Source organism: Homo sapiens, chromosome 3 (assembly GCF_000001405.40).
Source record: "Homo sapiens chromosome 3, GRCh38.p14 Primary Assembly".
NCBI lineage: Eukaryota > Metazoa > Chordata > Mammalia > Primates > Hominidae > Homo > Homo sapiens.
Window position 1 is genome coordinate 176,271,952 of NC_000003.12, and position 60,948 is coordinate 176,332,899.

At 34.6% G+C, this 60,948-nt stretch overlaps 5 annotated features.

The window, feature by feature from the left end:
- Positions 49,256-50,099: an enhancer, noted in NCBI's record as "OCT4-NANOG-H3K27ac hESC enhancer chr3:176038995-176039838 (GRCh37/hg19 assembly coordinates)". NCBI's record gives its function as "activates a minimal SCP1, AML or CMV promoter by ChIP-STARR-seq in primed H9 embryonic stem cells {active_cell/tissue: H9 hESC(primed)}" and the evidence as "EXISTENCE:reporter gene assay evidence [ECO:0000049][PMID:30033119]".
- Positions 50,100-50,942: an enhancer, noted in NCBI's record as "OCT4-NANOG-H3K27ac hESC enhancer chr3:176039839-176040681 (GRCh37/hg19 assembly coordinates)". NCBI's record gives its function as "activates a minimal SCP1, AML or CMV promoter by ChIP-STARR-seq in primed H9 embryonic stem cells {active_cell/tissue: H9 hESC(primed)}" and the evidence as "EXISTENCE:reporter gene assay evidence [ECO:0000049][PMID:30033119]".
- Positions 54,554-55,153: an enhancer, noted in NCBI's record as "OCT4-NANOG-H3K27ac hESC enhancer chr3:176044293-176044892 (GRCh37/hg19 assembly coordinates)". NCBI's record gives its function as "activates a minimal SCP1, AML or CMV promoter by ChIP-STARR-seq in primed H9 embryonic stem cells {active_cell/tissue: H9 hESC(primed)}" and the evidence as "EXISTENCE:reporter gene assay evidence [ECO:0000049][PMID:30033119]".
- Positions 55,154-55,753: an enhancer, noted in NCBI's record as "OCT4-NANOG-H3K27ac hESC enhancer chr3:176044893-176045492 (GRCh37/hg19 assembly coordinates)". NCBI's record gives its function as "activates a minimal SCP1, AML or CMV promoter by ChIP-STARR-seq in naive and primed H9 embryonic stem cells {active_cell/tissue: H9 hESC(naive and primed)}" and the evidence as "EXISTENCE:reporter gene assay evidence [ECO:0000049][PMID:30033119]".
- Positions 58,690-58,984: a silencer, noted in NCBI's record as "tiled region #8736; HepG2 Repressive non-DNase unmatched - State 24:Quies". NCBI's record gives its function as "represses a minimal TATA promoter and a strong SV40 promoter by Sharpr-MPRA in HepG2 cells {active_cell/tissue: HepG2}" and the evidence as "EXISTENCE:reporter gene assay evidence [ECO:0000049][PMID:27701403]".

The window sequence follows — 60,948 nt, forward strand, 5'->3', positions numbered from 1 at the left end:
AGAACTCAACCCACTGTTGCTGGCTTTGAAGACAGAGGAGAGGCTATGAGCCATGGAATACAGGCAGCTTCTGGAAGCCGAACAGTGAGACCCATGTCAGACTTCTGACCTACACAGCTAATAAAAAAAAAATGTGTGGTTTAAGCCAAGTTGGTGGTGATCTGTCATAATAGTAATAGAAAACCAATATAGTTATTTTAAAAAAATTGATGTGGTTACTTTAAACATTTTAATTTTTGACCTCTTCTTGATCAAATAATTGTTATTTATGTATTTTTGTTTCTTGATCAAATAATTGTTATTTATGTATTTTTTTATTAAAAGTAAATACTTACACATTTTGCCTTTCCTGTGATTGGAGTACTCTTCTGAGTCATCTGATTCACATGAACAAAGGACTCACATGAATTATTTGCCTTGGATGAGGTAGCACAGTGTCCATCTCTCTAAATCAATGCTCAAATTAAAATTTTCAGATGATGTAAAATGTTATCATTAGAAAATGACCACAAGTCAATTGTAACAAAAATTATTATACAATTAAAACAAAATTTGAAGAAAACAAAAACCAATGAACATTTAATGTTTAGTATTCTAAATGTGCTTTCTCAAAATTAATAGAGTAAAGCAATCCATCTCTAACGATTGACTTTGAGGCTGGTAAATTCCTGTTAATGTTTCAGGTCTTTTAAGTTTTCAAACTAGTTGAAAACTTTTGTTAGTATCATTCAGTATTTAATATTTGCAATTATTAAATAATTATTCACTTCAAATAATGAAATAAATGAAGCTTTTTGAATATCCCTTATTTGAAACTCCACAGGTGAAAATTATAGCAATTATTCTGTTCCTCAAATTCCTAAGACTTTTTTTTAGCCAGAGATAGTATGGTCTGAAAATGATTTGGACATTTTCCTTTTCCATTGTCACACCTTAGAACTGCCATTGCATTTCTGTAAGAACATTAACTCTTGCTGTTTTTTTTTTTTTTTTCTCAGCAACCATTTCTTGGCTACTTCTTTAGAATATATTTTTATATAAATAGAACATGGCAAAACATTTTTAAAACTAATACAGTATATTCTATTTAAGGTAAAGGAAAGTTTTGTATGTGTATCATCACCTCCTTTCCTTCTTCCTGTGTATCTTTGACTGCATTTTGCAAATGTTTATCTTCCCTTAGTTTAGTATTGCAACATTCTAACTTCACACAGAAAAACAAAATGAAACACACACACATCCACTTGGTAAATTGAAGTTTCTGATTCATCATGTATATGTAAATCACCTGTGGTAGCTCCGTGCTTATCCCTAAAAATGTCTGGAACTATGGTATTGACTCTTGGACAAGATAGGAATGAAATATTCTAGCTCATGATTGGTAATGTGCTAAGATCAAAACTCCCCTGGAGGTATCTTGTACCAGCTGGTCAAAATTATCGTAAATATGTAGATTGGTGGTCTAAACCTGGTGCATCTGGTTACACAGCCTAGTTTGACTAAGTTGTTAGTGTTGTATCTGCATCAATGACTCTTAGTAAACACAAGACTGGGTATCCTTGAGACAGAGGCAATCACACTTATCTTGATGGTTTGTGATCCAGAGATAGCGCTTATCCCATGTGACAGAGATAGGACCCTGGAAGCTATGCCTGCATGCCTATAATCTGCCTGATATTTTATTTTTCTGGCTAAATTGAATTATTAGTCTTTATTAAAGCTTTATGTTTGTGTGCTCTGTGGCATCTCTTGAGTCTTTTAATTATATAACCCTCTGTAATTGCTGTAATGTCTGACTTCATTAAATGGTTCTAGGAATCAACTGGCCTGGAAATTATGATATTGGCAAAATTGTTTTATTTCTCTAAGTACCAAGTTTGCTTTTCTTAAATAATTTTTGATATTTTTCAGTTTTCTTTGATGGCTATATTAAACACACTTAAAATCCTTCCAAGTAAGTGTTCATGTAATAGATGTTTTCCCCCTAATTATTAAAGCAGCACATTTGGAAAATATTGACTTTCTCTATTTTCCCCATTGGTAAGGTAAACGTTTTAAAAGCAGCCAAGGTTAAGAAGTATAGTCAACACAGCTGCAAATGCTGCAACCTAAATGAATTCATAAAAATCAACAGAAGAGTAAACACCATAATGTTCCAGTATAGAATTTCAATTGTCAGGACAGGTGAAACAACTTGGATTCTGAAACTTTATTTATTCTGTGTGGATTAGTCAGGGTTCTCCAGAGAGACAGAACCAATGGAATATATATAAGCCTGGAGTTCTGATGTTTGAGGGCAGAAGAAGAAGGTTGTTCCAGCCTCAGAAGAGAGGGAGTGAATTTGCCTTTCCTCTGCCTTTTTTGTTTTATCCAGGCTCCCAGCCAATTGCGTGACCACATTGAGACCAGATCGTCTCCACCAGTTGAACAGGCTCACACATGAGCCTCCTCTGGAAACGCCCTCACAGACACACCCAGGAATAATGCTTTACCAGCTCTTTAGGTATTCTTTAATCCAGGCACGTTGATACCTAAAATCAGCCTTCACAATGTGTAACCACAGCACCAGGAGAAATGACAGGCATGTACTGTCTCTACAAAGTGTTCCGTCTCACACAATCAGAGCATAGCCTAAAGGCACAAAAATTTCTCCCTATGATCTTGGTCATTGTTCTCTATCTGAACACCTCTCACAATCTATTAATTTCTTTTCTCTCTCTTATAGTCACAAGAATTTAAACTTTATTACCTATGTGTCTCCAAGTTTCCTGCTGACTGACCTGTCAATTCGAATGCCTCTCATGGTTCCCTAATTTTATTGGCTCTGTACATTCAATTTATTTTTGGTTTAATCAAAACAGCACACAGACACAGTCAAAAAGTCAAGTAAAATTAATAAATTTATAATGTAAAAGCAGGATCCTGCTCCATACTTCCCTACTGCAGGTTCTTACTAACTGAAACAATTACTTTCAACTATTTGTAGCTATTTTTCCTGGTTTTCACCTTCATTCCAAGTGACACATTTATATGAACATTTCTTAATTTTTCATTTTTACGTATTTGTTAGTGATTTCCCAGTGTAAATGATAAGAAATAAGTTTCTTATTGCTCTAACTCCCACATACACACCAATGCACATTTGTTTTCTGTCATTCAGCCTCATCAAAGGGTCATAATTTTGCTTCATGCAGTATATAATGCTTATTTTTGACTCTATACAATTTTTCACAGATGAGTTAGCAAAGAACAATAATTACTTGTAGGGGAGGATGGGTGAAACAAAAGAGAGACTAAGGCAGAAACTAGCCAGGTGTTCTCAAACCCCGTTCCTCTTTTCTTCCTGCACACTTGGTTAGAATACATTTCTCACCCTCTCTTTCAGTTAGGTGAATAGACATGACTGAGTTCAAGTAAAAGGAGTGTGAGTTAAAATGACACAAACCACTACACAGCATCCTGCATGCAGCCCTTCATGCTGTTTTTCTTTAACAAGCTTAGCAGAGATAAGCATAGAAATGTTAGAAGCAAGAGTCGAAGATGGCTGAGCCTCAAGAAGGAAGGAGGCTATGGCTTTATGGAGGAGAGCTGCCTGGTAAGCAGGAGCACCAATTTCAAGAGAAGAAAGAAGGAAAGGAAGGAAGGAAGGAAGGGGAAAGGAGGAAAGGAGGGAGGGAAGGAAGGAAGGGAGGGAGGAAGGAAGGGAGGAAGGAAGGGAGGGAGGAAGGAAGGGAGGGAAGGAAGGGAAATTTCAGGGTTTTTGTCTATTACAAATAAGTTAGGTAACAATTCGCAAACATTTGCTATATTTCAAATTATTTTCTAAGCACTTTATGAGTACTAATCATCCAGCAAACTTATTTGTTAGAATATTATCTTTATTTTATTGAAAAGGAATCTCAGAAAGTTAAAGAACGAAACTAGTTTAACTGTATACATCTGGTAACTGGTGAAGCTAGAATTTTTGTTCATGCGTTCTGCTTCCAAAGTCCAGCTTTTAACTACTATTTGAAGCTGTTACAGTTCTTTGTAATGAAAGGTTTGAAGTGTAGATTTTTGGATCTTCTTGCTGATTGTAAGCTCTTCTTAATATTTGCTGTCATTTCCTCTGTTATTGTCTCAGAATTTCATTTGTCCTGAGAGAGTGGAGGAACTGGAGATAGGTAAGGATCCTAAAGATCACTGGAATACTTAGTTCATTTTTCCTCTTGAAACTTTATATTGGGGAAGCAGAGTTACTTTCTTCTGAAAGTGAATCTGGGGACAACATTTTAAAATGGCTTTCTTGGCATTCATAAAGCTGGGAACAGGGTTTTATTTGGAATCAAGCTGTTCTCTAAACACCGCCAAGAAAGAAATTTGAAAAGAGGTCAGGGAAGTACAAGGTGACATTTTATTGGGTCAGAATTCATATTATAACCCCACGCACTTATAGCTGGGTAATCACATTTCCTGTGCAACAATAGTAATGTTGCCACAGCCATATAGACTACAAAATGCTTTCTCATCATATGTAAGATCCACTTAATAACACTGGTAAAAAAAAAATGCCACAGATGATATGCATATCTGACAAAAAGCTTGTATACACAGAATTCTTAAAATGTAAAAATAATGAATGTCAAAACAGTAAAAATAATAATTATTAGTATTATGAGCAAAAGACTTGAACAGTCGCATCAAAATAGAAAGTATCAAATGGCTAAGAAACATCTGACTAGATGTTAATCCGTTTAATAAAACTACAATGTATGCATATTTCATTATAATTTTTAAAATAAGCTTCTTATTTACATATAACATACCTATATAAAATGAGTACTGGAAGTGTAAAACTTGATGGGTTTTAATAACATGAATGCACCCATGTAACTGGCTTTTGGATTGAGAAAAATAACATTGACAACACAATAGAAGACATCATCATGTCCTTCCTAGTCACTCTCCTTCCTTAAGTATACTTACTTTCTGACTTTGGACACACAGCCTGGTTTTGGATTTTACATAGGTGGGGTCAGGAAGTTTGTACTTTTTTGTGTTTTAATCTTCCAGTCAAAATTCACCTGTGTTCTTGTACAGAGCTATAGTTCAGACTAATTACTATACAGTAATCAATTGTATAAATATACCATGGTGGATTTATCCACTTGTCTTTTGATGGAGGTTTAGATTGTTTCCAGTTTCATCTATTATGTGTTTTTGTGAAATACTTCTTCATGTATTTTGGTGAACATATGTATACATTTCTCTTAAGTTTTTATCTATGAGTGGAACTGCCCAGTTTAGGATATACATATGTTCAGACTTGGTAGTTTCTGACAAAAGAGTTTTTAGTGAGATTATGTCAACATACATTAACATCAGCAGTATGTGAGTTCCAGTTGCTACATACTAACACTAACATTTGTCCTATAATTTGTTAATTCATATGGGTTTATAATGATGCCTCTTTTTTTTTATTTTACTTTAAGCTCTGGGCTATATGTGCAGAATGTGTCTGGTTTGTTACATTGGTATACATGTGCCATGGTGGTTTGCTGCACCTATCAACCTGTCATCTAGGTTTTAAGCCCCACATGCGTTAGGTATTTGTCCTAATGCTCTCCCTCCCCTTGCCCCTCACACCCTAACAGGCCCCGGTGTGTGATGTGCCTCTCCCTGTGTCCATGTGTTTTCATTGTTCAACTCCCACTTATGAGTCAGAACATGAGGTGTTTGGTTTTCTGTTCCTGTATTAGTTTGCTGAGAATGGTGGCTTCCAGCTTCATCCATGTCCCTGAAATGGACATGAACTCATTTTTCTTTTTTTTTTTTTTTTTTTTTTGAGACGAAGTCTCGCCCTGTCGCCCAGGCTGGAATGCAATGGCACGATCTCGGCTCACTGCAACCTCTGCCTCCTGGGTTCAAGCGATTCTCCTGCCTCAGCCTCCTGAGTAGTTGGGATTACAGGCACGTGCCTCTACGCCCAGCTAATTTTTGTATTTTTAGTAGAGACAGGATTTCACCATGTTGGCCAAGCTGGTCTCAAACTCCTGACCTCGTGATCCACCCACCTCGGCCTCCCAAAGTGCTGGGATTACAGGTGTGAGCCACCGTGCCCAGCCCGAACTCATTCTTTTTTATGGCTTCATAGTATTCCATGAATTTCTCTGGTAACCAATGAAGTCTGCAATTATTCAGGTGTTTATCAGGCATTTTGACACTTTCCATTTTGATGTGACTTTGAAGCCTTTGCTCATAATACTAATAATTATTTTTACTGTATTGACTTTTATTATTATTGCATTTTAAGAATTCTGTATCAGATATGCATATCTCTTTGTCAGATATGCATATCATCTGTGGGTATACTTTTTTACTCTCTTGATGTCTTTGAATAAGAAAACATCCTTACTTTTACTGTAATCCTATTTATCACATTTTCCCCCCTTCAGTTAGTACTTTTTCAGTTCAGTTCAAGAAAACTTTGCCTTCTTCTAAGGCAGTTAAAATTTTATGATTTTTTTAAAGTTTTGTTTTACTTATCACATGTAGAATAACAATCAAACTGGAGTTAATTTTTTTTTTTTTTTTTTTTTTTTTTTAGACAGAGTCTTGCTCTGTCACCCAGGCTGGAGTGCAGTGGTGCAATCTCGGCTCACTGCAACATCCACCTCCCGGTTCAAGCAATTCTCCTGCCTCAGCCTCCTGATTAGCTGGGATTACAGGTGCGCACCACCACAACTGGCTAATTTTTGTATTTTTAGTAGAGACAGAGTTTCACCATGTTGGTCAGGCTGGTCTCGAACTCTTGACCTTGTGATCCGCCCTTCCAAAGTGCTGGGATTACAGGCGTGAGCCACTGCGCCCGACCAAGATTTCTTTTTATTTTACATAATTATCCAATTGACTCAGCATCTTTTATTAAAGAAGAGCGTCCTTTTCCATTGCACTGCAATGTCCCCTTTGTCACAGTTCAACTGAGTGGAGATGTGTGGCTGTTTCTGGACTTGCTGTTCTATTCCTTTGGCCACTTCTCTTTGTTCCAGTCCCTTATTGCCTTATTTATCTAGGTTTGTAATAAATCATCATGTTTAATAGTAAAAGTCTTTTAACTTTGTTTCTTTTCATCTTTTTCGTCAATATTATCTTGGATACTTGCATTTCCATTTCCATTTTATGATCTTACTAATTTCTTTCATGAAATTACTGAGCCTTTGATTATGTTTAATCTATAGATCAATTTTAGAAAAATTGATGCCTTCATAATATTGAATCTTTCAACCTAAGAACATAGTATACATTTTTTTTATTTACTCTGGTCTTCTTTAATTTCTATCACTAATTTCTGTTGCTTTTGAGATAAAAATATGACACATCATTTATAAGAATCAGCCCTTTGTTTTTGATATTATTTTAAAAGCTATTTTTTAAAAACATTTATTTTCTATTTATTTTAAGATATATATGTAAAACTGATTTTTGTTTATTGAGTTTATACCTGATCTTTATATATTTAATCTTAATTTATTAAATTACATTGGAATAATTAATTTTTTTAGGGACAGTGGTTACTTTAGAGACACCTTTAAGTGTGCTGTTTACTATGTTTTTCTAGACTGTTTATCAAATTAGGGAAGTTTCTTTCTCCTCCTGATTGGGTATTGAATTTTTAATAAGTTTTTCTATTTATCATTTATCAGAGAAAATTATTTTTCTCCTTTTTTAAGGCAATCTGGTGAATTACATTGAATGTCAAATGTTAAACCAGAAAATATAATTAATCATAATGTATTATTTTCCCAAACATTACTGGATTTCATTTGCTAATGTTCAATTTGTTAATGTTATGTTAGTGAGAGAAAATTTTCAGAAATTTATACTTTATTTTAATAAAGTTTTATTGGGTTTGGTGTTAACAAGGCTGGTCTCATAAAATGAATTGGGGTGGGAAGTATTAACTTATTTTTTAATTTTCCCTGGAAGAATTTGTGTAAGATTTGCTGTTATTTATTACTTAGATGTTTGCTCTAAATAAATGGATGATGCTTCCTGAAAAGTTTTTATTGTTAATATTGTTTTAAATTTAGAGACTTAATTTTTAATAGATATAAAACTAATAAATGTTCTAACTCTTTTGTGTCAGTTTGGATAAGTTGTGTTTTTCAAGGGTTTTGTTCATTTCATCTAAATTTTCAAATTCATTGCCTAAAGTTTTAAAATAACAAATCTGTTTAATATCTGTAGAATCTATGGTTTTCATTCTTAATATTGTTTTTTCTACACCCTCTAATTTTTTCTTAATGAATCTAGTAGTGGTTTATGAACTTTACTGTCATTTTTCTTTTTCTTTTTTTTTTTTTTTTTTTTTGTTTGTGTGTGTGTGTGAGATGGAGTCTCGCTCTGTCGCCCAGGCTGGAGTGCAGTTGTGTGATCTTGGCTCACTGCAACTTCAGCCTCCCGGGTTCAAGTGATTCTCCTGCCTCAGCCTCCCGAGTAGCTGGGATTAAAGGCATGCGCCATCATGCCCGGCTAATTTTTGTATTTTTAGTAGAATCGGGGTGTCATTATGTTGGCCAGGATGGTCTCAAACCCATGACTTCAGGTGATCCGCCTGCCCAGGCCTCGCAAAGTGCTGGGATTACAGGCATGAGCCACCGCACCTGGCCCGACTATCATTTTTCAAGAACCAAATCTTGGATTGATTGATACTTTCCCTTATTGTTCATTTGTTTTGTATTTTTTAGTTGTTGATTTCTGCTATTGTTTATAATTTCCTTCCTAACAATTTTTCATGTTTAACATACTGTTTGATTCCAAGCTATGTTATTCTTTGATTTCTCCTTTTCTAGTGTATGCAATATAAAAAATATTTTTACATTATTATTGCTTTTCTAGGTATTCCTGGTAGGTACATTGGTCTGTCACAGGTATCCCATCATATTTTGAAATAGAAAGTCATTATTACTGCTTTTAATTATATTTTTTCAGAACAAAGGATTTGTATGTTAATTGTTAAAATGCTTATATAGTTACAGATATATGCATGTATATGTTTATGCAGTGTATTTTAAGATAATTGAATTTGTTGCAATGCTATCAAAAATATATTACTATTAAACTTTTATGTTTTTAAACATATTATTCTCTATTTTGCAGTTTCCATATTATAAAATATTTTAGAATATAATTATTGTTTTATAGTATTTCATTTTGCAGTAGTATCATGCATCATTATATTTCCATATTTATAGAAATTTAGATTTTCTCATTTTTTGTTAGTCTAATTTTTTTCTCCTATTTGCATATCTATATCTCTTTGTTAAAATCATAAATTGTTTCCCTAAGGCAGTCTCAGAAAATTATAATTACCAGGTCAAAATGAGTAACTTCTTAAAGACAACAAGAGATGCTTCAAGAAGACAAAATATTTTTACTTCTATTTAAAGATGAGTAAACTAAGGCTTGGAAGAGTAGATAATGCTGGAAATTAAAACCTGTTAACTGTCAGAGGTAACATTAAAGTATAGTTCACTGCACCTTCTTGTAGAATTTGGTACCTTCTTACTGAGGCACTTTTATGCAATTTTATGTTATAAGAAAACAAAATTCATCCAGTAGAAACATTGTATAGACCACAGTGAAAGTCAAATCAGAAAGAAAAACATTAGGCATTGTGGTATTAAATTACTGATGTCGATTATTTTTTTCCAGGACTACAGGGAGAAAAAAATCTTACCACAAGAATCGGCTGCTCTGCCTTCCAGTTCACTTTCAAACCCTTTCAAATACATCAATATCTTCCTGACCATATCAATATTATTTTTAGAAGTTAGACAATGAACTTGAATTTTCTGCAGATGGCAAGTCATTTACTGAAATGGAAAAAAAGTATGAATCCCAAGGGATATCATGACCCATTAACAGTGGGATGTAGTCCTACATTGAATAATAATTTAGAGCTATTACTAAGATAATTAGAGAGCCAGTTTGCTGCCAGAAGGGTTAGACCTTAGCTTCTCCTTTTATTAAAAAGAAGATCCTGATCTGTAAATGAAAAGAACCCAAAGTTCATTAATACCATAACCCCAACATCTGCCTGCCATAAAAAGATAATGATTTAGTATAAATTAATTTCAACTCTTCAGGTGCTGCAGATTTTATCAGACAATTACATCACTGGCATTCATTCTCCATTGTATTACTTTCAACTTAAAGTTAAATGTTCCCTAATATTTGTTCAACAATGGATACTAGCGAAAAGACATTTTAGGAAAATTATTTTTCTCTAACTTCTATTGAAAAAGAGTTTTTACACACACTGTTTCTTTCAGTTTTCACTGTGTTGCCTTTAAAAGATCGGTGTGAACTTCCAGACAAAGCCAATGTGTTGGATAAAAACAAAAACGACACTGAGACCTTGTCAAAGAGATTCATATGGTTCACTTCACCAAGACTTCCCCTTACTATTTAAAGATTAATAAGGACAAATTTTCCTTCATATTTCCATCTATGTTCTCCCCAAAACTGATTTTTGCTTCCTCAAGCAAAGCTTCACTAAGAAGCAACTAACTGCATGCCATTACCTAGCACAAAGAAAGCAGAGAACTAATGATGTTAGCCATGGCCTCTCTCCCCTCCCCGTTGTCCTATGTCTCTTATATACACTTTATTGTAGATAGAGCAACCTGGATACCTCAGTTCTCTTTCTAGGTAGGAGAAGATGTTAATAGCAAGATGGAATTGAAACCCTATCTTGTTCTTTCTTTTTTTGATTGATATTATCAAAACTGATATTTGAATAAACACTCATAATTTCCTTGAGAATATAGTGGTGATATTGATGGTTTCTAACCATATAATTCCCACTTCTAACAAAATAAACTATGAAGTTTGCTAGAAAAATATCCAAACCAGCAATAAAAAAAAACTGTGGTGTTTTTTTGTTTTTTGTTTTTGTTTTTTTTTTTTTTGAGACCAAGTTTCTCTCTTGTTGCCCAGACTGGAGATCAATGGCGCCATCTCGGCTCACTGCAACCTCTGCCTCCCAGGTTCAAGCAATTCTCCTGCCTCAGCCTCCCAAGTAGCTAGACTACTGGCATGCAACACCTCACCCAGCTCATTTTGTATTTTTAGTAGAGACGAGGTTTCTCCATGTTGGTCAGGCTGGTCTGGAACTCCTGACCACAGGTGATCTGCCCTCCTTGACCTCAAAAAATGTAGTTTTAATTCAAGCTCTTCAATTGTGTTCCCTGACCTTCAGCAGGCAGTTACTGTCTCTGGAAATTATTTTCCCTTTCTGCAAATAGAGCACTTGAATTAGTAGACCTCTAAATTTATTTTCAGCTCTATAAGTCTAAGAATCATTATTAAAAGATACCAAATGTTTACTAGTTATACATAACTCTGTATGAATCTCTCTTCTGTAGTAAATGTGGGCATGAATTTTGATTGAAATAGCAATGCCCAGTGTGCTGATGGTATAAGCAATTGTTATTGAGATAACAAATTAAACAAAATATTTCAAATGAATAAAATATTTCAAATGAAAGTATTTGAAGAATATGCAAAATAGAGTCATTATACTTTCAAAATCTGACAAATTCCTGGTTACTGAGTGAAGTTAACCAACCCAGGAATCGCGTTTCATAAAATAAAGTTTTAAATTAAGTTTCCCAAAGCATTTAGTACAAGTAAATTCATGTATTTGACAAAAATATTTTCCCCTTGCCATTTAGATATGATTAAGAAACTATTCTGGACAGTTCTAATTCAAGATGACTTAGTGTTATAATTCAACTACCAGATTGTGAAAAATTATTGTTTATCTGCATTTTGTACAAATACAGTTTATGATTCAATTATATTTCATAAGCAAAAATGCATTGTAAAATTTATTCTTAAAATTAATAACATTTAACACAGACTTTTGGAGCAATTTCACGGTTTAGAAGGAGAGTAAGTCCATAATGACTTCAAGCTGATAACTGAAACGCAATTTCGGAAAGTATTCACAGCAGATAAGTGGTATATTTACACTGAAGAGCCCCAAATTGGTATGTTTTCCTTCCACATTCCATAACTCTTCCTATCGCATATTATAATACTGGTCATTCATATGTACTTTATAATATTTATTAATTTATTTGTACTGGAAGCAGGGATAGCTCCTTGGTAGCTTACTCTTTAATAAAACTTTCATATGAAAGGCAAAACGTGGTTATTTGTATTATGTATCTAGCCACTGATTAGTTTCCTAGACGTAGTTATGAACTTGGTGATAATCACTTCAATTATTTGCATTATCTTTAGTACCGCGTCCCATCCTGAGAAAAATTCATGTTTTCTATAGGTGATCCGAGACACCAATATGCTTGTTTTAATCTTTGAAATTTGAATACTGGAAGTAGGGAGTTAATTTAGCTGATGAAAGGGGTAGAGAGGGGACAATACAAAATATTTTACCAAAGGGCATCTTTAAGACACCCTGAAACTTTACTTGTGTCAGAAATAACTTGATCTCTTTGGCAACTTTAAATTATAACCCAAGTACAGGAGCAACTTGATTTGTAATTGCCTTGTGTGTAGTGGTAATACTCTTCAGCGTAGACTATCACAGGCATTAGTTGACTGGTCATTGTGAACTTCATATTATAAAGGTCTCCTCTAGATAGTCCCATGTCATAAATGATTTTTTTAGCTAAATTATACAACTAACCAACAAAATAGCAATAAATAAAAGAGGATTACATATTGGCATCATAAAAACATTAACAATACAGTTTACCCTCCATATCCTTGTACTCCATGTCCGTGGTTTCCACAAACCATGAATAGAAAATACTCAAAAAAGAAATCACACAGCCAAATTAGTGGCTCATGCCTGTAATCCCAGCACTTTGGGAGGCCGAGGCGGGCAGATCACCTGAAGTCAGGAGTTTGAGGCCAGTCGGCCAACATGACGAAACCCTTTCTCTACTAAAAGTACAAAAATTAGCCAGTTGTAGTGGCACACACCTGTAGTCCCAGCTACTCGGGAGGCTGAGGCAAGAGAATCACTTGAACCCAGGAGGCAGAGGTTGCAGTGAGCCAAGATCCCACCACTGTACTCCAGCCTGGGCAACAGAGCAAGACTCCATCCAAAAAAAAAAATTAAATTAAAAAAATTTTAAAAAGGAAAAAAGAAATTGCATCTGTACTGAATATGTACAGGCATTTTTTTCTTGTCATTATTCCCCACATAATACCATGGAAAACTTATTATCCAGTATTTACATTGTATTAGGTATTATAAATAATCTAGAGACAATTTAAAATACACAGGAGGATGTAACTAGGCTATGTGCAAATACTATGCCATTTTATATAAGGGACTTGAGCATCCATAGAGTTTGCTATTTGCAGGGGTTTCTTGATATCAGTCCACCATGGATACCAAGGGATGGCTGTACTTTTGTTTTAAAACATTCCATGCTATCCACTGTATTCTGTATTTTCTAAAGAAAAGCTCTAATTCTCAGAACAACAGAACAACTCTCAAAAGAGGTTCTCTTACCCTGTGTTACCAACTTGGAAGTTTAGTTTTAGGATTTTTTTTTAAATTATTAGCCAAAAGGCCAATAAGACAAAAATGTGTGTGATCCAAGATATTTATATAATTCAAAGCCTGTACTTGATCCAACAAACCCTATTGACAGTATCATTCTGCTTCATTCAGTCTCTGACAGTAACTGTTGCTTGAAACTGATGTGATGAAATGGAGGAATAGGGTAAGGATGTCTTATCGCATGTTCTGAATCATCTCAAAATTTATTCACAAATATGCTATAATAAAAACTCTGATATAAAACTTGACTAAAACTTTTTATTTTTATATATGTGCTATCCTATACCAATGACCCTCCCTCTCAGTATACACATACACATATCACTAACACCGATAAATGAAAACATAACAGATATCAAAAATTTACTGAATGTTACTATAGGGTTAGACCTTAGCTTCTTTATGTATGGAAAAGCAGATTCTTGTCTGTAAATGAAAAAAATCCAACGTTAATTAATATCATAACCCCAAAATTTCTGCCTGCCATAAAAAGATAGTTAAGTAAACATATCTGTTCAAAAGTTATGGTAGGACTTACCAAGTCACAATATTTGGTTTTCCTCTCCTTTCAGGTATCTGGAGAATTACTTTTCTCTGTTCCTTTGAGTGTAAGAGTAAAAGTATGGGCATATGACTAATCCTGGTCCCTAAAATCTGGGTAGAAGTTGTATGTGGCATTTTTCAGGAAATACTTTTAGTTACCAGTACCAGTTTAGTTCAATTCTCCATTTTTTTCTTCTGCCTCTGCAAACCCTAAAGCCTCATAGTAGGATGGTAATATCACAAGATGGCGACTACTCTCTTCCTTTAGAAGTCTGAGCATCTATAATGAGCAGAGTTCTTCTGGTGACATGTGGAATGAGCCAGAAATACGAGTTCATATATGAAATTTTTATGTGCAATATGTAATATAATTTCAAAGAGATATATAGCTTGCAACAGTCCAGTGTGGGCTGTGAACATATACCTTTGGTACTGTATATTTATACTCCTCTGCCTGAGTAATCCTGCATTACAACAAAATGGTTATAGCTTTATACTGTCCAATTCTGCTCCTCATTCAACCACGTTCAAGTCTACAGAATACACTAAAAAAATCTCTAGGGGATTTTTCTGTTCAAACAATATTTTTACTCCTAAATGGAACCAGATGGAATAAGATGTCTCGAATACTGACCCATATCAATCTAAAAAATTAAAATACAAAAAAAAAACAAAAGGCAGAGTTGATCCAGCATGTATTTATTGATCCAGAGATAACTTCAGATTACTAGAACATGAAAGGGAGACCTGAAGAGAGCACATTTTGTCTGTGTGAATTTATTCCCATTTGTGTTCAATTTCTACTCTAGTATTTTTCCATGATAACGTACTGTGAGTCATCTTTTTATAACCAAGAAAATATTTCTTGCTTTTAGCAGCTTAAGGAAAAAAAGCAGTTTAGAAATTATTCCAAACTCCACATCTTTGAAGAAACAACTTTTTTGTTGCCTTAGACATTATTTTATCATTGGGAACTCCACAAAAACTCATAGCTCTGGATATTGGACAGATGTTTGGTGGGAGAATTAAGTTTAGAGTACAAAAGATGATTTGTGCATAAAATTAGTTTTTATTGTTTATAAAATACATGCATATTTATGTAATCATTTATACCTTTCATCAGTTACTTTTCCAATGTCACATATTTACAACTTTAAGCAACATTATTTAATTGTGATGATATAAGACAACTTTCACTTTCCTTATCAAATTAAGCATGATGACAGTGTATTTCTCTCAAAATGTCATAACAAATTACTGCATTATTTGTAATATGTAAGTACTGCATATTTGTAAGTTCTTACAAATCTAATATATTTAATTGCTTTCATACATATGTGAACTTTTTGTCATTAAAATGGTTAAAACTCCAGAGAAGTAAAAATATTACCCAAAAATGATAGTAAAGTAACATGAGCTGTGGTCGAGACATTTAAAGGGAGTTAAGTGAACATGCACAAATCAAAGATGGGATATAATAACTATCTCTAAAGTACAGATAATCAAACCATTAAAATAATTCTTTGTACATTTTATGTTTACTCTTACAATGGTCAGAGCTGTTTCACATTCAACCTTTTAAATGATTTCTTAAAGCTAGATGACTGTGTTGAAGAAAAAAATCTAGATTCAAATCCAGTTGCAGTCTACTGTATTCACTTCTTTAAATGATGTCAACACAAGTAATATAACCTCATTATTATGCAGAAGAAAGTCATCCCAAGATCAAAGAATGAGAGCTGATACAAATTATGATTAACATGCGATAGCTGTTTAAGTGTTCAGTGACTTCAGTTCATTTTATGTGATCATTCATTTAATTATCCTCTGTTGTCTGCTTCCATAGGTGACGAATTCCAGTTATGAAATGCAGTCTCTATGGAGTTGCCAATTCTTCTGTTTTGTTACTGTCTTTTGGGCTCAAGTCATTAAAATTGTGTAATTCTATGCCTTTAAAAGTATGAAGATATTTTTATTTATATAAATTAAGTTATACAAAAACTGGACAAGTTGATAATTATTTACTATCTCTTTGTCAAGTTTAATTTTATTTTTCTCATGTCTCAAGCTATTTCTCTTTTTCTTTTCTAAGGCTTTGTTAAAATTAGAAGCTGGGAAAAATAATTTTCAGTTGGCCTTTGGAAGTATATAATGTGAAAAATTTATCTTCTTAATTGAATTGCACACTTATGATATGTGTGCTTTTCTGTTTCTACATTTCATTTTAAAAGTTAAAAGAAATGTAACCTTAATAGAGTAGTTTCAAGTATATCTACATATAAGGATTATCTGTGCTTTTTCAAAATTCGAGACAGAGTCTTGCTCTATTGCCCAGGCTGGAGTGCAGTGGCACTATTATAACACACTGCAGGCTTGAACTCCTGGGCCCAGGTGATCCTCTGGCCCCAGCTTTCCAAAGTGCTGGGATTACAGGCGTGAGCCACCATGCCTCATTCTAGTTGTACATTTTTGCTTTATTTTATTTTTATACAATTTCCTCGACCATAGTCTGGGAAACTGATTCAGAAGGTCTAGGGTAGAGTCAGATTATTTGAAATTATTTTTAAGAAGATCTCCAGGTGATTTTGATCACCTCCCAGATTTGAAACAACTCTAACACACAGAGATGAAACAGAGGGAAAAACTTACATACCCACAAACCAGAAGGGTTCAGTAATTAATATGGATCATTTACATTGCAGTTTATTGATTTGATTATTGCATTTCTCAATAAATAAAAAGTCATGCCAATGAGGTAACTATGAGCAGAACAAATGAATTGTGGGGTGCATGTATAATGGAATACACTATTCCATCAATATTGAATGAACTAGATGGAAACTGAATGGATCTCACCAATATATTTAGCAAACAGAAAAAAAATTGCAGAAACATATATATAGTGTGATACGTGTAAACAGAAGTTGAAGGGCAAAATATACCATATATTACTTAAGTATATATCAATGAACACACAGGAATTTTAAAAATACCAAATTCAATATAGTCTTTACCTCTGGTGGAGAGAAGAGGAGAGATACTCAAGATCAACCTTGGTAATGTTGATTTCTTTTTTTAGTGGTGAGGGTAAAATTTTTTTGTTTTAATAGGAGCCTTACTACCATTTGTATCTGAAATATTTCATAAGAAATAAAGTTTGTTGGTTATGGAAATAGCCTGATTTTCATTTTCATACATGCAGAGGAGAGTAAAGGGAGCAGGCGTTTTATGTATCTTCAATACAATAAGTTTAAAATGTCAGAAATCTGTTGACTCGTTTTTGAAAGAATTGAGAAAATAAAAGGTAGAAAGTAGTGAAGAAAGTTTCTCTAAGATTGCCTTAAATGCCTTGAATTGTCTCTCATCTCATGGATGCCATGAGGGAGGTTTACTCATTTAAAATAGTAAGTGAGGCATGCAAAATAAAGGAAAAAGTTCTGTATCTATGTTCTTTATTAGTTTCCAATGTCATCATTTACTTTGTTAAATTAATTCACGTTACTTTAGTCTAAAAACCACTAATGAAAAAATCCATTTGGATTCATAGATTAGGCATGTGACAGGTAAGATTTGAACTTACATGTACCATGCTTCCCTTCCATCCTCAATATTTTTTTTAAAAAGCACACAAATGCATGAGAGTGGTTGCAGATTACTTTCTGAAAGGAAGGAAGCTTTTGTTCTTCATTTTGATTTTAGAGGAGTTATTTAAAAGCCCAGTTATACTCTTTACTTGCAAACATTTTTGGCTATTTGTGAAAGTTCACCTCCAAGGAAATCTAATCAGCCAGACAAGTTATTGTTTCATTTTAGCCTGAAAAAAAAAATCACACATATATAAAATTACACACACACACACACTTTTATTTTAAAGATAGGAGGTCTAAAGAATATAAAATATGGCAATGTGTTTCTAATGTGTTTGAAATGATCATAGCAAATAGTGAATTGCCACTAAATTATCAACAAATTATTTGCATTTGACTTTTGCGTCAGTTTCTAATTATCATATAACTTGAAACATAAACATTGGTTAATACTCTTTTGCAGACATATATGATCTTTTAATGGAATTTAATCATTTAATTATACTACTCATGTAATATTTTTAATTCATTAAAAATATTGCTATAAAAATACTATGTTTTATAAATGAATGGTAAGATTTGAAGAAACAAGTTTGAATGTTATCACTTTTTTCATGGTTAAAAAAGGAGACTGTTTTTTTCTTTTATAATATACCCAGAAGCCCAATTGCCAAGGTAGTTTTATGTACTTTTCCACAGATGAAGACACTTACACATTAATCTACACTCTAAAACATGGTAGGTGCCTCAAATGCTAAAGAAACATCCAGTTTAACTGTGAGGCTGACGCCTCAGATGTACCAGAGGATTTTGTCATTTAAATACGAAAATTCATAGATCTTTTTATATTTATAGCAGCATTGTCAGAGCTTATCAAAAATGAGCTGACTTACAAACTATCAATGGATTTAACAGTATGATCTAATATTCATAACATCAGAGACAGTATAAGTTGAGAGACAGATTTTATCTTTTTATTGTTAAAGATGTGTTTTTTAACTTTTCCTAGTAGATTTTGTCTTTTCATCTCATAACTGCTCTAACGAAAGGATCATGCCACCAATTTTAGTATATTCCATTATTCATGTAAAATCACAGCCAGTTCAATATCCAGAGAAGAAACTAGTTAGGAAAGTTTAATATTACCCATGTTCTTCTCTATGAGATTCATATTAAAGTTTTAATTTTGATTTTGATCTTTGCCCAAAACATTGTTTATTGTACATAACAGTCTGCTTGTGTATAATTAAAAAGTTGTTAAAGGTGTTAAATAAAGATAATTGAGATGAGAATGTAAATCCCTTGCGAAAAATATTCCTCTATTCCAAAAACACTGTAAGAAATATATATTTTAGCATAATTCATTGACTATATTCCTATACTAAATTACTAGGGTCAGAATTTCTAGAACAAAGAGTTATCCAATTTAAATTGTTACCAAATTTAAACATAGAAGATTAAAATTAGTGGAGCCAGCTACACAGTTGGGTGTGTTCCAGGATCCTTATATTCGTGTGTATTTTTTGTTTTTATAGAAAGAAATATTTTAAGTTACTTTTCATTTTTATTGAAAAATATACACACAACTAAATTTAAATGTTATAATTGCACATCTGGCTATATTTTTGGAAACTTAACATCATGTAACCAGCACCACCCACATATCAAGGTTAACACCATCCTGATTTCTAACAGTGAAAGTTAGTTTCTCTGGTTTTGTTCTAATGTAAATAGCGACATAGAGTTTACGTTGTGTCTGGCCTCTTTTACTCACTGTTATATTTGTAATATTTATGCATGTGTAAATTGTTTATTCTCATTACCATGTGATACTCAATTGAGTGATTCTGGCACATTTTTTCTATATTGGAATATTGGATGGAAATTTGGGTAGTTATCAGTTTAGGCTATTTTGAAGAGTGCTACTATGAATATTCTACTCATCTTTGGGTGAAATATGCTTTCATTTCCATTCAGCATTTACATGGGAAAGGTATTGATGGATTACAGAGTCTGTATGTGTTCAGCTTTAGTGCATGCTGGCAAAAGGTTTTCTAAAGGCGTTTTAGTGATTTACAGCGTCATCTACAATGTATAAGTGTTTCAATTGCTCCATATCCTAGTTCTGTTTCTGTTTTATTTTGTTTTCAGGTTAGACATTTTGCTAAATATGTAGTGGTACCCGATTGTGATTTCAATTTACATTTTCTTGATGACCAATAAAGCTGAGCATCTCTTCAAATGTGCATTGGTCATTTGGTTATCACCTAGTTTAAAGAATTTGTTCGTATTCTATGGAGTTGTCCTTTTCTTAGCGGTTCATAGAAGTCCTCAATATATTCAAAATATGAGTCACACATTGGGAAGTTATATCACAAATATTTTCTCCCACTTGTATTATATTTTCAGACTCCTAATGATATCTTATTTAGATAGGTCACAAAAACATGAAACATAAAAGTAAAAATCAGTAAACTGGAGTTAATTTAAATTAACTACTTTTCAAAAACAGTCTTAATATCACAGAAAAGCAAGCCACAGATTGGGAGGGGGAAAATATTTGCTGTACATATATCCAATAAAAGAATTGTTTTTGGAATATGTAAAGTACTACAAACTCAAAAATAAGCAAATGACTGAAAAACAATGACAAGAGTTTGGTGAAGACACTTTACAAAAGACATCTTAATATGGGGCATATAATGAATAACAAGATGCTCAACATCATTAGTTTTCAAAGAAGTGAAAACTAAACCAAAATGAGATACCAACATACACCAATAAGAATGACTAAAATTAGAAAGACTGATAATACGAAGTGATGGCAAAAAATGCACAGCAACTTTGCATTCATATATTGTTACTATGAATGCGAAGTACTATAGGCACATTAGAAAACAGTGTGGAATTTCTTATAAATTTAGACGTACATTTACTACCTGAGCCACCAGTCTCACTCCTAGATATTTACACAAAGGAAATGAAAAATTATACCCACACAAAAACTTGCCCATAAATATTCATGGAAATTACATTCACAATTGCCAAAGACTGCAAAAAACCCAAGGTTTCTCTTTTTCTCTTTTAAAAAGTTTGAGTAAACATCTGGGAATAAAAGTATGATTTTGGTTCTCCTCCATATCTCAGGCATTTTCTTCCCGTTCTTTTGAGAACAGCCTATCTCAAACTGTTTAGACACAATACTTATGAGAGGTTTAATCTTTCCTACAGAGGTTTTGAACTTTTCTCTATGGCTCCCACATTGTGTTAAAGATTGGCAAATATTTTGAAAAGGTGACTAGCCATGTGTTTGGGGAAAGTACCATTCCCCCGGCGGAGCTTGGTTTTCTAAATAATGAGAGACTGTGAGAAATTTCAAGTTCACTTATTAGAAGCCCTCTACATTCTGTGTGACTCAGGTTTCAGAAAATGTATTGTCTTAGCTCATTTGTGTTACTATCAAGGAATACCAGAGACTGGGCATTTGCAAAGAAAACAGGTTGATTTGGCTCACAGTTCTACAGGATGTACAAGAAGAATGGTGCCAGCATCTGCTTCTGGTGGGCAATTAAGCTACCTCCACTCAAGGCAGAAGGCAAAGTGGAGCTAGAATGTGCTAAAATCACATGGTTAGAGAGAAAGTAAGAGAGTAAGAGGGGAGATGTCAGGCTTTTTTCCACAACCAGCTTGCCAGGGAACTCTTGCAGGAACTAATAGAATGAGAATTCATTCAGTTCCCTCCCCACAGGGAAGTTATTAATCTATTTATGAGGGATCTGCTCCCATGACCCTGTCACCTCCCATTAGCCACCACTTCCAACACTGAGGATCACATTTCAACATGAGGTTTTGCAGGGACAAACATCCAAAGCACGCATGTTGTGAAAAAATCAGCCTTGTTTGGAGATCTAATTTTTTTTACATTGTGCCCAATAGACCACAGAATCGCTAGTTTCTCTTCCTCAAGCCACATTCTTCTTCAAGGGAAAACCTGATTTTTATTCCCAAGATTGGAAATCTGCAAACGATCCTAGGGAGGGAAATGACTGGAATTTCCATTATTTAATTCTCTCTGTTTTCACAGATCTCTTATGCTTTAAACAACGTAAATTTTACAATTAATCTGTCTTGTATATCGTCGTGATGGGAATATTGTTTGCAGCAACCTACTATTGCTTTTTTAGCATTAGAAGTTTCTTCTATATATTTTTATGTCAATGTTTAGATTTCTAAGAAAAACTTTGATATATTCTCCAAGTTAAAATACACATATTTTTAAAGTTTCAACAAACTTTTAAGTTTATAATCTGAGAAACAGTCCTAAATTTCAAAAATAAATATCTGAATTATTTAACATAAAAATTAATCTGATTTTTAATATTGATTTGTCCTTTTGAAATTTGTCATTGGATTTATATTTTTAAATACTTACACAAATGGTCACTGTGTTATTTTCTTAGCTACAAGTTGAATCACAGCATTCCCCTTTGGGAAACCTTTGTTTCTTTCTTTTAAAGAATAGAATTTCAATTCCTTTTATGGTGGTCAATAATTTCCATAAACTTGTCTTAACTACTTTTATAGTAGCTACATCTCCTACTGCATCTATCCATTAATCTGAGTCACTGATTATTCAAACATATTCTCTAGGTATCCCTATATACTCTCAAATCTATGCGATTTTACCACTGTAATCTTCTAAGTAGAACACAACAATCAACCTTTCTGCCCATCTAAATCTTACTATTTTTCCAAGGGCTAACTCACATAGCCCCTCCTCCATTGAGGATTACTCTAATGAGAAGTATACTCATCTTCCTTTAAATCCTAATCATTGTTCATTTCTCTTATCACTTAGTTTTTCCTACCCCCTTTTTTTATACTCGCTGGTCTCTAGATCTTTCCCATATAGTAGGAAACTCCTTGAGGAGGAGCCATACCTTAATCATGTGTATATTTCTTATATACCTGCATGAAAGGTACTAAAATATTTGTTGAATATATGTGACTATTGTTTTTATTACATAAATATGGTTCATTGGTAGAAAACAGCACTAATATTTTATAGTTAGGATCCATTACCTTAAAATAGACATTTTATCTAGTTGACGTCCTAGCAAATTACCTAATCTTTAAGTACTTAAAATGTATATTTTAAATTACTAAATCTTGCTTTATTTTCCCTTTAAGAGCAAACTACTAGCTACAATCTTTTCTGAAAGCTTTTCCTACTGTATCTTTTGGAATAGAGTAACCTTTTGCACAAATCCCAGCTCAGCACTTGGATAATTTGAATGACGATTTCTCTATTTCAATATATGAAATCAGAGGAGTTTAAGGTGAAAATTCACTAAGTATATATAGGCATTCCTCAACTTGCAAAATATTTTCATGAACACCTTAATTTTATAAATGATGTGTTGCAAGCTTTTATTCAGACTACTTAAATATAAAACACTTATTGCTCAGACTGGGCGTCAATATTGTTCTCTAAGGGGGGAAATAGCAGCAGTTTTTGATTGCAAGAAAATTATAGTCTTTCCTGTACTGTAAATATCAAAGACATCATAAGGCAGGTAGAAAGTTGTAAAATTTCTCTTTCAGTAGTTGGACAATAAAGAGAAAAATAAATATCATCATGGACTTTAATGTGCACAGAAAATAAAATGTTCAATAAAAAATATTAATTATTTCTAGTTTCATGCTTTCTTGTTTACACAGGTAATATATTTCAAAATATTTTATTTACCTTTAAAATGAAAATACTAAAAAATGTATGAGAAAAGAATAGAGTAAAGTCAAGATGCTTTAGCTTGGTGGTTCACAGTAGGGAGATTAAAGTAATCCCAATATTTTCTTGATTTCTTAAGGTTTAACAAGTCATATTCTTTGACAGTAAATGTTACTAGAAATAAGTAATCCCAACTGGCTGAGGGATATGAGAAAAAAGTATCAGCTCTATTTGAGATATAAAATGAGAATGCTAGTAATAATAAATCTCTCTCTTTATTTCTCTCTCTCTCTCTTTCTTAGAAAAGGTGTCTCCTTATTGACTAGAATGGTAAATTTATGTTCCTAAAAATGGCCTTGGTGGCAGCCTAATACCAACTTGCATTTGAAGAATGTTAGAATTGAGGTACATAAAGTGAAGTGATTTGTCCATGGTTATAAAACATATTATCAGAATAAGGATTAGAAGCTGCTTCTAAACAAGATTGGGACCCAAATCTTCTGTTAACAGTTCTATATACCAACTCACTTTCTTTGATTTTTCATCTGATTAGATCAATTGGAACTTCTTTGTGTGTAAAACATTTTCAAACTTAACAGAAGTCAAAAAACATGGTTTTGATTTAGTTTAAACTTTCCAATTAATTTTAATTATTCTTTTTCATACTCAAAATTTCTAGAGCCTGCAAAGCTGACTACCTCCATGCATAAACCAAAAATTGAGGTTTCTTACATTTTTAGTAAATATCTTCATTTTATGGAGCATGCTAATTGACAAAAAATTTGGTCATTTGGAAGTAGTACAAGGTTGCTCTTGGCTGCTCTCATTTGTAGGAATTCCTGATCTGAGTGCTGTATTCTATAAATGATTTCTGGAATTTGGCTTAGATGCTTAGTTCAGTCTGCATGTTCAGCTACATTTTCTCCTCTCTACTCATCTGCTGCTCATGCCTCCCTACAACTAACTACCTATAGAAACAAAGCCTATGTCTCCAGCCTTCTGTGACACCAATAGCTACCACTAGGTCCTCCTATTTCAGGCATATTCCAGGATGATCCTGCCTCTTCTCTCATTTCAGATATCCTGCCTTGTCTATCTTCATGCCTATCAAGCTGACAGAAATGGACCGTTCCTTTCTTGTCTACAGAGAGGGAAAAGAATTTCAGTATACACCACTCTCACCAGTCTCCAACAACACAGCTCTTTGTGGCATTTGGGGCTGCCCTCAATAGGAAGCATGTCATTCTACATACAGAGAATGGTTGGTTTACACAAGACTTCCTGCTGCTGCCATCACCAACAGAGATTCCTAATGTAGACATCTAACACATTCTGATCTTGCAGTAAGCTTAGCAAAGATATTTCTGGTAAAAATGTATTCAGCAGCAGAATGACTTCAGCAGTTCATTTATCACTTGATATGCCTGTTTTGCAGTTGTGTGGTCCCAGGAATGCTTGCTTACTATGATATTTTATAATAGTTTCCCAAGATTTTTTTTCCTGGACTCTGAAAAATTGCTATGAAAACCAATAGTGTATCTTTTTTCCTTGGGGGATAAGGTTTGGAAGAAGTAGTAGAAATGGGGTAGAAGCAATTCAGGTTGGGCATATTTAACCACTCATAAGAAACTTAGTCAATATTAATGGAGGCATAATTGCCAGATCAATTGAAATAATTATCCCTCCATATTCTGCACTGGGAAGACTACATTTATAGACAGTTTAGAAACACTGGAGTCAGATTTATCACAATTACAATCCCAACTCTGTGGCTTAGACCTAACCTCATAATGACACATGGTTGTTAACCTCTACTTTATGACTATCTAACATTTAATTACAGTATATTTATATATATATACTGTATATATACACACAAATATATAGAACACACATATATAGAAATATATACTGTATGTATATATATTTTTACATATACTGTGTGTATATGTGATATATTATAATCATATATATGATTATGATATATATATCATATATTATATTATAATCATATATATGACATATGATTATAATATATATCATATATTATAATCATATATATGATACATATTATATATCATATATGGTATATAATAATCATATCATATATGACATATAATCATATCACATATGATATATTATAATCATATCATATATGATACATATTATCTTATAATCATATAATATGTGATTATATTATCTTATAATATATAATATATATTATATGATTATCATATATAATATATATTATATGATTATCATATAATATATATTATATATGATAATCATATAATATATATTATATGATAATCATATAATATATGATAATATATGATTATATATTATCATATAATATATGATATATGATAATCATATAATATATGATAATATATGATAATATATGATTATATATAATATATGATAATATATGATTATATATAATCATATATAATATATGATTATATATGATTAGATATATAATCACATATATATATGAACATATATATAATATATGATATATATGATTATATATAATCGTATATATAATATACGATTATATCATATGGTATATATTATACTGTATATAATATACATAATATATAATATATAATATACATATACATTATATACGTATATAATATACATTATATATTATATACCTATATGAGATAATGTATATATTATATACATATATAATATATTATACTATATATAATATATATACATATATACATATATGATGTATATATTATATACATGTATATATGATGTATATATACACATTATAATATATATCATGTATATGATTATAATGTATATCATATATACACACAGTATATATGAAAAAGTCCTAATCTCCCTTCTGTGATCCACCAATCTAAAGCATCTTGACTTACTCTATTCCTTTCTCATATACTTTTTGATATTTTTATCTTTAAAGGTACATATATACGAATATACATTACATTATATATTATATATACACAGCATATATATATTTATATATGATTATTCATATATAATATATATTCATATATTTTATATATCTATGAAGGATTACTGAAAAGACTTATAATCATTTATTACTCCAGATGTTCTAAACTCTACCATTTCTACCATTTATAAGTTAAACAAACAAACAAAGCTCCGGGTATCGAGAACATAAAATTCTTGATTTCCTAGAAAATTGCCTTTACTGGTCTAGACTTTGGTGTGAGGGCATTGGCTATAGCAAGAAACATTGTAAATAAAAGCCAACTGAAATTTATAATTACATATTTTATAAAAATACATTTTCTACATATTCCTCTAGTCCTTTCTCTAAGGATATTTAACAGAAATTCTTTATTCTTAGTACCAGGTCTAGCTGCATTCTTATTTTTAAAAATAATTTACATTTTTTCTCTTCTTGGCTTTACGAATTAATAACTGACCATTGTCGCATTGCTAAGAATATCCATACTCTGTGGTCATCTATAGCAAGTGCACAATTATTATTATTTATTTTTTTGCTAGTCTCATTACTAACTTCATTTTACATTCTCAGTCATAAATATTCTTTCCTGCTTTTTACCTATTTTTTTTCACATTTAAGCTATGCAGTTGCACTTAAGCATTTAAGCCTGGAAAATGGTCTGAAATGCTTTCTGAATCAAATTGAGGAATAAATGAATAAATAGATACATAGCTTTGGTAAATGGCTATGTATGAGTGATCTTGAGCAATTTAACTGCTTTCTCTAAACATATTTTGTTACATGTGAAATAGGAATACTAATTACCTTATATATTCTTTTGAGAATTCAAATGATATAACATCTTAAGTGCAAATGCAGTGTCTGGCATCTAGTAAATTCTTAATAAAAGTTAATTGTATCTGAATTTATATTTAGTCCTGGAGGTAACATTTTAAAAGATCCACTGATAAAGTGTAACCAAAGGACAATAACAGCAACCGATGATTTTTCATGGGGAAAAATGGAATAGCAATACTATAACAAGATTCCATTTTTAAAAAAATAGAACAAAACTCCAAAAGAGACATCTGTGTGCTTGAGTGTGTGTGTGTGTGTGTGTTTGAGCATGTTTGAATAAGCAAAGATGACATCATAGAAGAATTAAACTCAAACTACTGACTGAGGTTACCTTGTGAGACTGGAAGGCAGCAGAGAGGACTTTACATTTTAATTCATACATATTTTTAAATGGAAAAATTGGAGAAACCACTGAAAATTTCTAGATGCTTTCTTCCGATTTCTAATTTTTTCTCTATTTATTACTTTAATCAAATACCTAAATATTACATTAAAATGAATTACTGAAGGAGGAATGCAGATAAAAATATGAGGAGTCTGGAAATCATTTTATAATAGGAAAAACACTGAGGACATTTTGTGTAAAGCTGAGATAAAGGAGGAATTATGGCTGTCTTCAAATATTTGAAGGACTCTCATGTGGAGAATAATTTACGCTTATTCTACAATGCTCCAAAGGATGGAATAGTGTCTTGATAAAAGAAGTAACAATTTAGTCAGAGTAAAGGAAATCTTGAATGAGCTGCTACTCAATATTAGCTTTAAGATGTCACATGTTTGTCTTTCAGGGGTGTTATATTTAAGTGAAAATTGCTAAGGTAGATCTAATTAGATTCTGAAATAACATCTACACTGCTATTTTTTTACAAGATGAAAAATATCTATTTGTTTTATTATAAGAAAGTTTGCTAAATGAATCAACAAACATTCATTGAGTAAATAGTACATTCCAGATAATATGCTACCCATTAGGGATAAGCAGTTAATTAAGATGTATGTGATCCTTTGAGGAGCTATGGTCCAATTATAAAGACATTCACAAATAGATAATTTTAATAATACAATTATTGTCAGGCTAGAAATATATACAAGGCACTATGAAAGCATAGCAAAGAGAACAACAAACTTAGGTTAAAGAGGAATTTCCTATTAGGTATTGATAACATTTTTTTTGGAATGTTATTATCTGATTTTTAAACACAAATCAGTACATAAGTAACATTTGCAACAGTTTGACTTTGAACATAATCTGGATATAGTTATACTTCTAAACTATTATATAGATAAGAATAGATTTTTGTAGCATCCCAAGCCATTCAAATGAGCCCATTAGAAATTGAGAAATGCTTAAAAATCAAGAAAAATTAAAGACCTTTCAGTAAGGTGAAAGGCTTGACTACAGGGTAATTGCAAAGGAGGCAATGATGCAATTCCAATTTTGAACGTTATAAATTATGCAAGTGATTTCAACAGCAGGGGGGTTATTTGTCCTGATGTGAAGATGTTGCAAAGCTCATGAATTTCAAATCTGTAAATTAAGAACAAAGGATTTAGAGCTTAGTTAGAAGCAAATGAAAGACAAGTTATGCCAACAGAGGTCAATGCTATGGCTCCCTCTGACTGTTAGGGATTGTTCAGTGTTACCCTCTTTTCACACTCCACTCCAAAAGGGGAAAAGTGCTGATGGATCAGGTCCAAGAACATAGGTGACTGAGGTGACAAGGGTCTGAGTATTTGGAGATGTTATTTAAAAATAGGTTGAAAGCTCTTGCAACTGCCTGTTGTGATGTGTTTAAAGGGGGCACATTGGATCCTGTCTCGTAATTTTCTTTTTGTTTCGCTTTCCTCTTTGCTCCCAACTAGCTAGAGATGTAAGAAGTATCTCCTGTAAGTTCTGCACAGGTAACTTAGCCTAGTTTTACATTTTGACAGATCATACCATAGCTCTTCAAGGAACCCTGATGTTTTCCATGATATTGACTATTATAATTTGTTTTACATTTCATTTATTCAAAATGTGCCAGAAAACTCAATAATTAATTTTGTCTTTATTTTCAATATAACTAAAAATAGTAGATAAAATAATCCCACTTGCTGTTTTGGTCTGCTTCCTTTTAAGTACTATACTATCAGTTCTACCAATTGTATCAGCTATTTCAGATTGTCAAAGAAAAGAAAAAAGTATTGACCCAAAAAAAGGTCAATCTAATATTCACAGACATTACCGGTATTCGACACCATATGGCTCTTTGTGTTTGCATTTTTCCCTCATATTTCATTCCAGCAGAATCCTAATATACCACAGCCAAAATAGATGGAACAAAAATGGTTCATCAATGAAATTGCATTAGGAAAGCTGTATTTTAGACATTTAGTAAGTGGACAAGTTCAGTAACAGAGTCAGATTCCTGAAACAACTGGAATTTGATGCAGATGAATGCCAGATCAATAGGCTTTTAAATCACAGAGAAGTTGGAAAGCAGCAAGTGAAATTGAAGTGGTTCTTTGTTTAAGTTACCTTTTTCTGTCATTATATATTTTTCTTCAGTTATTGGAAATCACTATAGACATCTTTTTGAGCATAAAAATGCAAATGTGTGCTTTTTAGTTCATCATATTCTTATGAAGTTTGATTAAAAGTTTTTTTTCAAATGTGTGGTTTTGTAATCCTGTGTTGTTCTATTAGCCTGGCTTTAATAGATATCTTTAAAAAGCTTACTATCACAAAAAGAAATGTAGCTATTTTGTGTTATGCTCATAATTATTGAATTGTTTGTTTCAATTTGTGAATTTTTTCTATGACATATTATATCCCATGGCCACCTTGTTTCATCATTACAATACTTTTTTAGCAGTACACTGGATTAAGTCAACTTTACCTTGATTTTATTTCCTTGCCTGTAAATCCTAAGCACAATTTAAAAAATGCTTCTGAAAGATCAAATACTTTCCGCAATAATTTATTGCTATTGGGGAAATTTGTGCTTGCAAACTTCAATATAATATTTTGCGACCGTAAAAGTCAAACACCAATAATAATGGCATAAGCTGAATAGGGGGTAGAACAAGGATGTGCAAAGTCATCTTCAAAAGTCTCATGATGTTAGAGCATTCACTTAGGTTCCCTTTTTAAAAAAATTTTGGTTAAATATGCTTAACAAAATTTATCGACCTAACCATTTCTAAGTATACAGTTCAGTGTTATTAAGTAGAATCATGATGTTGTGCAATCATCACCGCCATCCATCTCCTTCACACTTTTCAGCTTGTAAAATGGCAACTCTATACTCATAAACCATAACTCCCCACTGTCCCCTCCCTCCAGCTCCTGGCAAGCACCATTCCACTTTCTGTCCCCATGATTTTGACTACTATGCTAGGTGACTCATATAAGTGCAATCACACAGTATTTTCTTTTTGTGATTGGTTTATTTCACTTAGCTTAATGTCTTCAAAGTTGATTGATACTGTACCATATATCTGAATTTTCTTCCTTTTTAAGGCTGAATAATATTACATTGTATGTTTATATCATATTTTGCTTATCCATTCATTTGTCCATGGATACTTCAGTTGTTTCCATGTTTTACCTAGTGTGAATAATGCTACTATGAACATGGATGTTACAAATATTTCTTCAAGACTCTGCTTTCAAATCTTTTGGGTACATACCCAGAAGTGGAATTGCTTGTACATGTACATGTGGTAATTTTTTAAAATATATATTCTCATTACTTTTGATATAACAATTTGTCTTTCCTAATTGTCTGCTGTGACAAATAATCTTCTCTGGTGTGTCTTCTGCTGGCTTCTCATTCACTTTGTTTTTGTTCCTCTTTTCCTTTTATTTATAGATTAAAAATTCAACTTGCTTTGCAAAAACTTTTTAAAATATCTGTTTAAATCTTTAATGCACAAAAAGACAGCAACTGAGCTGCGTCTTAAATTTTATAGATTGATGTCTTAGAAACTACCAACTTAGCCCACTGGAAAACGTCACTGGTATCCTTTATGATGTGGCCAAAATTGGGGAATTTTTCCTTGTATTTGTCAGACTTAATTGACTGTCATGAAAGCAATGAACTGGAATGTGTCAGGATACCAAGAGACAGCGATCAAAGGCTAAAATTTGTTTTTTATTGTTGTTGTTCCTTTTACCCCCGCAAAGAGGGCAACATTAAGCAACAGAGACACATTGTCAATGCCAATCTTCTGTTTGTGTTGCTAAAATTTATTTATTGTTTTATAATTTGATACCCAAGAAGTTGAAGAAACAAACCAAAAGAATGTTGTCCCATGCCCAAAGTCAGCCTCAATGGGCCTGAGTGGGTAATTATTTCAAAGAAAAGATGGGTTCTGGCCCTTTTTTTAACCCTTTAGATATATAAAAGAACGGCAGTAATGATATCCAACTGTGTGTTTCTTTTACATATACTGCAATGATCTAATGAGCCCATTTAGAAAAGCAGCAATTTCTAAATTTTGTAGTACTTTCTTACCGTCAGTACCTCAATACGTTTGATGAGAAGGTATGAACTATTTGCAATTTGAAGCAATCATACATTTGATTAAAATTGATAATCACAAGAAGGGTTTTATATCAGGTAAAATTTGACTTACTGAAAATAAGTCCGCAATACATAAATTTACGAAGAGATCTTCATTCTTTATGAGCATTATCTGAAGTTTTATCTTTACTCTTCAATGAGACTATGGGCACGGTCTCAGATCATGAAAACATAGCTTAGGTTATACAAAAAAAAATTCTGTTTGAAATATAAGTGCTTATGTACAGTGAACATCCTCCTTAATATTGTTAGTTTACAAAGAAAACTGTGTTAAGCTTTGAAAACTTAGGATTTTTTATCAAAAGACCTGGTTTCAATTCCCAGCCAGCCAATTATAAGCGATGTAGCAGAGGGCAAATAAAATATGATCTCTGAGCTTCAATTTTCACATCTGTAATAACATGTCACAGAGTTGTTTAAAAAAGCATTGAAAATACAGATAAAGGTTTATTTGTATTTTTTACATGTTAACTCAGCATCTAGAAGAGTCAGGTACTATAGCAGGAACTGCGGGGAGTGGAGGGGCTGAAGTCTACATGCTTGAAGTCTGTATTCTGGGAGAGACAGATGTATAAACCTCAATGTAAGGTGTTTGTGTTGTAACTGAAGAAAAATCTAAATGCTGGGAGACCTCTCAGTAGAGAGAGACAAGCTCTGTCTTTGGATGTCAGAGGAAATTTCATTTAAAGGCAATATTTGGGTCTTGAAAGGAAAAAGTTTGCTGGCAGAGCAAGGACTCACAGTGGAATAAACACCACATGTACATGTAGGAGGAGGGAGGGTAACAGAGCAAGCAGTGTTAAGGAAAACTTGAGAGTCTTGTGTGGATGGAACATAGAGTTGGTGGGAGAATGGTAGCTGATGAGGCTTAAAAGCTTCACCAGGAACAGATTGTAAAGGGTCATGAAACATAAAGACTTCTAGATTTGACAAGGATACTAACGAGCTATGGCTCTTCGTGAAAGAAATGCTTTAGAAAAACTAGTCTAGCTGTAACATGAAGAATCATCTGCTGTTCTCAAGGCTAGAGTCATGGATAGCAAATAGTAGCCACTGCAGCAATTCACGTATGTGTCGATGAGGTCAGAAATAAAGGACAGAGGCCAGTGTTTGTAACTGAATGATGTATTTGGCTTGGGACACATTTAATTTAAATGATTATATTAGGTAGGTTAAGGAATGAGTGCTTGGGGAAATAGTGGCTTGCTCCATTGAAACATTTTACAGTAAAATTTTTCAACATTAATTTTCAACATTTAATTAACAAGTATCTTTTGCTATAGAATGAAATCAAAGCTCTGTATACAAAGACTTCCATTACCTCTATTTCTGCAGCATCATCTCTAGTTTGTATCTAGGTTTCAATAATCTAGAAGTAATTCCTCAAATGGCTGATGCTCTTTCTAGCCTCTATACCTTTGCATGCTCCGCTTCCTATGCCTAAATGCCTGAGTTTCTCCTTCATACCCTCATTATTGAGACTATTGTGATAATGTAAACTCTATTTGACTGTGTCTAAATCTGTTTCCCAACTCTGGCACATGACAGGCACACAAGAACATTTTAATGAATAACAAATAAACAAGGTATAAAGCATTGCAATGGAACATATTTGTTCAAAGAAGTTCTGTCTTTTGGCAAATATTTGTCCCAACAATCTCCAAGTTAGTAGGATAGGGTTCTGAGTGGAGTCAGTATACTAGAACACTACTGATTTACAGTGTGAGCCTTTTTTCCAAGCATAATGGCAAGGGGGTAATCCAAATTTCATAATTATAAACCTGTACAAAAATTTTAAAATCACAGTGTTTTATTAAAATGCCTCTTAATTTTTAGACTATTCTTTTACATTTTATGCAACTCACATTTTTAGACTAACAGGTACATATTCTGTATGAAATGTAATAAAAAAGAAGGCTCCATCTATGTTTTGACAACATGAAATATAAAGATTTTTATTTAATCTTTTTTTGACATCCCTGCCCTCATCATCTTCACTGACATGCACAGGGCAGCATCGTTTGAGCATGATCAAGAAAACGAGGCCCAGAAATACCAAAGTTAATGCTATTACTGTACATTAAAAGAATTACCTCACCATCAAATGATTTTTTTGTTCTCTTCCTGACCACCTGAATGAATAAAGCAGGATAATGACATTCTCATTATTTTAGGAACACATTTGCATTCGTAATGAAAAAGTCCCTAAAGGGCACAGACACCATAGAGGCGACTATCTGAATTAATTAAAATTGTTTGCCTGATTAAATAGAAAATGCAAGTGTAAACTTCATATCAGAGAAAGTTTCTCTCTTTTCATGAAAACACAAGAATAAACTATTTTTAGCAAAAAGCCTTACAAGATTAAACTTTAGAAAAAATATGTTTCCATTAAAAAAGCCTTGCAAGATTAAACTTTAGAAAATAAAATATGTTTCCACATTTTTGTCTACCTTAAAAAACCGACTCTCTTATTGGCCAACAAAAATAAAATACCCATATACTATATTTTATATGTTCTAAATTCTTCAGTAGTTGATCAATTGAATCCACATAAAATAAGATTCTTTAAAATGTAAACACGTTTATCTCAAAATTTAAAAAATGCATTTAATATCTTAAAACTTTTTATAAATAACTCCTCTAAATGGGTAAAAATTTATTATTTTTAAAAATAAATACAAGGGTATCAACATAAAGAACCATTTGCTCCTTATGTAGAACATTCCCCTCAACATCAGAAAGCAATCAAACACACATCTTTCTCACTTTAAGAAAGTTTTCATGTGTGCAAATCAATTCAAATGAGCTATTAATGTAATATTTAATAGAGCCATTAAAATGTGAATTATCTTGAAGTGATTGTATTACTTTTCCAGTGTTTTCCCAATACAGTTGCAGCCACAAGGACAAGATATGTATGTGAAGGTAACTATTGTTCCCAGAAACACAAGCTTTGATAGAAAGAATCATAAAATAAAACTACACAACATATATCCTTCTAAAATAACTCCGTAGGAGAACAGGTTCATTTTTACTTTGATCTACTGTTATTATGAGAAAGTGGATTGAGGTGACAGTGTGCAGTGCTGATTCAGACCTAATTCAGCAGTATGGAGTAAAGTAATACACTGCAAAGACATTGCTTAGTAATAGTAGAAAATAGAGTCAAGAAGAATCTTGAAAAGTGTACAGATGTAGTCCTTGACACTATGTTATGTAGCCTTCTAACAACACCCACATAGTTTTCCTTCCTTTCTCTGATCACTTTTAGTGTTAGTAGTCATAAATAGGATTTGATTATATTTCAAATCGCATTTCTTAAACTATTTCATTGTTTCAATCTTGTCTTCCCAAATAAGGTTGAAACCAGCAAGAGTAGCAGTGTGCACACATGTGTATGTATGTGTAGTTTTTTCCCAACCCTAATCTACAGAGTTTTTACACATATTCACACACTCACACCACATATGTATTTCTAAAAATCACAGTCACATTTTCGTGAATTATAAAATTTTGACACTGCCTTTTATTTACTTTTCTCTTCGCTTCTTTAACTTTCTGCCCTTATACTTGCTAAAACTTGTGTCTTAATCAGAATGCCAAGATCATGCATATCACCATAACAAATAAGAAAATCAAAGCTTACTGAATTTTCAGTGTAATTAGGGTAAAAATACCATAATACTCTGTGTTTTTTATAAAATAGCCATTGAGGTCAGCTCACATAGAATCATACCAGAAGTATCAGTAAGGGGGCAAACTAATTTATTGGTGTAGCTCTGTATTTCAATGGCTTAATAGATACTTTAACAGCCCGTTATACTACAGAGTGGTATCAACATGCAGGGCATATGTGCTTGTTTACCTTACACTGATACAGAAAACTCACATATCTTGTGAATTTAATCTCTAAAACCAGTAAAATGATTTTACGGTGTTGAAATGACTTGTCAAAAATTGAAATTTTGTGTAGAAACTTTTCCCTTGTCTAACATCAATTTATTAGCTGATATGTTTTCCCGACTACATTGTTTTTTAATACTGAGGGGACCCATTTTATCAATACAGCTTAAAGATGGTTCCATAACCAAATATCTATATTTTTATCTAATTGCTGCCCAGAGGCTTCAGTGGTAGACGTGTTAGCAAGGGAACAAAGAACATTAAAGATATGTTCTGGAGGAGATAATTATGTAAGACAGAGGGGATTTGGGCAAAAAATAACAACATGAAACAGAAGTGCCAGTTGAAATTCAGGAAAAGCGTTAGATGAATTCACGAAGAGGAGGAAATGTCTGCTTCCAGTAGGTATCCAAGGGAGTTTTATTGGGGTGATGATGTTTGCTGTAAGTAATATAAGCCATGATGTGGTGAATCGCAAGTAAAGAAAACTTCATTTAACAATATAGTACAGACGTGGCAAATCATGGAGGAATGATTAGTTCAATGACTTTCAGCAACAGATGCAGAAAAAGAAATAAGAAAGTAAAACTACAAAGACAAAGAACTGTGAAGGAGGGTAATAAATGTTACTCTAAAATCTTGTGCGTATTCTGTAGGGAAGTAAAGGTGGTTAGATAATGTAATGGTATCAATAGAATTATACTTCAGAGACTGTAATGTATCAGCAAATTATAAGATCAATTGGAAAGGGTGACATTAGGAAAGGACATAAACTTAGCAAGTTATGAGTCTATGTAAGCTATTGTTGAGTACAGAGGAGGATCATAGAGCAAGATATTATGTAAAATCATAATGTGCTGACACCAATATTAATGCAATAACTAACATTTATTAAACCTTTATTATGCATAGGCCCTGGGTTAAGTACACCACATGGATTATTTTATTTAATCATCACTAAACTGTGATTACTACCTATAGGTGGTAATGTTATGTACATCATACAGATGGGGAAATGCAGGTTCTTAGAGGTTAAATAACTTGACCAAGTTCTCATATCCAGTAATAAAAGGAGCCAAGATTCGAGTCTAAGCTTTCCGACTCCAAACCCATGTTATTAACAATCACAAATTGTTCTAAGAAATAAAAGAAGGAAAAATCAAGGATGACAGAGATCTGAGGCAGGGTGACTGGAAAAAGAGCTGTGCCATTAATAGATATTGGAACATGGATGAAAGTATTTCTTTTCAGGAAGCTTTGGCCTGTGCAGGCCTACTTTCAAACTAACTGATTTGACCTTCTATCTAAGAAATATACCCAAGCAGTGGACCTGCTGAGAGCATTGACAGGCAGAGGGAAAGGCCCTCACGTGGGCTGACTGCTGGTAGGGGAGCACAGAAAATATGATTATAGTTCATTTTCATGCCTGCCAAGAGGAAGTGACATAATTTCCATTTACAGATGAAGACAAGGACTTTTTGATGCTAGACAGCTTACCCAAAGTTATTTAGCTAGTGACTGATAAAGACAAAATTCTATTCTGCATCACCTTCTTGCCAGAGTCCAATTCCTTTTCAGAATATTCGGATCCAGATAGTTTAATAAATCTGCTAACTGAATCTTCAATCACAGTGAACTTTCAAAAGAATCTTTAAAGGGCACTACTTCAAAAATAGAAACTTATTGGCTCATTGTTAAACTATAATTCTTTCATAATAATTATCTTAAATATCAATAAATGTCTACATGATTTTTTTTTGCTAGGCAACTATTTCCAAACGCTGTCTTCTTTCAAGACACGACTTTCCACATCTACAGTTCACTAAATGTACTCTCAAATGTCTATAATGACCTGCTAAATTCTGCAATCCCACAAACTCTTCTCATAGCTCATCTTCTTTGACTTCTCTGCTGACCACACCCTCCTTCTTGTCATGCCTCCTTGGATTTCATAGCACTACCCCTTTTCTCTTCACCTCTTTATCTTTTCATTCTTAGTGTTCTCAACTCCTACATCCTTTCCTAACAACTACTCTGATATAATCCTTCCTATTCATCTTTTCCTTTTCTACTCTCTTTTCATGCTGTAACAGCCCACTACACTCTTTTCATGCTGTAAGAGCCCATTTACTTCAATACATTCTATCCCAAGAAATATATCTCCAAATTTTATCTACTAGCCAAATGTCTGTTCTAGATTTCAAGATGTAGCTTCTTGGGTGTATTACTCTAACCTGTTGCCTTCTCCTGGGTTCCTATCTTAATAGCATCAATTGCCTCTCAATTATTTTAAAGCCAATGTCTATGTGCCTTTCTCCATGACCTTTTCCATCTAGTAAGTTGCTAAATCCTTTCAGTTTGAACTCTCCAATATCTTTCACGATAAGAAAAATATAATAGTGATAAAGACAGTATGAACTACCCACATCAATACCACAATTATTGAGTGTTTATTTTGAATTAAAACTGCGCTAAGCATTTTCCTCATAGGATATCATTTAATCCCCACAATTCCATTACAGTGAAAACAATTGAGGTAAGGAAACTGAAGAGACTCAAAGAACACTTGCCCTTGATCATAAAATTGGGAAAAGGCAGATACACTATTCAAAATAAGGTGTAACTATCTGGTCATGAAACCCTCTGCTCTGCAGCTGCATCCTTTCCATTCCCACTGCTAGTGACTCAGTTTGTCCTTCATCATGTCTTCTCTGAACTAATGCCAGAGCCTCCCTGCCTCTAACTGTGGCCCTTCCCTTTAACTGTTGCAATACATCTATCTTCATAAAAGCGGGTTAAAACAATTTTTTTTTCATCAGAAATCTTCTTCAAGCCCTAAAATAAATGACAAGCTTTGAGTGTAGGTAAGACTTCCTGGGCTGGGTAGCCAAAACATTTTCCTAGTAACTCAATTTCTTTACTTATTCAAAAAACATTGAAAAAGTTTTTTGTATGTGTTGTGTGTGTGTGTGTGTGTGTGTGCCAGACCCTAATCCTTTACCGATATTACACAATTAATCCTCAAACAATCCATGATGGAAATGCTTTTTTCCTCCATTTTACCAAGTAAAGAATTGAGCACAAGGAAGTCAGGTCAATTGTCCTATGGCACAAAGCTAGTAGCTAGTGCCTCTGGGCGTCAATCAAACCTCTGCAGTCTAGCTCCGGAGCCCATGCTCTTAGCCCTCAGGCGGGCCACCTCTCCATCACTTGTCTTATTGATTTAAGAGGTTGGCAAGCATGTATTTCTTCTCAGATAGATTTTATATCCATTAAGGTATCCATCTTTACATCTTCTCCATCTTGCAATATCACAGTATCTAATACACAGAGCCTTTCAAATAATAATCTAAGATAATTTATTTTAACAATTATTTATTTATGGAACATCAGAGCTGATTTAGACCCTAGAGACACCTATTCTTTTGAAGAAAGCAGAACACTTCTGCTTAAGAAAACTTACCCAGTGTGTGGATGGACCAATAATAAAAAGGAATGTAAAAATTACAGTAAAAGAGGACATTAGGCTAGAAATGAGGAGGGCGGTAGAATTTAAATAAGTAGGACAAGGTCACATTCGTGCTGTGAACTGAATAACAGAGAGATGATCCCAAGATAAGTACTTTCTAGTCAGAGGGGAGAAATAATAAAGGTACTAGACGGGGAATAAATATGACATTTTAACGTGCCTGAGAAATATAGATGATCAATGTGGCTAGACTTTGGTGAATGAGGAAGAGAGTGATACAATAAGAGGCAAAAGCTCCAAATAGACAAGATGAGATTGTTTAAGGCCTTATAAGCCATGAAAAGGAGTATTAAATTTAAGTTCAATAAAAAGCGATTGAAGAATTTTAAACAGAAGAACAAAATAATATGATTTCCTTTTTTTTTTTTTTTTTTTTTTTTTTTTTTTAAGACGGAACCTCACTCTGTCTCCCAGGCTGGAGTGCAGTGGCGTGATCTCGACTCACTGCAAGCTCCGCCTCCCGGGTTCACGCGATTCTCCTGCCTCAGCCTCCCGCGTAGCTGGGACTACAGGCACCCCCCACCACACCCGGCTAATTTTGCTTTTGTATTTTTAGTAGAGATGGGGTTTCACCGTGATAACCAGGATGTTCTCAATCTCCTGACGTCGTGATCCACCTGCCTCAGCCTCCCAAAGTGCTGGGATTACAGGAGTGAGCCACCGCGCCCGGCCAAATAGTATGATTTCTATTTGTGAAAGATTACCTTGCTCGCATGGAAAACGGATTATTCTGTTTAACAGTAGAAGCCAGAAAACCAGTAAGGAGCCTGCTCGAATGAGCCAGATAAGGGATCAGAAAATTTTCTTATAGAGAGACGGAAGATAAATATTTTAGGCTTTGTGGCTATACAAATCTTTGCCAGAATAATTTAATTCTGCCATTGTAGCAGAAATACATTCACAGTAAATAAACAAATAAATGTGGTTAGTTGTTTTCCCATGAAGTTTTATTTATGGATATGGAAATTTGAATTTTATATCATTTTCGCATCATAAAACATTATTCTTTTATCAGCCATTAAAAAATGTAAAAACTATTCTTATCTAGAGGGACATAAAACAGCAGCCAGTGTGCTAAATGTGTCCTGTAGACGGTAATTTGCCAACCCTTTGTCTAGATAAGAGAAGATAACTTCACCAGTTTCATAGAGATAGAGGAGTCATTTACCAACATGAGGGAGAATTGTAAATAGTAGAATAGAATGGAGGAAAGGAGATAAAAATATCAAAAATTATATTTCGTGTATATTATGATTTAATACATCCCAACTTTAAAAAATAAAAATGGTCCTGAAATTTATATGTTTCTCCCTTGAAATTGTATAGTGTTCAGAAACTCAGTTTCTTACAAGACATGCCATTTCTTTAATGAATACTGGTACTTCATTGTATCAGAAAGTTTGTCTTTATTTTAATTGGAAATCTATCTCCCTGAAACCTATGCCTTTTGATTCTGGCCCTTGTTTCTAAAATTAAGCAGACTAACTTGTATCTCTTCCGTATGAGAGTATAGAAAATGTCTAAAAGCATCTATTATCTTTCTCTCTCACTTCTAGTTCTCCAGGCTAAACATACCCAGTCTTCTATACTTCATTATAAGACATGTGTCTAGAATATTTATTGACTTTCAACTGTTTTTCTTTTCTTTTGATGTCCTCCTTACAGTTGAATGTAAAATGTCACATTATATTAAATTAAATATAAACAAGACTATATAACTTCTCACTCATCTTTAATGACAAGAGTAATAAGAGCCTTCAAACAACAAGACTAAATGCAAATCAATCTATGTCAGCATCTATAAAATTCAGCTTAACTTGAACCAAAGCTCAGAGGTATAGAATATTGAGGAGTTCATTATCAAGTCAGATGAACAAAAGTTTGTCTTCACATTTCCAAGTCACCTCCATAGCAGCCTTCCCATCCAGCTGAAATTACTTACAAGGCCAAATTAATATTACCACAAGCTTCAAGTCAAAATACAACCAATGACATCTATTGAGCTGGTTCAATACATAAATCTCATCCCTGCCTAGAGAAGAGTCAGAGATTATTTCTCCCTTTGGATAAAGCATTACTTCATCCAAATGAATCAAACACAAGAGGCATAAAACTCCTTTTATATCCTTCATGCTTTTCCTTTTTTATGGCATACTTTATGGTTGGGGCCTGTTTTCTATTTTTTGTTGCTTTGGATATGAAAATATGTTCTGAGGATGATCACAAAATATAGGTGAGCTCCTCTTTACAAACTTTACTCTTGAAAGAGCATTTGAAAGTGAAAACTCAGAAATAAACAAGTAGAGCTGGCTTTCTGAATGAATAATAGAGAAACAATCTTAATGAGTGGTGTATATTCACCATCCCCTGAAGGGAGGCACACTTAGGAAGCCGCTACATTTGTGTTCTCTTTGGCACCATTGTTGCCTTAACCCTCATGACCACCAGTGATTATTACTTGATTTCCCCTAGGAAGAGCTTCCTTTACATTTGACTTATAAAGCCAATCTTATCCAGGAACCCAATTTTATATAGTCGATTTATTAATGGTGTGGTGATTACGTAGACATCATCATAGACTCATAGTTAAATGACATCTGTAATAGTCTTCTAGGGCTGCCATAAAAAATGAAGGCTTGAAAAACAGATCTTTATTTTTCATAGTTCCAGAGGCTGGAAATCCAATATCCAAGTGTTGTCAGGTTTGGTTTCTCCTGAGGCCTCGCCCCTAGACTTGCAGACGGCCACCTTCTCACTGTGTCTTCACATTGTCTTTCCTCTGTGCATGTACACTCTGAGTGTCTCTCTCTTTCTCTTCTTTTAAGGACAAAAGTTATACTGAATTAGAGCCCTACCCTTATAACCTTATTTAACCTTAATAACCTCCTTAAAGATCCTGTCTCCAGATATGGTCACATTGAGAGTTGGGCTTCAATATATAAATTTGGAGTGGACACAACACAGTCTATAACAGCATTTAATAACACGGAAGCCACAAGCATACAGACACACATACAAAGTTATTGCTTTCTTATTGTTCAAAAAGTAAAACACAATATTTTCATTTTAAGAGTGCTAAAGCAGTCATAGTACAGTTAGGAAAACAGAAACGACTCTAGGTATTTCAAGCAAGGAGAATTTAATATATGGATCTGCACCATATGTGAAAGAAGAGCTGAGAAGTTAAAAAGAACACAGGGAGATATTCTGGGGATTAGAAACAACACAAAACAGCCACAACCATCTGGAATGGGAAGGATGCAAGAGGAGGTAGTTACTATAACTGTATAGCAGGATTCAGAATCACACCTCTGTAGAGACCACCTGACAGAAGCTAGGATATCAAAGAATGGGACTCTCTGGTAGGGGAATATATTGGTTTATGTTACTGAAGAGGCTAAAGATAAACCCGTTTTCATTGTGGCTTTATTTTTGTTAAAGCAATGTGATCACACCCTGGTTTATCCTTCTCAACTTTTCTTTCTTGGTTTTGCTTATGATTCTTAGGTCAGCTGTAAACTCTTGGCCCTAAAAGGCAGCCAGAGGCTCCTGCATGCTCTCTTGTTCTTATACTACATGGGAAAAGAAATAGCTTTCATCATCCATTCATTTAAAGAAAAATAGGACCTCATCCAGATAAAAACAGCTGAAGACAGGTGCCCAATCTTGAGCTCATCACTGTAATAAAAGTGTTGAGATCACAATGAGAGGCTCAGGACAATCTGGCCTAATCCTGAGGCTTGAAGTAAGTCAATTTCACTCAAAATGCATGTCTGCCATTCAATAGACGATGAGTGAAATGGAAACTAGGCAGTAATAAATGATGCATACATTATAATTTCTTTGTGAATTCAACCCTAAAACTCTGGACAAAATTAATTTTCCTCCGTAATATCTTATTTGTTCCTGAATGAGAATAAACGGATGAAAGTTTTATTAAGAGAATAAATGAATGAACTATTAAATCAGTTAATCATTAAATTAATATGAGTATGTTTAATGGTGTAGAAAAATAGATTTGGGGAAGCTTTCAGGATTAATAGAACTTTGGTAAGGTAACAACCCATAAAGTATTACTATGAGGATCTTTGTGCCATTATCAATCACATTAATAATTATTATAATAACATTAACTACAAGTTATTGGTAATTATTAGCTACCAGGTGGTTATTAGCTACCTACTATGTGTTTATATATATAGATTATCTACATTTCTTCATATATATATAACATCTACATTTTATCATCTAAATTATCTACATTCATTATCCACAAGCACAGAGATGTTCAGTAACCAGCCCACGAATACCCAGCCAGAAGGTGAAAGAGCTGGAAATTGAGCCCACACATTTCAACACCACAGGACTATTGTTGACATCTATGACAAGTTATCTGTTGTGAAACTAGTAAAATAATTGAATAAAAGTTATTCTTGATTTTAAAAAAGAGTCTGGCCTTGTATTTCATTTATCATATCCTATGGCCAAATTGTCACTTCCTAATATCAGCCAAATATTTGAAATAAACTTTTTGCATGATTGAAAATGTTCTCTATGCTAATAATGTTGTGTAGTTTCTCTTCTTGAAATCTCACATTAGAATTCAGTTTTGCTGCTTTACCCACAGAATGAAGTGTAAATGCACTACTCTGGTATTTAAAATCTCCACAATTTGCCCCCAATCTACACTTTTAACGTTAGCTCTCATCATTCTCAATCGCACACCTTAGATTTCAGTCTCACCTTCCAGTAAATAGACCCTTTTCCATGATGTTTTATACCTCTTCCAGACAAATTCCAACTCCTAGAATTTTCTTAATTCTATGAGCTGAATATAATATGGGGATTTTTTTCAGAAGTTCTAAAGATCTTTACTTTCTTAAATACTTTTTAACAGGAAACTTTTTGACCATTATTGAATGTATGGCATTCCTTGATGAAATGTAGGTTTCTAGGCTGCCAAGACCATAGCTTACTTAATTGTATATAACCTTCCATACCAACTCAGAGCTCAAAAATGTAACTAATAGTTTTATTAATGAGATTAAGAAAATGACAAATAGAAATGCTAAAAAACATATATTTTATCCAGTTCTTTTAAATATCTAGATCTTAAGTCAAGAGAAGAATTATAAAACCTTATGAGAAATTCCATTATCACAAGTACCTTTTATAAAAATAATACCTGTATAACAGATAAAAATAGAACCTAGAGTATGTAATATATTAATGAAGAGTTCCATGTTTTTGTATGTTCAAGATTCAATGACCAATATCAACATTGTTAAACATTCGATTTATATTTTTTATTGCTTTTTACTCCCACAAACTCAGAAACATGATGGTTTTAGGGAATCCTGCATTTTCATGAGTTTGCTGCTTACTTTCTGATTAATTTCTTAAAACAAATTACATATTCTGATTTTCCTTTTATCATTTTGGGAAATTTGACATGTGACTTACTCAGACTTTCTTCTTTGTATGTAAATAAGGTAGAAATTAAGGTGTATTACCTGACACTTTTATATTGCTTATGAATAATTTTCTATAATAAAACTTAATCAATTTTACTACTTAATTTTTATGTACCAGGGTGATGTCAAAACTCTTCAGAAAGTTTAACATTAGATCTTTTAAGTAGTTAATAATTTTGAAAGCACAAAATTTCCATCAGATGACATGGAAAGCACAGAAGTAGGGTATCAAGAGGCAAATATTGAAGTCTGCTGAATTTGACTGAAGATAGAAGAATAGAGACAGTTCTAGATCAGTGCTTTCCAACAGAATTTTTTGGGGTAATGAAAATGTCCCACATCTGTATTGTCCAATAGAAGAACCATTTGCCACATATAGCTATTAAACACTTTAAAGTATGGCTAATGTTAACGAGAAAATTAATTTTAAATTTTATTTACTGTGAACCAATTTAACTTTAAATAGCCACATGTGATAAGTGGCTCCCCCACTGGGCAGTGCAAGTATGGAGTATAGCATACACAGAAGAGGTACAGATGGAGAACTGGTATTGGGAGATGCTCAGCAGCCATGTGACAGCTAAGACCACTGGGTATCTCAAGTTAATATTGCAGAATAAATGTTTAACCTGGGAATGGGAAGATGTCAAAAACAAGTTTCCCTTACTTTACAATTGTATCTGGACTTTCTCATCTTCGGAGGTGGTCTTAGTGTGGGGTAATAGACTGGAAGAGTTACCAAGGTTGTTATTTTATTTTATTTTATTTTATTTTCCCAAATACCTATTCTAATCTTGGTAAATACTTGTTGAGGGAATATTTAAAGTTAGAACATTTAATTTTTTTTTCCAGTGATACCTAAAAGAATATACCACTGGAAAAAATGTAATTGATATAAGTAAGAGTGGAAAAATTCACAATCCATATATAAACCTTCTTTAGAAATGATAAGATATATAATTTAAATTAATGAAGAGCACAACCAAGATAAAAAATGCTTTTATGTCTCTGCACGTAGCTGTGCTGACGTTTGTGTACACTACTCTGGCAAACTGGATTAATGTTTTCAGATATATTCTCCATTCTGCTTTTGATTTTGTAGCTATTAGTTATTAGTATAAGTGTTATAAGTTATTAGTATAAGTGTTAATAACTTGCATATAATTTTTTTCTAGTTGCCTAACTCATTGTTGACAAGTAATTTCAGCATCAGAAATAAATGTTACTCTCACATATTCTGTGTCTCGGTTCTATTAAGAGAGAGAATCTTAGGACATGGTAAATGTCAATTATTCGTTACTCTACTATTCCCACTAGTTCAATGGTACGATAAGAATGCCACCAATTATCATTTCATTGATACCTATCATAATGAGAACCTGTTAAGTTAATGATGAGACAGGTGTTCATCATTTAAGGGACTCCCGAGAAGACTGCTCACTTCGCCATTAATAACATTTCTGAGACATTTTCTATTTATGGATACCATAAAGACTGGGTTTCACTAGCAACTGGATCATTAAGGAGAAACTTTTTTTAAAGACCGGTTAAATTAATGCTAAAATTTTATAAAATAAATTTTAAAAGAAACCCAATTAGATTAGTCTTCTGCAATTATTTTAAAACTTAAAAATCATAATAAAAAGCACAAGAGTACAAGTGTACTTTAGGGTTAGGAGTGGATGTTGAAAATTTTTCAGCAATTACCAATTTAAATATAATTAAATTCTACTGAGTACCTTCTTGCTGCAGAGTGTGATCTAGAAGTTCAAGATCATCAAGGTTGGTATCTTCTGAGGTCTCTTTCCTTGGGTAGTGCATGGCGGTCTTCTCCCGTGTCTTCACATGGTCTTTTCTCTGCGTGTGTCTACCTTCTAATTTCCCCTTCTCATAAAGACACTAGTCATATTGGTTAAGGCCCAATGTAACGACACTGTTTTAACTTAATTACCTCTTGACAACGCTTATCTTCAAATACAGTCACATTCGGAGATACTAGGAGTTAGGACCTCAATATGAGTTTTGGGTAACACGATTCAGCCCATAACAGTAAGTATGCCTTCAAGCTGCACCCTCTAATAAAGTTAGATAAGTGTTAAACTAGAAGTGTAAGTAGGTGTAAAAGTTTTTAAGATATTTTAAATAATATAAGATATAGACATAATTCACTCCTGAATAAATGCTAGAAGTACTATTCATAAACTGGAAATACTATTTCAGGCTGAAGTTTGGGGAAGGACATGCATGGCTTTAGGAAAGAGGTGAAAATTGATCTCAGTCTTACAAGATTTGGTTAGAACAGTTAAGAAAATAATCCAGGAGAGTGAGATGTCATCAATAATCATGGAGATAGGAGAAAGCATAATTATAAGAAGAAGAGGAAGCAAGTTGGGATGAAGCGCAATAGGACATTATACTGGAAACTTATTTGTGTTCGAGCTGAAAATGTGGAGGCACTGAAAAGACACTCTGAGATTTATCAATTGAGAAAAAGAGAAGGTCCAAGAAAGGAACCTATTGGCATGCCTGAATTTTCAGTAGCTATCTGATTCCACAGTAACAACTGACCATTTTCATTTCGCTGTGCATCATATAAACAAGAAACTTATTATGACAATAACTGAGAATCAATCTAAGCCAAATATAGTATGAATTTAAATGGCCAACCTCATGGGAATAAAACTATTCCTTCTCTCAGTGCCCTAAGCAAAGATTTTGGTCACTCATCAAAGGCCAAGACTGAGGTAAAACCTCAGCAAGTAGGGAACTACTAAAAGTTGCATTACAGTCTGGATGACAGAGTGAGACCCTATTTAAAAGAAGAAGAAGAAGAGGAAGAAGAAGAAGGAGGAGGAGGAGGAGGGGAGGGAGGAGAAAAGAAAAGAAAAGGAGGAGAAAAGAAAAGAAAAGAAACCACATTAAATGATTCCCATGGGTAGTGAAAACTAGTATAAGCAAGCATCTATTCACTTTCTAATAACTTCAACCCTGGAAACAGCTGGCTCTACATTATAAAAGGACAAACGTCTTTCAAAATACATTTTTATATTTATATTTTTCTTTCAACTACAAAAGTAATTTCTAATTGAGTCAACAAAATAGTTCCTGGATAGTTTTGGAAATACACTATTGTAATACACTACTTTCACAGTTCCAATATAATTAGTTATACTTGAAATAGTGAGTTTCGTGTTTAGAATTAATATTGTATTTTATTCTTTTAACATTTGAAAAGATGGTATGGAATTTTAAACGCAGAATAACATTAAAACCAAATCAATATGTTGTTCATGCATGGTGTACAAGGGAAATTTTTTAGTAATTCCTACCTTTTCAGATCATTAATCTCAATCATTATATTACACCTGCTTTGTACCCCCCTCAAAATTACTAATACGGCAACGTTTATGACTCTGAAAATTGGATAGAACACGGATTCCAGAGTGACTCAACAGGCAAGTCTCAGGAGACAAATGCACCTCTAATTTAACCGTATAGCTTCTTGATAATAAACTAATATCAAAGACGTAAAGATGAATACCTTTACAACTACAGCCTATTTTGAAGAAGCTTTATATTATTTTATCATTGCATTGGACTTCAAACATTGAATCACCATTTATGTGTTTGTTCTGCAAATAAAAACAAATAAACTACTTGACTTAAATTTAATTTTGCAATATTTTCACATCTTTAGAGTCTTCCACCAAAATAAGTCCCTTTGGGACCTAATTAAAGAGCTTCTGCATAGCAAAAGAAACTATCAACAGAATAAACAGACAACCTATAGAATGAGAGAAAATATTTGCGAACTATGCATCTGACAAAGATCTAATATCCAAAATCCATAAGATACTTAAACAATTGAACAAGTAAAAACAAATAATCCCATTAAAAAATGAATGAAAGACACAAGAAGAGACACTTCACCAAAGAAGATATATACAATTGGTCAAGAAACATAAAAAAATCCTCCACATCACTAATCATCAGAGAAATGCAAATTGAAACCACAGTGAGATACCACCTCATATCAGTCAGAACGGCTATTATTAAAAAGTCAAAAATAACAGATACTGGCAAGGTTGCAGAGAAAAGGGAATGCTTATACACTGCTAGCAAGAATGTAAATTAGTTCATCCACTATGGAAAGCAGTTTGGAGATTTCACAAGGAACTTAGAACTACCATTTAATCCAGCAACTCCATTACTGAGTATATACCCAAAAAAACAAATCATTCTACCAGAAAGACGCATGCACTTGCATGTTTAATGCAGCACCATTCACAGTAGCAAAGACATGGAATCAAGGTAGGTGCTCATCAAAGGCACGCTGGGTTGAAAATGTGGTATATATACATCATTGAATACTACAGAGCCATAAACAAGAATGAAATCATGTCTTTTGCAGCAACATGGATCCAGCTGGAGGCCATTATCCTAAGCAAATTAAAACAGCAACAGAAAACCAAATACCACATGTTCTCACTTATACGTGGGAGCTGAACATTGGGTACTCAGGAATATAAAGATAGCGACAACAGAACCTGGGGACCTCTGGGGCCAGGGGTGAAGGGCTGAAAAACTACTGGGTACCATGTTTAGTACCATGGTGATGGGATAATACACACCCCAAACCTCAGCATCACATAGTATACCCAGATAACAAACCAGCACATGTACCCCCAATCTAAAGTAAAAATTGGAAGAAATATACATGTTCCTTTGATATCAGATAAAGTCAAACATCTCAACACACACAAAAAACTGCATTTCACAAAGAAGGTAGGCAATTCACAGTGGTAACTCCTTTTCTTTCTACTATGTATTAGTGGTAAATATTTGGGCAAATGTAGATTTTAATAATGTATTCATTAGCACATATGTAATGTAATATTTCAAGAATTCCACCAAACACACAAAGTGTGTTTCATGCCTGTCCGTGTGAAGAGACCACCAAACAGGCTTTGTGTGAGCAACATGGCTGTTTATTTCACCTGGGTGCAGGCGGGCTAAGTCCGAAAAGAGAGTCAGCGAAGGGAGATAAGGGTAAGGCCGTTTTATAGGATTTGGGTAGGTAAAGGAAAATTACAGTCAAAGGGGGTTTGTTCTCTGGCGAGCAGGAGTGGGGGTCGCAAGGTGCTCAGTGGGGGTGTTTTTTGAGCCAGGATGAGCCAGGAAAAGGACTTTCACAAGGTAATGTCATCACTTAAGGCAAGGACCGGCCATTTACACTTCTTTTGTGGTGGAATGTCATCAGTTAAGGTGGGGCAGGGCATTTTCACTTCTTTTGTGATTCTTCAGTTAGTTCAGGCCATCTGGGCGTATACCTGCAAGTCACAGGAGATGCCATGGCTTGGCTTGGGCTCAGAGGCCTGACATTCCTGCCTTCTTATATTAATAAGAAAAAATAAAACAAAATAGTGTTGAAGTCTTGGGGCAGCGAAAATTTTTGGGGGGTGGTATGGAGAGAGAATGGGCGATGTTTTTCAGGGCTGCTTCGAGTGGGAATAGGGGTGGCGTGGGAACCTAGAGTGGGAGAGATTAAGCTGAGAGGAGGTCTTGTGGTAAGGGGTGATATTGTGAGGATGTTAGAAGAAACATTTGTCGTATAGAATGATTGGTGATGGCCTGGATACGGTTTTGGATGAACTGAGAAACTGAATGGAATAACAGACGGAGAAAAACAGGTATAAAAGGTCTAAGAATTGGGACGACTCAGGATATCTGATTAGAGAGTGCCTAAGGAGATTCAGCATAGTCCTGCCAGCAAAGACTATTTATTTACTTCAAGTGTTAAGAGTGGCAGTTTGGGGATAGCACCAGGAGATATCAGCTGTGATGGCTTGGAGAAACAGTGTAAACTGGCAGTGTAAACAAGAGCAGGGCATGTATGAGTAGTTGAGAACGGTGAATAGGAGTATGACTAGACAGAAGATAGTAGGGATGACAAGTTTTTTTGGGGGCACAGTCTAAGTTGGTCTGGTGTCTGGAATGAGACTCGGGCCTAATAAAAAGGAGCGTCTATACAGGAGCTTAAATGGGCTGTACCCTGTAGCATTCCGAGGACAGGCCTGAATTCTGAGAAGGGAAAGTGGTAAAAGTATTGTCCGTCCTTTTTAAGTTGGTGGCTGAGCTTGGTGAGGTGTGTTTTTAAAAGACCTTTAGTCCATTCTACTTTTCTTGAAGACGGAGGACCGTAAGGGATATAAGGGTTTCACCGAATACTAAGAGCCTGAAAAACTGCTTGGCTGATTTGACTAATAAAGGCTGGTCTGTTATCAGACTGTATAGAGGTGGGAAGGCTAAACTGAGGAATTATGTCTGACAGAAGGGAAGAAATGACTGCAGTGGCCTTCTCAGACCCTATAGGAAAGGCCTCTGCCTATCCAGTGAAAGTATCTACCTAGACTAAGAGGTATTTTAGTTATCTGACTCAGGGCATGTTGAGTAAAGCTAATTTGCCAGTCCTGGGTGGGGCAAATCCTCGAGCTTGATGTGTAGGGAAGGGAGGGGGCCTGAATAATCCCTGAGGAGTAGTAGAATAGCAGATGGAACACGGAGAAGTTATTTCCTTGAGGATAGATTTCCACGATGGAAAGGAAATGAGAGGTTCTAAGAGGCAGGCTAGGGGCTTGTACTATAGCATAGCCTGCCTTTGCTGGTGTGTGGCGATTAGGCCTGGTGGAACTGCCATCAATAAATCAAGCGTGATCAGGGTGAGGAACAGGAAATAAGGAAATTTGGGGAAATGGGTGAATGTCAGGTAGATCAGAGAGATGCCGTCATGGGGGTCAGGTGTGGTATCAGGAATAATGTGGGAGGCCGGATTGAAGTCTGGACCAGGAACAACGGTAATTGTGGGAGACTCAACAAAGAGTGAGTACAGCTGAAGGAGCTGGGAAGGAGAAAGTATATGCGTCAGGTATGAGGAAGAAAATAGATTTTGGAAGTTATGAGAACTGTAGAGAGTGAGTTGAGCATCGTTTGTGATTTTGAGGGCCTCTAAAAGTATTAAAGCAGCGGCAGCTGCTGCACGCAGACATGAGGGCTAGGCTAAAACAGTAAGGTCAAGTTGTTTGGACAGAAAGGCTACAGGGTGTGGTCTTGGCTCTTGTGTAAGAATTCTGACCGTGCTAACCATTGCTAGGAAGGAAAGGAGTTGTTGTTTTGTAGAAGGTGCTGGGGTTTGAGAGATCAGTCGGACACGATTGGCAGGGAAAGCACATGTGTTTTTATGAAAATTATGCCGAGATAGGTAACAGATGAGGAAGAAATTTGGGCTTGACTGAAGTAATGGGGGCTGTCTGTGAAGCTTTGCGGCAGTACAGCCTAGGTAATTTGCTGAGCTTGATGGGTGTCAGGGTCAGTCCAAGTGAAAGCCAAGAGAGGCTGGGATTAAGGGTGCAAAGGAATAGTAAAGAAAGCATGTTTGAGAATAATGGGTTGTAGAGGCAGGTATCGAGGATAGGAGAGTATATGGGTTTGGCACCACGGGGTGGATGGGCGAAACAATTTCGTTGATAAGGCGCAGATCTTGAACTAACTTGTAAGGCTTGTCTGGTTTTAGGACAGGTAAAATGGGGGAATTGTAAGGACAGTCTATAGGCTTTAAAAGGCCATGCTGTAGCAGGCGAGTGATAACAGGCTTTAATCTTTTTAAAGCGTGCTGCGGGATGGGATCTTGGCTTTGAGCAGGGTGAGGGTGATTAGGTTTTAATGAGATGGTAAGAGGTGCGTGATCGGTCGCCAAGGAGGGAGTAGAGGTGTCTTATACTTGTGGGTTAAGGTGGGGGGATACAAAAGGAGGATGCAAAGGAGGCTTTGGATTGGGAAGAAGGGCAGCAATGAGATGCAGCTATAGTCCAGGAATAGTCAGGGAAGCAGATAATTTGGTTAAAATATCTCAGCCTAATAAGGGAACTGGGCAGGTGGGGATAACTAAAAAAGAGTGCATAAAAGAATATTGTCTAAGTTGGCACCAGAGTTGGGGAGTTTTAAGAGGTTTAGAAGCCTGGCTGTCAAAATGCACAACAGTTATGGAGGCAAGGGAAACAGGCCCTTGAAAAGAAGGTAATGTGGAGTGGGTAGCCTCTGTATTGATTAAGAAGGGGACGGACTTACCTTCCGCTGTGAGAGTTACCTAAAGCTCGGCATCCGTGATGGTCTACGGGGCTTCCGAGGCGATCAGGCAGCATCAGTCTTCAGCCGCTAAGCCAAGAAGGAGTCAGTCAGAGAGCCTTGGGCCAGAGTTCCAGGGGCTCTGGGAGTGGCTGCCAGGTGAGTTGAACAGTCCGATTTCCAGTGGAGTCCTACACAGATGGGACACGGCTTAGGAGGAATCCTGGGCTGAAGGCATTCCTTGGCCTGGTGGTCAGATTTCTGGCACTTGCAGCAAGCTCCTGGGGGAGGAGGTTCTGGAGGAACGCCTGGCCGCTGCGGTTCAGGCGTTTGGAAGTTCTTGTGTGCTGGAGATGTGGCTGGGGTTTGTCTCACAGTGGAGGCAAGGAATTGCAACTTTTTTTTTATTATTGTACACCTTGAAGATGAGGTTAATTAAGTCCTGTTGTGGGGTTTGAGGGCCAGATTCTAATTTTTGGAGTTTTATTTAATGTCGGGAGCAGATTTGGTAATAAAATGTATATTGAGAATAAGATGGCCTTTTGACCTTTTAGGGTCTAGGGCTGTAAAGCATCTCAGGGTTGCTGCCGAAGGAGCCATGAACTGGGCTGGGTTTTTATATTTGATAAAAAAGAGCCTAAATGCTTCTGATTTGGGATAAAGAAAAAGGAGCATTAACCTTGACTATGCCTGTGGCTCCAGCCACCTTTTTAAGAGTAAATTGCTGGGCAGGTGGGGGAGGGCTAGTCACAGAATGAAACTGTAAGCTGGACCAGGTGTGAGGAGGGGAGGTGATAAAAAGATTATAGGGTGGAGGAGCGGAGGCTGAGGAAGAATTGGGACCTAGCTTGGCCTGGCGAGGAGGGGAGAGGTCAGATGGGTCTGTAGGAAAGGAAGATTAGAAAGACTCAGCAATGCTTGGGGTTGGGACTGAGGGGACAGGCAGGAGGGAAAGAAGGAAGATTTGGGACGAGTTGCACTGGGCACAGAGACTAGGAAGGGACTGATGTGTAAAAGAATGCCTGGACGTCAGGCACCTCAGACCATTTGCCCCTTTTACGACAAGAATTATTTAGATCTTGTAGGAAGGAAAAATTGAAAGTGCCATTTTCCGGCTATTCAGAACTACTGTCGAGTTTGTATTGGGGTCAAGCGGCATTACAGAAGAAAATAAGATGCTTAGATTTTAGGTCAGGTGAGAGTTGAAGAGGTTTTAAGTTCTTAAGAATATAGGCTAAGGGAGAAGAAGGAGGAATGGAAGGTGGAAGCTTGCCCATAGTGAAGGAGGCAAGCCCAGAGAAAAGAGTAGAGACACAGAGAAGGGGTAGGGGTTTCTTGCCCTCCAGAAAATCAGAGAAAGGGTTGGGGCATGGAAATAAGGAATTGGGGCACAGAGATAAGAGGTTGGGGTGCAGAAATAAGGGATTGGGGGTTCTTGCCCCCTAGAAAAGCGGAACTTGCTGCTAAGGGTGAAGGAGAAGGGGTTGAGGGGTACTTGCCCCTCCCCCAGAAAAGCAGGACTTGCCGCTAAGGGTGAAGGAGAAGGGGTTGAGGGGTACTTCCCCTCCTCCAGAAAAGCAGAGAAGGGGTAGAGACAAGGAGAGAAGGGGTTGGGGTACTTGCCCCTTCCCCAGAAAAGCGGGACTTGCTGCTAAAGGTGAAGGACCAAGGCAGGCGTCCCTGCGTGGTCTGACACCTTTGAAACGTGAGTGAATAATCAGAGAGGTGTCCCTGCAATGATTAAACACCAAGGGAAGGCTGCCTTCCCATTCCATAACCGGTGCTGGAGTTTTGGGTCCACGGATAAAACTTGTCTCCTTTGTCTCTACCAGAAAATGAAAGGAATTGAAATTAAGAGACGGGAGAGATTGAAGTGTGGCACCAAGATTGAAAGGAGAAAGAGGTTGAGGGATAGTGAGGGAAGCCGGAGAAGAGAATGAAAAGAGGCCGCTTACTGGATTTGAAATTGGTGAGATGTTTCTTGGGCTGGTCGGTCTGAGGACCTGAGGTCGTAGGTGGATCTTTCTCACGGAGCAAAGAGCAGGAGGACAGGGGATTGATCTCCGAAGGGAGGTCCCCCAGTCTGAGTCACGGCACCAAATTTCATGCACGTCCATGTGAAGAGACCACCAAACAGGCTTTGTGTGAGCAACATGGCTGTTTATTTCACCTGGGTGCAGGCAGGCTGAGTCTGAAAAGAGAGTCAGTGAAGGGAGATAAGGGTAGGGCCGTTTCATAGGATTTCGGTAGGTAAAGGAAAATTACAGTCAGAAGGGGTTTGTTCTCTGGCGAGCAGGAGTGGGGGTCGCAAGGTGCTCAGTGGGGGTGCTTTTTGAGCCAGGATGAGCCAGGAAAAGGACTTTCACAAGGTAATGTCATCACTTAAGGCAAGGACCGGCTATTTACACTTCTTTTGTGGTGGAATGTCATCAGTTAAGGTGGGGCAGGGTATTTTCACTTCTTTTGTGATTCTTCAGTTACTTCAGGCCATCTGGGCGTATACCTGCAAGTCACAGGAGATGCGATGGCTTGGCTTGGGCTCAGAGGCCTGACAGTGTGTCTCTATAATCCCTTATCACTCCATTTCTTATATACACAGAAGTGCATGTCAAATTTTTTGGACATTTCTTTATACTTGTATTACATAAGTATTTAATATCTCTTTCCACTTCTAAAATAATGGCAAATCATTTAACCCTGCTCAGTGATTTTCTTGTCAGAGTAAATTTCACTCAGGATTGTGAATCTAACACACAGACTACTCTAGTTATTTTGTTTAAAACATAAAAGCCTACTGTGGCTGTGGTTTTAATAGGCTTCTGGATTTCATATTCCAAGGAATTCCTCAGTCACAAACTTGAAATGTTCCCAACACATAGAAATGATCAATGTTTAAGATGATGGGTACTCCAAATACCTTGATTTGAACATTACATGTTCTATGCTTGCAACAAAAGATACCCCCATAAATATGTAAAATATTATGTATCAATTTTAAAAAATAAATTCTTTGGTCATCTTCTGTCTCCAAACTATGTTGCCTCTTAAGTTAAAAGCATTCTGTCTTCACTGAAAATCTATGAAAATAGCAAAATCAGTTTCTTAATAGATTTCAGCAATTTGATTCCTATTTCAGTAGGCTCATTTCATGGCTTGTGAAAACATTGACATATTGCAAAAAGTTAGGTTGGAAGATCCAAGTGCCAGTTATTTGCAACTTACGACATTTATCACCAAAGATGGGTGTGACCCATCTTCATTAAAAAACAGCTAACAAATGATTATTGGGCAGTTCTCTGTTGGAAGAAATATATATTAGGTGGTGAATGTAATGCAAAAAAAAAAAAAAAAATGCAAATCAGGCTTCAGAAATTTGGAGACAAACACCAGGAGAAATTTGTTCTTAAACTCAGTCTTAGAAGAATGATGAAAATTTTCAGGGATTTTTTTTCCCCTTCAAGATCTATAACTGGATAGCAAACTGGATAAAGTTTATACAAGTCAAAGTCTTAACTGAATCACTATGTAAATACATGGAGGAATGATGCATGTTAAGGCAACCAGAGACATTTATAACTCAAAGAGAAAGAGTCCTATTCATTAACATTACAATCTTACAGAGAAAGTCACTTAATCATATGGTAATATCCATGGCCTACACAAAAGAAAAGGAATCAGTATCAGTTCTCACTGGAAATTAATATAGTCTTTAAAATAGAAAGTAAAAGATGTAGGTGCTTAGAAAGTATTTATAACATTTAAAGGAATAAATATTGGTTTGTATATCTTTATTATATTTGGAACAAGAATGATGTTCTGTAAATCCACATATCTTGTTTAGTAACCTCTCCACTTTATCTAGGCTGTTTTTATTTAATATTCACAGCAAGGCATTTTATAACAGTAATATATATTATGTGCATTTCAACTATAAAGTGTTACAATAGCTGACACTGCACACTGCATCCAAATCCTCTAATAGAGTTTCAAAATTTTTCACAAATTCATCTTATTCCTTCAACAGAAGTGATCCCCAGTGAATCTCTCTCCAGCAATTGGCTTTACATCAGAAAAATTTAGTTCCCTGGACAAAGGAAAGAGAACATTTGCTTTAGTATCGTAGACTTTTTTCCCCCAGCATATCAGATTTATCTTGCTTTTTAAAGAAATCCATTTTATCTCCACCTCCTAAAATCAATAGAAAATATATCTTTATAAATTCTGTGTTTAATCCACCTGATAAATAACATGTAGTTATATAAGATTACACAGTAGTTTATGCTAATGCATTTGCCACTGTTGTTATTATCATTAGCATTTATTAGAAAATACTATGAAAGAAGGCAAAGAGCAATAAGGAACAATGTAGACAGAAAGAAAGTAGTACTAGCATCTATTCTCAACATTTCCTTAGCATCTTTTTGTAAAATCACTTTCCTTCACCTTTTACATGCCATCTAATTCTCAACTACACAAAAGAGTCTTCATTCTGGAAGCTATCAACAATTTTGGCCCACATCAAGTTTGGCCTTCATAAAAACTGTGTCTGAGGCAATTGAACGAACAATAGCCAATACAAGGCTTTATAAATTTAACAGTTGAAAAAATAGCAGAAATGCAAGGTTAATCCAGCAAATTTATACAGACATAATTAAAAGTCACACATACACCCACCAATGACAAGGGCACCTGTGCAATCAAACTGTTTTCTCTGGCCAACTTCTCAATCAATTGTATATTATTCTCTTGGAGTTATGATGCGGTCAACAGATTCATGTACAAAGACAATTGAAATGACCAAACCACCTTTTCCAAAATACAACCATTTAAGCCACGCAAATAGAAATGTAGCACTGTAAGGACCTTTTATTTAAATTTATTTTTCAAATGGTCAAAATAAACTAAGAAAAACAAGCAAGTCTTGGCAATATTCAAACTTAGCATATCAAGAGGTTTGTCACAAGTGGAAACTATTCAATGTAGAACTAACATTATTCAGTGAGAGTCAAGGAGAATTGTAGCAATTGAAAGCATTCAAATAATAAAATACTTTAATTTTACTTTTAATTTCATTTCTAATGTCCTGCAAAGCCCACTTGACTTCTTCACAAGCTTTCCTTATACTAAGTTTTCTATAGAAGGTATGACTACATATTATATTTCTGCTAATCTTCGGGGCAGGAGGAGAAATTAAACTAGTGTTTTAATCAGTATATAAAAATGTTTTATCAGGCCAGGCACATTGGCTCACGCCAGTAATCCCTTTGGGAGATCGAGGCAGGCGGATTGCCTGAGGCCACTAGTTCAAGACCAGCCTGGCCAACATGGTAAAGCCCCGTCTCTACTAAAAATGCAAAAATTAGCTGGGCGTGGTGGCACGTGCCTATGGTCCCAGCTACTCAGGAGGCTGAGGCAGGGGAGTCTCTTGCACCCGGAAGGTGGATGTTGCAGTGAGCCGAGATCACACCACTGCATTCCAGCCTGGGTGACAGGGTGAGACTCTGTCTCAAAACAAACAAACAAGCAAATAAACAAAAAATGTATTATCTATTATCATACAAAGCCCAAACAACTGCAAGTACCAATAGATAAATATACCCTAAAAGTCTTATTTTATATTTAGAATAGTCATGTCAAAATGGTTATCTCTACCAAATGCTATCATGTACACAATGATATTTTTCAACAAGAAACCACAACTAATCATTGTACAGCATGCCCTGCTACTGAACTAGGTGGGCCCTCGTAATGTAGTTTCAAAAATACTTTCTTGAGCCAGTTTTTAGGTCTTGGTGAAAAGTGGATCAGTTCTCCTTTTTAAGCAGCTGATAAGTTCACACAGGAACAACTTCCCATTATCCAGCTCTCACACTTCCAGGTTAGTATAAACCTTCCCTATTCATCCCAGGGCGAGGTAGTAAAGAAGTAAAAACACCTCCTATCCCTACAGCCCACAAAATTAATTAAATTCACCAACTTACATGGATGGGGTAGATGTAGCTAAACCCACCCCACTTGCCATTCATAAGCTGCCCACTTCTGGCTCCAGTTTGCTGTGACCTTGTCCTTAGCACAACTCCCAGAGTGGCCCTGCCTCATAGCCTTCTCTTATTTGAAGCAGTAAGTAGCAAACAGTTCTGCTTTTCATCTATCCAAGTGTTAGTGTGTTGTGTTATGCCATCAGAAAAAAAAAAAAAAAAACAAACAAGCAAAAAAAAAAACTTTCTATTTTATAAAATAATCCTAGGGCACTAGAGTCTTCATGACTAATTGTCATAAATGAAAGAAATTCACTCATGTGTAAAATCAATTCATTTTATTTTTTCCTTATGCACAGGTGTACATAAAGTGTGAAAAATGAATAATTTTATTAACTTTCATAAAAATACCTTTGCACAAATGTCGATTGTTACGAAGAATTATTTGGATCAATTCCGATGTTCTCATATTTAAATGTTAACAGTCTTCCTTCCTTTTTCCCATCTACGGCAGTAGAGAGTTTAGAGAAGAGAGAAACAACCACTGACAACTTTTTAGTCTTTTTGGTGTTTTCTTTATGTGACATAGTTATTATCTAAATGTAGAGAGATTTTTAATCCTTAAAATGCTTTGCTCTTTCTACCATATTACATATTACTGTCTTTGTATGAAAAGTATAGATATAATAAAATTGTAGGATTTAATTAATACCAAATCATATCTTCTTACCTCCATAAAAGAAGAAAATAGAAACTTCAGATATATTGGATATTAAGCTATTATAAGAGGAGCAAAAACTGAGAGTAAAATGCAGAAACTAATAAAAGAAAATAAAATACAAATGTAGGGATCCCACCCCTCCCCCAGTGTGTTTTGATAGTAATAAAGTAATGGAGGAGAGATAGGAGATTTGTTAACGTAAAGATTGTCCACACAAGAAAGCTTTTTTCATTTACATGTATTTATTTAATTACTAAGGAGAGAAAGGAAGAGAACTAACATTTATTTGGCATCTGGCATTTTCTGGGCACTGGCTCAATGATTTCACATTTTTCTTACTCTATACAACATCATGATGTGGTAATTATTATCCCCATTTTATATACAAGGAAACAGGTTCAGAAACACTAAAGGGTTTGCTCAAGTTTGCATATCTAATAAAGATTATGAGCAGGATTTCCACTCCCACTTTGGATCTGAAGCTTATAATATTCGTTCCCTATAGGTAAAAGAGATTCATGGCAAGAAGGTGGCTACTGATGCATAGAAGCCAGAGAAAACATTAACCCATAAATTGGTTCATTTAAATAACTATGTATTAAAAATTGTGAAAAGAAATACTAGTTGATAAAATGAGACTGAATCACAAAGAAGATATGAAATATCCAAACAAACAGAAGACACATAATATGTAGGATGGAAATGTACATAAAATATATCAGGGTAGTTATGTCAAAAAATAAGCAGCAGGAGCTTTATATTATTATACAGCTTAATTCTTAGTATTGGGGGATTACATTTATTTTTGTTTGCTTGTTTTTTCATTCACATGCCTTGAACGTTAAATTGGATAGTAGTTGAAACATGGAAATATGTAAAGTGGTCACATATAGACTAATTATTTCAGTTATTCTAATGATTAGACATGGATCTTTTAGCACAATCTATTTTGAGACGGTCCTATAATTGGTTTATGGAGTCACATGGATATTCAAGAGTACTACTTTAAAAACATTATAGAAAATGTTCACTTCCCAGAAGATGGAGTTCTGAATGCATTTTTAAAAAATATCTCTTACTATGTACAGTTAAAAACCCTACACATTATATGTAAACAAACGTAAGAAGATCCTCAAAGGTAGAGAGAAGAAGGCGACCAATTAAGGACCCTGGGACCCAAGAAACAACACAGTAGTAAGTCCCTAAGTTTTGTTTTTGGCTCGTATATCATTGACTTAGAGCTGAAAAAAAAAAAAAAACTGGTAAGCCAAAAATGCCAATGGGCATAGACAAAAAATACATATATATATATATATATATTTTTCCAATATATATATGGAGATTGGATATATTATATATATCCAATCAAAATCCTTCTTTGTCTAGCCCAA